Below are 68,631 nucleotides of genomic sequence, written 5' to 3' on the forward strand. Positions count from 1 at the left end.
CCCTGTTAACACCTCTGAAACTGCTTCTCACCAGTAACATGCTTTTAACTAGAAAAACTAAAGGTTATTTAGTGACACCATTTGGGCAGCGACACAGTTTGACTTCCTGTTGATTATTACTGTGAGGAGTCATATATTTATTTAGATTACAGTATGTGATAGAAAAGTGAGTCAGAAGATAAAAGCAGTGGCTGCACTGATGTGGGGACTTTTTAAAGGCTAACATCTGCTCCCTTCCCACACATCCGTGATGGTGTCCTGCACCTGGTAGCTGTAGGAAATTCACATAATACCAACTTAACAATTGACAAATGAATTGTTTTTATTTATTTCAGTCCTTGATAGAAATACACACAGATGGCAACTGAACGTGACCCACTGAACCAGACCCGCAGCATCAGCGGAGGATAAAAACTTCAACATTTCAATAGAAATTGCTTCATTCAGGATGATTCACATTTCAAAGTTAAACGGTCAGGACGTAGGGAGGGACAAGCCAAAGTTTGCCAAGAGCAGAACTTCTCCACTTCCTCACTAACGATTAACATCCTTGTTAAAAAAAAAACTCCACAGTACACTTTGTTCTTTTTTATTTGTGGTTTGTCCACTAGTAAAAATCCTTTGTCCAGTCACCCCTGAATCATGAATCTTTTCTTCCTGTCTTTCTCAGGTGTTCCTCTTGCTGCTGGCACCGAGTATGACAGGAGGCGGCTCTATGTTGAGCTCTTGTCGGAGGTCTTCCAGGCTCTGCTCCCATCGTCTCTCGTAGAAGACGCTGAGGATGCAGCGGGACCGCCGACCGTTCTGCAGAGCCCAGGGACCCAACGATGTGAGGAGTGTCTGTAGACGGCTGGGAGAAGGCGACACAAGGAAGGAATGTTTCGGCATTGTGCAACAATTATGATCTAATTGTTAATTTCTAATCAACCGCCCACAGCCCAGCGCCCTGAAATCACAGGGAAGTTCAGTTAATGAATGAGGAAGAGTGAATGTTTTACAGAAACGTTTTACAGCCATTGTTCACTGTAACGGCAGGTATGGTAAATAATTGTCAGTGTTTCCTCTTGTCAGTGCTTCAGTTTGCTCAGACTTTTGTTTATTTAGACAAACTGAAACAATTTTTTTTCCTTCTGTATCAGAGTTAGACGTAAAGGTAAATAAAGCAAACGTCTGACCGTAAATCTATTCGCAAAGGTGCAACTCAAGGGTGTGTGCGCTCTACAATTTTTAAATGGGAACAGGAACGGGTGTGTGTGTGCAAAACTTCCCAGAATTTAACTAAAAATTCTTTGATGATAATGCCGTCCTCCACAGACATAACAAAACAATTTTACTGGTATGTCATAAAGCTGTCTGTGGACTGGTACGATCTTATCTTAATCATTTGTAAATCTTCAAAAGACAAAAGCTTACCGGATGTTTGCAATACGTTACTCATTCCTCTCTGACGCAACATTTTGCAGGCTGCATTGTTCTCAGAGTTGAGTAAACTTGTACGGGATGTAGTTACGAGGCAACATTCAGGGCAATTAAAGACCACCAGGCAGAGCTGAAATGATTGGCTGATTAATCAATTAGAATACAAAATAAAATTAACCAGCAACTATGTCTGTAATCGATTTATCGTTAAAATTCTTTAACAAAATAATATTTTTAGTATTTTTTTATGTTTTGGGATTTTTAAAATAAAAGTTAATTGAGAAAATAATTAATTCATCACTAATTAAAACAGGTTGTGCCTAGATGGTATCCCTAGATTTTAAAACTCCACAAGATTTGTCGCAGAGCGCCGGGAAAAGTCCAGCTCGACGTTGATGTGTAGCGCGTCACGCCCGACACACACAGCCACAAGTGTCACTTGTTGATTCCACCAAGCTCAGCGCCACGGTTCTGATCCGTCCTCCGCACGACTGCAAGCCACACCAGCAGCGTTTCAGAAGCATTTCAGCAGTGGAGCGTTTTGCTCGCCTGATTATGTTTTTTTTATTGATTAGGTCCTCATTCCTTGCTCTTCATGCTTCTAAAATGGACAAGCAGGCTACGTGGTTAAATAGTTTCTTTTCTGTCTGTCTTTGTGATCATGAGTCTGCACAGGGTCTATTATTTTGAAAATTAAATAGATTCTCTCTGCTTTTTCTGTGTCTGACTTCCTGCCTGTTCGATCTGCTCTGTGCTAATTGATGCGGCATCTGTGAAAAATAGACCCGGCAAGTATTCGAAGCAGAGACCCACTTCTGGGATGAATGGCTGCGATCAGCTCCAGGTGGTGCAGCCGTAATGCGACGCAGCTGCACCTGGTGGAATTTAAACATCAGTCAGTTTCTGGCTGTCGGTTTCGCCAGCATCCATTGAAAATGAGCCTTATGCTTTGTCCACAGGTGTCTGAACATACCCTTGGTCAACAATGACTTATTATTTTAACCAAACTATGAAAGTTTCCTTGACCTAACGAAACTGGAACTGAAATCTGGAAATAATAGGTCAGTTAGGTCTAGAAATAAAAAGTATACGTTGACTTTTGGTTTCACAGAGGACACAAAGCCCAGTCTCCTGGGAGACAGTCAACCAACCACCATGACCTCCTCCCTACGAGGACCTTGTCCCCTTTTGATACTATGTGACCTCACTTTGTAAAGCCTGTGCTAAATTAAGTGAGCCGAGCTGCAACTAACATTTACTTTTATTATTGATTCATCTGTCAACTGTGTTCATTCTATTTGCTGTCTATAAATGCCAAAAATTTTGAAAAATGCTCATCACAATTTCCCAGAGCCCAAAGTGACATCTTCAAATAGCTTCTTTTGTCCAACCAACCGTCCAAAACTCAAAAACTCTTTAATTACTTCATCAGAAATAACTAAGAAAGGCAGGAAATCCTCACATTTAATAAAGTGGAAGCAGCTTTTTGCTTGATAAAGGCTGAGATGATTAACAAAACAGTTGGCGGTTGATTTTCTTTCGAATGACTAATCGAGATGATTTGTGAAAGTTTCACAAATCATCTACCATCAAGACAAGAAACCAATGGGTTTGTCAGAGGTTTTAGTGAGTCACTCAAACTGGAACTAACTCTTGGTGTGCTACAGGTACTGCTGAATGTCTTGGTAGTCCAGTACTGAGCTGTAGCTGAAAGCCCGGGGAAAACACTCGTGTTGTACCTCATGTTCAGCCGAAGTGGCCCCAACACAGCTCCGAGAGCGCACATGGGGAGCCCAGTCTGAGCGGCTTCGAACCATTTCACTGCCACCTCACCTGAAGAACAAAGAAACATCCAGATCATTCAAGATGAAAGGAGAAGAAAGAACCAAACCATTCAACGGTCGAGTGTGTCGAGATCGAACTCCTCTGATGCAAGTCCTATTTCAAAACATGTTCCCTCTTTTTTTAGAGAAGTCTAAAAAGTTTATGTTCAGGTCAGTGTGAGAGAGAATCAATCCACTACTATGTGATCAGCTCAATAATGCAGGTGAGGTCTTTGAAAAGCAGGAAGAGCGTAAAGGCAGCTGGAAAACCTGGAAGAGATATAATGAAGTTCATGAGAATTTCATTGTTCTGTTGGCTGTCAAACATCTCTGCTCCAGATGTTCCCCTCAGCTGGTTTTCTCTGCCATGCACACATCATCATCTTTTCATTGTACTACTAAAACAGGTTCTATCACGTTTAGGTCTGACTTTGTGTAGGATGGTCATGACCTGAGGTGCAATGGCTGACTCTGAACTCACCCAGCATGTTGGTGGGCATGCCCAGCAAGGTGTGCAGCAAGTCATGCACCTCTCTGTACCTCTGCATGACGTAAGCCAGCTCCTCGTTGTCCACAAACTTTACATCTGCCCTCGAGTCCGGGGTTACATGCTGACACACAAGGAAAGTGAATGCATGAGTGAACGTGAAAGAGAAACGTTGCAGGAGGGATTTCAGGGGAAATGTGTTTACATGATGAAATCGGCAGTAAGAAATGTAAAGCAAGTACGAAACTTTCTGTGTGTGGAGTTTTACAACAATTCAACAGACACTCACATTGTCCTCCAGAAAACGGAGGTATTCTCTTCCAAAAGAGCCGTCAGGCAGGGACGCCATCTTGTTCAGGTCAAGCGTAGACAGCTTGATCCTGGGCCTTTCTCTGCAATAATTGGTCAGACAAAACCAAATTTCATTCACAGGAGAAAAAATGTGACTTAAAAGCACCTAAATATGAATTAGGGCTGGGCAATCTGGGATAAAATTAATATCAGGATCTATTAGGGCCTAAAACTGTCAGATCGCCATCGTCATTTGAGTACTAGTTAGTGAAGATTGTTTGAGGGACTCACGTTAGGATGGTGTAGCCTTCCGGATCGTTTCTCATCCTGTCCCTGAGATTGATTAACGCTAAGTGTCCCGTCGTTTCCCCGAGAACCGCCACCATGTCTGTAGGGAGAGTTTCATGGAATTAATTGATATTAAATGACAATAAAGAGATTTTCCAGACGATAAACCTTCATTTTAACACCTGATGTCTCTAAATTTATGTACATTTCCACTTTAAGATGATCAGCTTTATTACACTGGTAATATACACCGATCAGCCACGATACAGCCTGACTCACCAGATGCACACTGTTGGTATAAGCCCTGCCATTGGTCACTCGCTCCAAGTGACATAGCGGCGCCTGCGTCTACGTTTTCAAAGTTTACAAGAAACAACCAAAAAAAACAAACCCCTGAGCTGCAACCTACATGCTGAAAACAGCAAATTAGCACCTGGGATGCTAATGTAAACAAGCTAACAGCTGTTACCATCATTTTAATGCCAGAGCTCACCTCCTGACGTGCAAATGTTCCACCAAAACAAGTTCCCTCTTAACACTATTTCGCAGCAGCACTGTCGCTGCATTCTGGGCTTGGCGCCGCCCAAGATGTTTGTGATTTGTTTAAAGAAGTGCAAACAAGGCGGGGAGTTTTTCTCCTACAGCAGAATGTGTATGTGTGGAGCCAGACCTTTGTCCAGCGCTGAGTGCTGTGGAGAAACGTCCGGCTATGCGAGACTAGCAACAACATTACAACCATCTGCCTAATATTGTAATGTTGTGTAGGTCCTCCTCCACCAGTAAATCAGCTCCAACGCATCAAGGCATGGACCTAGCACAGCAAACGTGACTTTTCCAGCTACTTGTGCTACAGTAGTCTCTGAGATCGACCATCCTTCACTTCCCACGTGCACTGGGCACCCAAGATCCCTCGGCTTCTTCAGTTGGCCTTCCTTGGTCCACTTTCGTTGGTATGAATCACTGCATACTAGGAACTTCCCACAAGACCTGTTGCTTTAGAGATCCTCTGACCCAGTCTTCAAGCCATCACTGACCGATTCTTTTCCTGATAAACACCTAATATATCGCACCCCATCGCAGGTGTCTTTGCAACAAGTAACAAGAACATTGTGGCTGATCAGTTTACATTTCGTGGCTTGTCAAATTTTTGCACCTTGTCCTAAAATAGAGCATGTTATTTACCTTAAATGTACCTAGGTACTTGATTGAAAGGGGAACTCCACCCATTTTGAACGAGGTTCAGTTTAGTCATCTTGAGGAGTGACTACTCAGCCTGTGAGCATCTGTTCAATGATGTCTGTGCCTTTGAAGGAGAATTTTTTAGGCCTGACAAAATGTCTGAAAATGTTAAGTGGGCTGATGTCAGCTGATTTATCTCAGTTTGGAGTCTGGAATGTTTTAAGAGATAGTCTTTATTTCATGGGGGAGTTGAAAAGGCCTTGTAGTTTACCAGGCAGGAAGGTTCAAACAGAAATAAATGGTTTTATTGTAATTGTGTTTTAATAAGGCATCCAGCATTTCTGGAGATGAACCGATACTAAGGACTGGTATCGGTTGATTTTTAAAGTAAGGAGTCGTTCTTCAAAGACACCTGTTGCCTCTAAACTGAGCATCATATGTGACAGGTGTCTTCCTCCCTGAAAGTTTCGGGGCATTTATTATAATTTGTTTCCAGGACATTGTCGAAGCAAATGCAGTAAACAGATGTCTCCAGGGAACACAAGCCCGTGAATGAGTTACTGTTCTTGAGAAAAGAAAATCAGGTACTGTCCCCCACGGTTGGTATCACTTCATTCTTTCAAGCTCCAATAATCTGAGGCATGTCAAGGACGCAGGCGGGCTGAAGAGGTTTAATCATCATGCTCACATACTTGTTGAATGCTGTAACTTAACAGCAAAGGCCCTTATTTCCTTATTTAGTCTTACAAATCCTCATCTGTGCTACAGGATCTTTAAACACAAAATCTGCACTGAATTATTTAGAGAATTTTACAGAATTTATTACTAAAGAGAGATAAATTTGACAATTAATTCCCACAGCTCATCAATTTACAAACCACATAACAGAATAACCTCTCCAGGTCTGATGAAGTTGTAAATAAATTTTGTTGAATTGAACATGAAAGCTCATTTGCGACTATGGAAATTGCAGTAGACAATAATTGTGCAATAGTTTGTGTTTTTTGTTTATTTTGTGGCCTTCATCAGCCAGCTCCATCTGCTAATAAGGCTGAGATTTTTAGTTTTTTTTTTTTTTAAAAGAAGCTACAGAACAGAAAAAAGTTCTTAAAGGGATAGTTCTCCCAAAAAACGAAAATTCAGTTATTAACTACTGAGCGTCTGGTTGATTTTGTTTCTCGAGTTTCACAGTGTTCAGTTAGAATCTCCCAAACAATGGAAGTGAATGCTGTTTGTGAGATTCTGCAACACCGTTTTCCTGTGAAACTCCAGCAGTGTTTTGTGGATTAAAAAAAAAAAAAAAACTAAACCTGACCTTGAATCAGCATGAGGGTGAGCAGATAATTTCATTTTTGGGCGAACTATCCCTTTAATTAATTCAACTGATTTTGATTTTTGATTGAGAGAGAGAGAGAGAGAGAGAGAGAGAGACTGGGCTGTACTGTGGTATCTTTCTGTTCATGGGAAAGCTTTTTTTTCTTGTGTATTTTTCGGGCTCTGGGAGACACATCCTTATTTTGATAGTAGATAAAGGCAGGAAACGCAGGAAAAGGGAGAGGCAAACCATGGTATGTGTTATAATTAGTCAGCTACCACACCCAATGAGAAGGAATTTTTAATTAAACCAAGGGCAAAACACATTAAAGAGAGGAATCAGGAAACATGGAACGAAAGAACCAAGTTTAATTAAACACTTGAAAGAAACTGGGAAGATCAACTGAATTTGGATTTCTTTTGTTGTTGTTTTCTGTATTTTGTGTCTTTTTTCTTTTGATTAATTTTTATAAAAAACTGTTGTCCACACTCCAACCTAGTAGGGGGTAATAATTCACCTTAATTCTAGCAGCATAGAACGAAAGAGGAAGACAGAGGAGGAAGGAGAAGAAGGAGGAAGAAGAAGAATAAGCCAACTGAAACAATAACAGGAAGCAGCAAGTTACAAGTTCTTAGCACCTTTGAGGGATCATTGCCAAAAAATGTTTGCTCATCCATATATTCTATACATTGCACGCACGACAGGCAGATATATTTTCTGTCCCATAAGTCCAGCATTGGGTTGGCCCTAATAAAAAGTAATATTGCACAGGCCAGCTGAAACAATAACAGAAAACACAGCCTGAGCCCGCCCTGCAGCCCACCTGTGTCTCACCATGTCTGTAGGGATTCTGCAGTGCAGCCACTCCTGACCCCACAGCCAGCAGGGATTTCTGGATGGTGCTGGTCTGGATGTGTCCGGGGTACAGGCCATCGTAACAGCCGTCTGTAAACCCGGTGCTACTGCTGTGCCGCTGGTGGACACACACTGCTGAGACAAAAGTAGAGCAGCATTAATTAGTTAATTATGCAGTTGATATCTGTTTTACTGTCCTCACATTAGGCTTGAACAATTCAGAATAAATATCAAATTATGATTATTTTGACTGATATTGCAACTGTGATTTTAGGGGGAATTATCATTGTTTCCATAATTATTCTCATATTTATTGAAAGCCAAAAAATGGTTATGATGTGATTTTTGCAGGGATGCGTTCCAAGCAAATATTTTTGTCCTGTTTATAGCAAACAAAAACTATATAAATGTGACAGGATGAATGAAATTAGTGATAAATTTGAACCTACTATGTGAAAACCTGCAATACAATAATAAAAAAGTGGGTAGAGTATGATGTGTAGACATTTAACAAATACTGTGTTCCTTCTGATTTGAAAACTGCAGCAGGCCATATCAAGATTTCAATAAAATTTCAATTAATTATTCAGCCCAACCTCACATATTGTTATTATTCTTATTAATGATGCATACAAAAGCAAAAACCTTTGATATTCTATACAGAAGCCAATAAAAATGCAGACGCAATGTGTACACCACTCTCAGAAAGAAACAAAAAAGATCTCCAGAATTAAGTCGCAGTATTTTGTGAAAAAAAGTCTCCAGTTCATAACAGAATAGGTTACTTTAATTAACAGGTTATGGGTTGGCAGGAGGATGGTTTTGATTGTCTCACTCTGATATTCTTGTCCTAGCCTGCCCACTCTTCCTCCTCTGCTGGAGCCTCTTGAGGTCCAGAGAGGTGGAGCAAATTTAACTGTGCAGAAAACACTACTTAGTGCAGCGTCATGTCTGTTTGTGACAGCCTTCCTCCTCCAGGATGTTTTTTTCCTTCCCTTTCCTTTGGGAAATGCCTGTGAGCTGCCCTTTATCTGACGCGGTTACAATTTATGTGAACTATACAATACATAGTGGACACCCTTTTCCTGAAACTGTCTCTCATCCAGAGAGTCCCAGACAGGATTAAGTGTCTATGTGATGGTCTGAAGAGGACACCACCATATCAGCAGAGTACAGAGTAATAACTGCATGTACAGCAGTTGTCTGAAGAGAACTGCAGGAGTCCAGCTGCTGTTTCAAAACACATCTGCTTATCACACATCATGTAACTGCTGTCATGTAACTTCATTTTCTTTGCTAATAAGATCAGATGCTTATTGGTGGAACCTGTAAAATCTTAGGTCAAAAAAGAGCAATTAATTTCCTTCTCTTGAGTTTTACTCAGTTATTGCACACAAGACACGTTAAAAAAGTGACTAAGCTCATCGTTCATTCAAAAAGACATAACTTTATTAACCCTAAAGGAAACTCTTGTGCCAGGGTTCATTTTGTTTGTTTTCTCAATATTTGCTGGGGCTGTTCTGCCTTTATTTGATAGAACAGCTGAAGTGAGGACAGGAAAGGGGGGCAGAGAGTGGGGGAGGAGATGACATGCAGCAAAGGGATGCAGGTGAGAGTCAAACAAAGGCCACTGCAGAGGACTAACAACCTCAGGACAGGGGATGAATGATCTACCAGCTGCAGATTGTTTGTATTTCTTGGCTTTAAAGGCAGAGGAAAATATGTCTATTTAATTATTTATTTTAATTCAGGTTACATATATTTTGCTCTATTTGTGTTTTTTTCATTTACAAAATATAGTTGAACGTTTTATGTTTATGTTATTTTTAGATGACAAAATTCATCATTACACTGTAAAATATCTAAAATATCCTGACTCAAATGCATCTTTGTTACTAGTACTAACCACCTTTAAGGGATCATTGCAAAAAAAAAGTCTGCTCATCTATGTATCCGATATATCGCATGCATGCACTATAGGCTGATATATTGATATCACATTTTCCGTCCCAGAAGTCTAGCACTGAGTTAGCCCAAATAAAAAGTAATATTGCACATGATATGAAAAGTAATATCTCTCATTCTATTGAATGCGATATTTCACATGACGCTGACTATTGCACAAGATAATTAAAAAAAAAAAAAAGCAATACTGCACATAATATTGATATTGGTGATGAGTTGTCTATCCCTTCATACACACTGATGTAACTCATTTCAGTTTCAGGAATATTATTCATAAGTCATTGTTTTAATTTTCAACTACTTCTGCAGCTTACATGTTACATGCCATTATCAGTCCTGTTCAAAATAAATAAACTTTTATTGGTTGACATAGATACAGATTAACACACAGGTCAGTAGTCCGAAAAAAATCGTGAAATAACTTTTCCATCTGACTTCTATCTGGTTATTTATTGATATAAACAGATAAAGCCGACATAAACTAGCTAACAACCAGATAAACCTGCTGATATTCATCTAATATTAGCTCACTGAGCTAGCTTGATAAGTTACCGGTACTGGTATCTCATGCTGACAGCTGGGCTTCGACATGCTTTAATTTCTACATTAAAACAGATAATTTACATCGAGCTGGATACATTTAAAAAGATAATTATAGGTTTCCGCTTTCTCATATAACGCAAATACAGGTACACGTATGGAAACTCATACCTTTGGAGATCAAAACGCATTGGCGTTGATTTAACCGTCGCAAAGGCAGCCACATTATGAACCGCTTCTGCGCATGCGCACTTTATTCTGCATTAGCTTTACACTCCGGGGCAGCCCGTATAGAAGGGCGGCTTTGGCAGTATGTACTACAGAGCGCAGACTGAGTCACTCCGTTCGCCCTCGTTGCCAGAAATAAGGGCACGTAGCACTAAAACTGTAAACACTGCTAAAGGTTGAGCTGCCCTTCGCAGGCGGTGGCGGACGAAGAGTTTCTTTTTCCGTCCGTCGATGTGGACAGTTGGCAATCAAGACGCCAAGGTTAGTCGGCTGATGTGGTGTTTTCTGCTTCTCAGACGACTAGCTCAAGTTAGCAGTTAGCTAACTGCGTACTTGAAACGCTAAACTCAAAAGTAATGTGTAAATCAGACACGGTCTAACTAAGCTAATCAGTTGCTCAAAGTTGCGCAGCTATGAGGAAGTTATGAGTTATCTTATGACTCAAGTGGAATAAAGAAATAACTCTAACTGCAAAGGTTTTAAGTCAGTAGTCAGTACGGAGTTATTAACAGAGTACAGTCATTACTCTTGACTCAGACTCAAATGAACAAGTCTCTCGAGGTTTTATAAGCAGCTTGCCCCCCCCCCCATTCGCATGGGGGTGTAACCATGAATACCAGTGTCTACTCTGTTTGCAAGTTTAACGTCAACAGACAGTTCAGAAAGCTGGGTGAGTAACTATTTTTTGTCTGGTGTCAGTAGTGTCACTGTGAAGTCCATAGCATAGAAATCCGTGGTATAGAAGTGCAGTAGAAATACTGACGAAGAACACGGCGAACAAAGAGGGGGGAGCAGACAGTACAGGCTGCTGTTCAGTCTTCAGATAATTGCTACCAGCTTTGTCTGAGACAATAGTTAGTTAGATAGTTTAGTTGTATCGTATTTTTAAAGACATTGTTGTTGTTGAGAATGCAGCTGTTGTCTGTGTTGGTGATATTTCTTTCATAGACTTGATTGTAAACTTTTCACAACTGTAACTTTTAGTCCATATGTCTGTATGGATGCAGTTAAAAGGCCATGTTTTTCAGCCACAACTAAAGTTAGTGCATATGGATGGTTTTGTGTTATTTAAGTTCTTGTTGTTTTTTGTTTTTTGTTTTTTTGTTTTTTTACACATTTTCAGCTACATTTTGTCAAGATTCAGTTTCAGCATATGGTTTGAACATCAGCTTGCCTGGTTTAATGACTGGCTTTGTAATTGCTAGTCTGGCAGGGTCTCCATGGATACAACTAAACACCAGTTTGGTTGTAATTATTGGCTTGGGTCATTTTCCACTGAAAGTCTGTTTTTCATGTTACCTAACAGACTTACTGTTTCATTTGGACAGGTTTGAACAGGTTACACTTGTGAAATAATCTTAAAGGTTGATTGTGAAATATTGAGCTTTACTACTGCATGTTTAGCAATATGTATTAGTCATGCAGTTTAAAGATGTGTTAATGGATTATGTAAATGTTTACTGAGAACTTTGACAGGAAAGATGGGGTGAGGGAGATGACTAGCAGCACTGGGTTTTCTGAGAAATTAAATGAGAAACTTTCCCGCCTTAACCAGGGGTGTAATTGAGTTTGGTAGTAGCAAGGGGTCAAACAAGATAACTGAATACTGGTTTCTCTGGAAAATTCAGTAAGATAACCAGTATTGCTGTTTCACTCAACATGTGATGGGACTGAAGTTCAGTGTTTGGAAACATTAATTTTAATGATAAATATACTCAAAAATGATTCATCAACATTATTTAGTCTTGTTAGAAAGGCTTACAAATGGTCAGTTAAGGGTTTGCCAAAATAAAATGCTTCAAACAAAAAATGCTGAGTAATGTCATCTTAAAAGTGTCATCTTATAAGTTTGGCTTTAGCTTGATAATCTTACCTTAGCACAACTGCTTTGAAATGTTTATTGAACAAAATAGAAAAACATACCAAGTAGTATGAGTGTTACTGAAAAGTTTATATTTATTATTACTCATAGCTACAAAAAGTTATTACTTTGGACAAATAAGCTTAAAAAATGATGCAGTATTATTTTGTCTTGTTAGAAAGGCTAACAAAATGTTAATATAAACAGCACAACTTTCAAATGTTTATTAAAATAAGTAGAAAAGTCACAAAAATGATGCATTCCTTGAATAACTGTATCTTATCAACTGAAAATATTTATTAAATGAATAGAAAAATTTCCAGGAAGGGTGAGTGTCACTGGAAAGATAAGAGTGTAGCTTTAATGTTTACTGGTCTTACTAGTGGCTGCTCATGCATTTCTTGTAATTCACTTGTGATAATTCAAGTCTCATGACGAGCATGACGATCTAGTTTTTAGTCTAATGGTCATGAGAATTTGACCAGAAGATCATTATGAAAAAGACATGTAGAGGGAATCTTCTGTTGTGAGTTTCAGTCGTCATATGGTGAGTGAAATGGATTTGTGGGTAATGATAACCTTAAATTTGCAGTTTCATTTATTTTTTTAGGTTTTGAACAAGCAGGCATTTGAAGTCTCACTTCCCAGCCTCCATACTAGGTCAGGAGAAACCCTGTGGCTGAAATTGAGATCACCAAAAAAAAGAGTCTTCTGTTATTTCCTACTTTTAAGCCACGTCAACAAAAAGTCCATTAAGCTGTCATAATCAGCAAAAGCTCAGTGGGAAGCCTGTCTCAGTCCCTGTGCCAAACTGTTAGTTTGCACAATTTCAACACACTCACCTCAGTGTCCTTCTGCAAGATTATGAGTGTGTTTATTGAGCTATAAATGCAATGTGGGTATTTACCTCCACCTAGTGTATAAAGATAGCTTTGTAGCCCTTGGTCAGTATTAGGAAAAAGCTGAGCTGGATCCTTTGGTTGTCTGTTTTTGTGATCAGCATTTGGATTTACACTGACTTCAAATTTGTTCATGGAGTTGTTCTTGCAAAAGAAGTGCTTTGACTCAAGGAAATGAATGGGTGGAGACTGCTCAAAGCTATTTGGCTTTTATACTTATACAAAGTACAAGAGTTCAAACCTGATAAACTGCATGTTATTGACCTTTAGTCAAATGCAAGCAGGCAAAAGTATCTCAAAGGTAATCATGCTGGGACATGCAAAGCTGCAGTCTGTTCATACTCTTTGCAGAGCTCCACGAGGCATTTGCATTAACTATACATTAACACATTGTACTTCCATGCACAGACAGAGTACGCCATTTTCAGCAGCTGTGTGTAACAGCAAATCCAGTTATACACTGTGACAGACAACAAACAGGTGTGCATATTTACTGAGGGAGTATTTCAGTGTAACATGACATCTCATGTGGGAAAAACACTCCCCTCTCATTTTCCCATAGGGGACTTTCAATAATAAATTGTGCAGCCAGCTATATTAAACATTTATGGAACAAACATTTATAAAAGGAAGTACTTGTGGGAAAGTTTTCTTGTACAAATGTAGTTCCCACCATAACCATGGTGCTACGGTTAGTACAAGCTGTTCAGACTCAGTGACTGAATTCAGAACCCCCATGTAATCTGATAACACAACCAGCATTGTGTGTTAGGAGGAAGCTGGTGATAAAGAGATATCCAGTTGTTGTTTTTCTCTCCACTGCACGCATTACTAGCCAAGGACAACTTAAAGAGACAGTGCGCCCTAAAATCAAAAGTGAATATTTTTTTCTCTTACCTGTTTATCCATCTTGATAGTTTTGACATGAGTTGCCTAGGTTTGGAGATATGTACCAGAAAATACATTAAAAAATGTCTCTTCCCAGAAATCATGACTTGGTTACTCAAGATAATCCAGACACCTTTTCGTGAGCCGTCTTTTTGCCGGTATTACACAAAGTTGTCCAGCGGAAGAAAATATAAATGGGCAAAATATCCAGTGGGAAATGTGCCAAATAAACCATAGAAAATATCTAGAATAAAATTAGCATATTTTAAAACAATTTAAGTGAATTGTGTCCTGCAAGAATGACAGTAACTGACACATCTGGCAGAGTGGGATTATCCACAGTACTAAAAGGAGCATTGAGGGCTTTAATTGAGACATTTTAAATTAGCATTTAATGTTTTGTTTTGTTATATATATGTAGGGCTTGGTATCGTTCAAAACATATATCTGGCGTATATGGCTGGTATTGTGGAATATTAACAGCCATACTAGCCATCAAACAAATACTCTAGTGCCATCTCTGGTTGTGAGCAGTTTCTCATGACTTTCTTTCTACCAAGCTACATCCGCCAGCTGCATCACCGCGCAGAAACAAGCATGCATCTACTCATGAACGAGAAGCTCGTGCTCCTGACAATGCGGGATGTAAACATAGTGCCGTCCTCCTTTGCTGAGCTGTAATCGCTCTTCCATGTATTTTTGATTTTTGGGGTGAACTATCCCTTTAAGCTGTGTAGAAGTTCATAGACTTTTGCACCAGTTGTGAAACTTTCATTTTCTGACCAGTAGAGGTCAGCATAACAATTCTTATTCTACCAGAAAAGACGACATACAAGTTTTCCTCCTCGCGCCAAGCATCACTAAGGCAACGTATTGTTTAATCAGATGGGATAAATCTGCAGACTCCTGGGATCCCATTGATTCTGTGCAGAGACAACACACCTGCATGGACATCTAAAAACATCAGTGACTGTCTTCAGGTTGCCACAGTGTCATGATTGCTCTTTCCAGCAGATGGCACAAAAGGAATATTCACATAATAAACATAGCAACTTTAAATGGTTCCATTTTAAATTTTGCTCCTTGTAAAGTACATATACAACACAACCAAAGGCTTTTAGTAATAATATTGCGACCACACCAACTTTGATCCATTGTGCATTGGGTTGCAATCTGTGCATTGTGGACCAAGGATGCAGCCTTTGCCTGAATCCTAAAGGGCAGCCATGGTGATCTGTTGTGTTTGTGATAGGTTGCATTAGGGCTGCACATCCAAATCGCAGTGTGGCCAAATGCAATATCCAAATTGCAGAAGCTGCAAAATTGTGTTAAAAAACAATGTTACAGTTAAGTACTGTAGTGCTGCAGGATGTCCAGACCTAAAAGTCCTCTTGTACAGATTTAATAAAACATGCTTGTTTGGTACAGACCTCAACAAATGTCACATCATCATGATTTCAATATATTTTTTTAAAGTTATAATTAAAATTGCGATGCAGAAATTATAATTCCCGTTAATCGTATTGCATATTGCCATCACAAATCATTCAAAATAATTGCAATATGATTTTTTTTTACCATATTGTGCAGCCCTCGTTTGCATGATGTTAAATTAATTGTTATTGATATGTACAGAAAAAGAGTTGGACTAGACTGGTGCAAACTTAGTGCATTTAAGTAACTCAGATACTGGGAAAGCCCAGCATCAACGTTTTTTCTTCACTTACACTCTACCCACAGTGTCAACGTTCTTGAAAAAATAAACCAGATAAGACTGTCACCAGTATGTCGGTTTTCTGATATAGATATGTTTTACTTCAGTGCAATACACCCCTGATTAGATAAGGCAAGCATTCTGGGAAGGCGTGCCATTTGACCACAGTTGCACGCAGGTTCCAGTGTAGTCTCAACAGTCCCATATTTCATGCAAAAACATTTCCATTGGAGATAGTATGAGTTTTGCATATTATTTGCCTGTGTCCTCAGGCTGTGGCATATAAAACGTGTTAGAGGCTGCAGCAGCCAAACTTGAGACGGTCAAGATGGCTGACTCACTCAGTTTCACAACGATGAATCAACCTTAATCTGTCACTGTGCAATGAGTCACTTAAAGGCTTGGAGTGGAGATCATATTCTACTTTTAGTAGAGTTGCTTCATTTCACATGTGCCGACACTTCACCTGTAATTGCTTACTGGTGTGTCAGAGTTATACTCATTGGAAATGTTCAGTAATTATCTGTTATCATTATATCAGGGAAAACACAAAACATGATTGATGTGCTGTCAGTTTCCATTGCGCAAGTTTGTTTACTCTTGTTTGGCTGTTGAATGTTTGCTATGTGTGGTATTGGTTCGCAGGGTAAAGGCACCAGATTGATGGAGAAGAATGGCACGAATTTCGTTGGACTGCCCCACTTCTTTACCAGGGATACCCCTCAGTGTGCTGTCAGTGCCCATGGAAGATAAATACAAATGTCAGCGGTGTCACCAGGTCCTGAGGAAGCCTGTTCAGGCTCAGTGCGGCCACAGATTTTGCGTTCACTGCTTTAAACAGCTCACAAGGTAGACTGGAGGTCGTCAAGACCACCCACAGCTGTGTGAAATGCAAATCCCTGTCATGCATTCCCTCTTATTGGACATGCTTCAGCACAGCCTGTTTTCATTTTCTCTGCTCGCCTCTGGAATTCTTTGCACCCGAGATAAATAATTTTACGCAAAGTCATCCCTCACATGACTGAAATCAGTAAATCACAAGGACCTGACCATGCTGACTCATTCTGAAGGTCTCACTGTTTTCTTTGTTCTGTCACTGACTTACAGCTTGTGTATGTTTCCGTTGTGAATGCATTATGAATAAACTGGTGTGTCACTTTATGTCTAATGATACTTACCCAGTATAATTAAACATAAGGTGGCGATACAGGGAAATAAATCATTTTAACAACTATACATAAACCAAAATACAACAAAATATATTAAACTAAACATAACAAGTATATACTGGAGTCTCAGTTCACTAATCTTCCACTATTCACACAAAAACAAAGAGCACTTGTGAAGTTTATATTTGCACACGTCACATGTTCATGGTCTGAAAACCCCGAGAGGCAGTGGTGTGTGAATTTCAGTACATGTGAAAAGCTGTTTCACATGTAGCTAACTTTAACCTTCGCACAAAACCACATGTGAAATGTTCTTTAAAGATCATTTCATGTGACCTGTTTGAAACCCACCACCACCTATTCATGAGAATTTATCACGTTCAATTATAATTTTCACATGTTCTTTTTGTTTGTGTGTGTGTGTTTTTGATTTTCTTGTCCTCAACTTTGCAAAAGCTAATAAATTTTCTTGTGAATTTCTCCTCACCTTGAAGGGATAGTTCAGATAATTCGAAGTGGGGTTGTATGATGTATCAGTCAGTGTTTTACCTACGTGTACTGCTGCGGACAGGGTCAGCAGCAAAACATATATAGGCCACCTAAAAAAATCAAAGTGTTTGTTCGTTTGTTTGTTCGTTTGTTTTCTTAATTTGAGACTAAGTTTGCCAAAAGAGTCTGGTCGGTTTGGTGAGAGCTATATTTGGCTTATATAATGGTGGCTTCCCATAAGAAAAGTCTATCTGATGGCAAGGTAAAGCATTGAAAATATTGTTATTATTATATTATAAACATAGGTTACACTTAAACTGGTAATATTATTTTTTTTATGTGGCTAAAATATGTTTTGCTGCTGACATTGTCCAGAGACGTTCACTGCTTAGCTTCCACGCTGGTGCTTGACCATTATCCACTGACTATGGATAAACACTAACAACCTCACTTCAGATAATCCGAACTATCCCTTTAAGGAGGCTGCAGATCACAGCTTTCTCTGCTGTTGTTTCAATTAATGATTCGTCTACTTCAGTTGTGGTTTGTTTTGGTCAGCAGGAAATTGTTGCTGACTGTTGGCACCATCAGCATTTTTTTTTTTCTTTCCCCTTTTTTTGTAAAAGTAAAAACCTGTTTTGTTTGTTAGTTCTGGACCAAAGCCATGTGAAGCGTGCCGCCAAGAGGAAATATATGAGGAGCCAATTTCCATTCTAAATAGCAATGAGGTAAGTTACCAAGTATGAAGTTTACAGCCAGCAGTGTTATACTCTGAGACATCTTTCTTCTAACTGCACACCACCCACACTTTGTTTTAAAGGAAAATATATGACTGTGGTCTGGTGGGAGTTTCCTCCCCCACAGATTCACAATGCAGCCCATTATGTTTATTTTCTATGGTAGGTGGCTTTGAGCTCACTGAGCTGTGATCCTTTTTCCTCCCCCACCAGGTATTTCCAGACAATGCTGCAGGGCGGGAAATCGCCAGTCTGCCAGCAAGATGTCTAAATCAGGGCTGTTCGTGGACAGGCTCGATAAAAGAGTATGAGGTGAAGTATAGATTTTGTTCATTTTTATTGTATAATTTTGTTTTATTTAACTCGGGTGGGTGTGTTCAATGTGTTCTACTTGTTTCTGCCTGCTCCATAGTAACCAGTTGTCAGTTACTACACCCAAGCATTTTTCAAAATCTTTCATAAACATAAGTATCCACACAGAGTGTGCCTTGACATACTTTGCATTCCCGGGTCATGTTGTTTTTTCCCTTCAAGCATACAGCTCCAACTGTATGAACTGTGTGTTCGTGCTCTTGAGCAGCAGCTCAAGCTGAGCTGAAGTGAAACCAGTATACGGGTGGAAAGTCCCCACGTTACCACACGAACTCTGTTAACTCACTGGGAAAGTACCATGGCACAAAAAGCTATTTAACCCATGATTAGATTGGTGAAGGGCTAGACTGACCATTAAAGGATAATGAAACTAGCTTTTTAAGGATTAGGTTTCACCAGATCAAAAAGGAACTGCTGAATTTACTCTTGGCTGTGAAACATAGAACAGAAATGAGTATAGACAATGAATCACACAGACTGTGACTTGTGAAGTCACACAAAAGCCCCTTTAGTCTCAGAAAAGCTGTTTGTGTTCTTCTGTGTTTGAATGTCTACAGGTTTTGTTTCTACTACAAACACGTCTGTGTGGGGTGAGGGAGTTTGTTTATTAAAGTCTGTGGGAAGATGTACAGGAAATGCGAACGTGGCTTGATGGCAGGAAATGTTTAAAATGAGAACACGAGGCTGATGACTCGGAGATTACTTTGCATGCTTTGCAGATGTGACTGACTGACTGGTTGGCTCGCTGGTTAACCCTCGTGTTTTCCATGTGCTTTCTTTCCGCGACAGTGGGATCAACGTCGGTTAAATTTTAATTTAAGCGCTGAAGAGATGATTACTATGCTGTGTGATTCTCTCACATATTTGTGTGAGCAGTTGTGGGCTGCTGTCTTAGTCACTGGTGTTTGGAAAATGCTGCGCCACCGTTAGCTAGCAAAACACACCCAAAATGAGGTCTGGCGAAGTTGGAAAAATAGACTAAACGTGGTGTGTGAGTGTCGTGGTGAGGACAGGGATGTGCCTGTTACAGATGAGTCATATCTGGACTGGTTATTCGGTTCGAGATTTACAGTCAAAGCGAAAGACAGGCTAACCTACCTTGTTGTTCCTGCTCTGTGACTCCATGCGTGCTGCCCGTAGTCAAAATGAAAGAAAATAACTTCCAGGTTGTCAAACTCCGCCTCTCGGAAGCCCCGCCCTTTCCGTTTCCCGGCAAATTTTAAAAATTAAATGCCGTTTTTATTTAGATTATCTTCACATCTTTAAATTAAAAACAACTTTTTATGTCTGTTTTTGTTATTAAATCAATAAAAAAACATTTTACTTCCTCAATGTATTGTTTTGTTTCCACTTTTTCTTGTTGTGCTTCTGTTTTTGTACTTTTATTTCCTCATGTTCGCATCATGTGACATATTTTTGTCTGAATTCTTTTTTGTCAGTACATTATTCGTGTTTTAAAGATTGTATAGTACAAATACTTAAATTGTTTATCTCAGAATATTTCTAATGATTGGGTTACAGGGAAAAAAACCATCACATCAATAATTACACAATCGCAGAATTCTGTTTACTTATTATTACACAGCTTTATTAAATACTTGATTCTGATTGGTGGGATTGTTGGGATGAAGAACAGGCTGTTGTAGACGCGGTTCTGATCATAGACTGAGATGCAATAAAATAATTTGTAAATCCACAGAATTATCTTAAAATTAATATTTTGCGTCACATTCATGATTTTTTTTTTTTTTTGGAAGTAACCATCAGGATGACTGAATTCTTGCGTCGCCCCGTCTGAGTGTATTTTATCTGTTCACTGTATGCTGTCCCTTACTTATCACTTTCATAGCGCAGGTGTGGGGGAGAATGGCGGCCGCAGCGTGATAAAGCTCCCACGAAAATAATCGATAAAACTTTGAACTAAGAAAGAAGACTCAAGGAATGGATCTACACTCAGGAACAACAACAGAGTCCAACGAATCAAAGCCAAAAGAAGAACCAAATTCAAATTTGGTGTTCACCGTGGCAGAGAAAAGCAAGATGCAGCAAGTGTTTGCAGACTTGAAAGAAATCAAACGACACTAAAGAAACTAAAGAAACCAAAGAAGATCAAAGAACTTAAACACTTTGGACAAGATATGAACAGGATATTAAAAAAATTCTGCAACAAACAGCAGACTGAAAAGAAGTCAAACCAAAGGAACCAAAGAAAATCAAACGAAACTAAAGAAACCAAGGAAAATCAAAGACCTCAAAGACTTTGAAGAAGATACAAACAGGATATTAAAACAATTCTGCAACAAACATCAAAGAATCAAAGAACTCCAAGACCTTAAAGACTTTCGAAAAGTTGCGAACAGGATATTAGAACAATTCTGCAACAAACATCAGATTTGAAATAAATCAAATGAAACTAAAGAAACCAAAGAACTCCAAGACCTTAAAGACTTTCGAGAAGATGCGGATGGGACATTGGGAAAATTCTGCAACAAACAGCAGACTTGCATAAGAAGAAGCATGTGGACCAGCTACAGACGCGTGAGTGAGCTTGATGATGCTAAATACATAGAGCTTAAATGTCAATCATATAATTAAACGGGCGTACTATGCTGAACTTTGGCGTTGTGCATCTGATGAATGGTTGTGTAAAAAGGAAACTTGTTTTTCAACATTTTTTTCAACTGTCATTACGAACTGAAGCGCAGATTCTCATGAACAGTAAGGTGTGTCAGCTTTTTGCAAACATTTTTCACACAAACAAGGGTGTGTTATCCCTCACAAAAAGCTTTCAGATGGTTGGAAGGTTTTCTATGACCTGTTTTGTTCATCTACCATATAATCTCCTTTATGTTCAAACAGATGTGACGTGAACACACCCTAAAGCACATCTGTCTTTCTTTGACAGTGTCTCAAAACAAACGGCGACCAACAGACGCACCTGCTCCGACCGTGAATGTAGTAATAATAATAAACCTGTCTTTCATTGTCAGGCCCAGCATGAAGGTCGCTGTCAGTTCGAGCGGGTTCTGTGCGAGGCCTGCCAAACCTTAATCCTCCTGTCGGAGAAGGACAGGCACAACGAGAGAGAATGTGAAGCGAGGACGCTCAACTGTAAATACTGCAAAATGACCTTCAACTTTAAGGACATCAAGGTGAGCGATAAGAGTTTTATCGCGTGTGAAGCAGCTGCTGGTTGTGTCTGCATAAATGAACCCAAAATAACGTTGTCGTGGTGAATTTTAGGCCCATGATGAGATCTGTCTCAAGTTTCCTCTGCAATGCAAAGACTGTGGCAAGAAGAAGATCCCAAGAGAAAAGGTTTGAGCCGTCCCTCAAATTAATCTTTAATTTTCCATATTAGTTCATTATTAAGGAGTGTTACAATACAAAAACTCCACGGTGCGATATTTAAGTGACAACTTAAAAAAGTCCTTTTATTAAATAATAAATCTGCAGCATTTTTGTTCATATTAAAATTCATTTATCGTTTTACCCTCAAGTGTTTCTGCTTTCCTTGTTTAATGAAATAAAAGTAGCCAGTTGTGACCTGAGCATGTGCAAAAAAAAGAAATTGGTATGAACAGCTGCAAAACCACAAGAATGCAGCAATCAGTAGCAATATGGTATTGAGACATTTTTATTATGATATTTTAGATGTTATAACGTCTCCAGTGGAAATGGCAGTATCCTGTCTAAACAAAGGCTCATAGATGTTTTTATTTGTCTTAAAAATAAAGTTATTAAGGGACTATCTTTATACTAAAGCTTTGCGTAAAATATTCACCGAATAGGCTAATCCCACGTGTAGCATTTATACCCTGAGCAAATGTGCAACAAATTAAAATTATATTAAATTATTAAAAAACATTTTACATTTGACAAACTTTTAGTCTGGCTTTTAGTTGAACTTTATTTATTGTCCATTTATTTTTGAATTTTAGTCTGTTTTATTAGTTGGTCTATCATTTTACTTTATCTGTTATTATTAACTTATTTATCTTTTATTCTCTGTATTGTTTTCCTTTTAATACCCCTTTTATTGTTTTGTTTTACTAATTTCGATCCATATCTTTTAGTATTTTATTATTTTAACTTTATCTTGACCCTTCCCTTACTTTTCATCTACTGTTTGGAGTTTGGATTTACTTATACTGTTAAGAGTTTTTATCCTGCCTCTCCGTTTGTTCAGCTTCTATTTTTAATGAGCGCTGCTCTTCTTTTAGCGCCTTATCTCTAACAGAGCCTTTGCTCTGAGTGGGGTCGGGGTTTGGCGGTCATTGTTCTATTGTGTGAAGCACTTTGTGTTGCGTTTTGTATGTATGAAAAGTGCATGTAAATAAAGCCTGATAGGTCAATTGAGCAGCTATCCAAAGGGTCCAAAGTACATTCACAGTGCTCTGAAAACACAAGAACATACAAGTTAAAAGTATATAAATATAAATAAATAAATAAATAAATAAATGTACCATTAACCTAGATTCATGTCAGTTCCACAATTTGATCGATCAGCAGTGAAAGGCTTCTTTCTAATTGAGGTTTTTTTTTAGGAAACGGTGCCTCAGAATTCCCTTTATGACCACTTAAGTTTCTTTCTGAGAATGCTGAACCTCACTTTCATTTCTCTCTTTGAGTTGATGCAATCTCCTGGCGCCGTTTCACTGACTGTTAATGTTTGTTCTTGTTCACTCTTCCTGCAGTTCAGCGACCACAGCAGGTCCTGTGTTAAGTCAAAGAGTGCCTGTCCATTCAATGAAGTGGGCTGTAAATCTGTGGTATGTAATCTAATCGGATACAAAGGTTTCATTGTGTTGTTTTGTACTAAAGTGGGTCGACAAAGATGTTGATGCAAGTTTCGTGTTTTCAAGATATTTTCAAAAGTTTGTTATTTTGAGAAATAAAGGTATTCATTAATAGATTAATACCATTCTCATGTCTGTACAGTAAACACAAAGCTACAGGAGACAGTTAGCTTAGCTTAGCTTTCCAGCGCGTTTGTGGTCCTGAAATGTGACACATCAGGAAAAAACAAAAGGCAAATTTTGCGTTTAAAAAAAACGTGCTAAATGTGGTGCAAAAACGGTTTTGGTGAGATGTAGAGGTGCTGGATTCGCATAATCACAGAAAATCCATCCTGGCTGGCTTCAAGTTAACTATTTGTGTCTGCAACAAAAGTGGTGCAGCCGGTCAGCGTCCTCAGAGGGACGACTGCCAGCTACAGGTGTGGATTTAGGTGCGCTGACAGCGAGAAGCGTCCATGGAATCAACTTGTTTTGAACAAACGATGGCAGCTTCTGAAGAGGTTAGCGTAGATATCTTGATGGCATCACTTATATCAGAACTGGAGAGAATTTCTTCATTGAACAAAGAGCACAGAACAACACTGGAGGCTTTTCTCAATGGCAAAGATGTTTTCGCTCTTCTACCGACCGGTGCCGGCAAGACTCTTGATCCGATTGGCTGAAGTTAGCCTGCGTTAGACGACTTCCCAGATGGTCCTGCTTAACAAAAAAATCTTTTGTGTCAGGTTACGGTGCTGGCAGTTGTGCTTTTTAAACTCTGGACAGATCCAGGCTAGCTGTTTCCGTCTGCTTCCAGTCTTTATGCTAAGCTAAGCTACGTGCTTTCTGGCGGTAGCTTTATATTTATATTTTTACAGACATGTGAATGGTGTCAGTGTTTTCATTTAACTCTCAGTAAGAAAGCTAATAAACATTTTTCCCAAAACGTTGAACTACCCCTTTAACAAACTGCACTTAAATAACTCACTGAAGGTATAAAATATCAAGACAGTGCTGTACAGAAATGACAAACCTTGCTGTCCTTTACTTTTTAACTGTAAAATGTCCTTCTGAGTTTCATATCTTCATTGATAAAATATGATTAAAATATATTTAAAATATATTTTCTCAGTTACCTTCTTCTCACGATCACTGAGGTCAAACATAAACACATAACTTTCTTAGAACAGTTTTTCACATGACAGACTCTCACTGGTCTGTTTCTGTCTGAAGTGGGTTCAGGTCAGTTGGAAAAATGTTGACGTCACTCACTTAAGTGCACCAATCAGGATTAAGCTTTATTTAAACCGAATGTTCAAACACTGACGACAGCTGAGGGATTGTTTGCTTCTGTTGCCGTGGCACCCACACGGCCCGGATGACGCAGATTAGATATTAATAAATATTTCCTAAGGATGTTTTTTTTTTTTTTTTAACCACTGTTGCTCAGTTAGTCTTGAATATTTGTTGTTAGAGTTGAAGCCAGGTTTTCAGTGAATCCTTATCAGAAGTGTTCACAGTCGGTTGTTATGTAGTTAATGATTGATAAGTTCTTACTCTGCCTCTTTCAATGTAAATAAACCATAAAAGCTTTTGTCAGGCTGAAACAGATGGACACAGCTTTACAACCCACAAAACCGACAGCACCGAGCAGCTCGGCAAATATTTACCCCAGATAAAAATCTGTCATCTGGCTGCACTATTAATTATGGAAGCACATGTCTGCTAATGTGAATGGAAAAAGAAAATCCTGTTAGTCATTATGATGAGGAACTTTTCTCAAAAATGATGATATGCTTATCCCAAAACAATGAGTTAGTATCTAAAAATAATGAGTTACTCTCCCCAAAAAAGAATATTTCCCAAAAATAATGATTTATGATCTCAAAATAATGACTTAATGTCCCAAAATTATGAGTTAACATTGAGTTAGATACTATTTCAGTATTTTAACTAATTTTTACTAAGTCATTATCACACAGCAGGCTCAGAAAAACTCTTTATGTTTTAAGTTTTCAGCCCAGATTACGGCCGCGGCTAATTCAGCTCTGTTGTGTTTCTCAGATAGAGAACGGGAAGCTCAGCGACCATGAGCACAACAGCACCATGGAGCACTTGCGTCTGCTGCTGTCCATGGTGCTGTCCCTGGCTCGGACGCGTGCCGACACTTCCGGTCCCGGGGAGTGGCAGGAGGACTCTGGTCTGGGTCTGTACAGGGCTCCTGAGGAGGGGGTCAACATGGCCGCTGGAGCCGCGGCCTCTGTGCAGTCTGTGGACTTGGAGAAAAAGGTGAGACTCGGGTGGATTGTGGCTGGATGTTTACAGTCAGCTGTTCTGAATGAGGATCTAAATGTATTCGTTGCCGTTTCTTGGACAGGTGAACGCTTTAGAAAACATCGTGTGCGTCCTGAACCGAGAGGTGGAGCGCAGTTCGGTCACGTTGGAGGCTTTCTCGCACCAGCACCGTTTAGACCAGGAGAAAATCGAAAACCTCTCCAATAAAGTGCGCCAGCTGGAGCGGACCATCACGATGAGAGACCTGCAGCTGTCCGAGACCGAACAGCTGGTGCGAGAGCTGCAATTCTGCACCTATGACGGGATATTTGTGTGGAAAATTTCTGACTTCTCACGCCGCAGGCAGGATGCTGTGGCCGGTCGAACACCTGCGATGTTCTCTCCAGGTGAGACGAAAGATTAAATCACCACCCATCCTGCATTTCAAAGCCCTTTTTATGTGATGAAAAGTTAGTTTTGAACTTGAGTGAGCTAAGATCATGTGGTTTGTGTGATTTAACTCCTGGCATGTGGACGAGGGAAATTCCACTTCCCTTCACCTTTGTTGTCTTTCAGGGAGTGATCGAGTTACTCCCGTTCTCACATGACACTGATTTTAGGCTCCGTTTACATTCTGGGTTCTTCTTTTTCTCCTCGCAGCGTTTTACTCCAGCAAATACGGATACAAAATGTGTCTGCGTCTGTATCTGAACGGCGACGGGACGGGGAGAGGAACGCACCTTTCGCTGTTCTTTGTCGTCATGAGGGGCAAGTGCGACGCTCTGCTCAAATGGCCGTTCAGTCAGAAGGTAAGAAGACCTGTAAAATGATGTTTACAAGCATTTTAATCCACAAATAAATAGAAAAAAAAACAAAAACAAACTCCCCTTCTCCCTTTCTTGTTCCTCCAGGTGACTCTGATGCTCTTGGATCAAAACAACAGGGAGCACATCATCGATGCTTTCCGCCCCGACGTCACCTCCACCTCGTTTCAGCAGCCGATCAGTGAGATGAACATCGCCAGCGGCTGCCCGCTCTTCTGTCCGCTGGCTAAACTGGCCGGCAAGAGCCCATATCTGAGAGATGATACGATTTTCATCAAAGCCATCGTCGACCTTACCGGCTTATAGGGTGTGCTGTGGAAGTTACACCAAAGCAAGAAAGTAGAAAAGTTAACTATTATTAATAATATAACAATAATAATAATAATTATAATATTATATATATATATATATATTATTATCATATCTACACTACATGAATGTCATCAAGACGTTCTTGGGAGGGTCACATGACTGAAATTTAAGGGTGTGTGAGGAGGCTTTCACATCAGGGACCCAGGCCCAGATCAGGGTTATTATAGTTCACTAAAACTAAAACCATTAAAATAAAAATAAAAACGAAAAAATAACTGAAACTAATCAAAATAGATTAAAAATATACAGAAAATGTCTAGTTTTTGTCAGTTTGGTAAAAGTTTTTCAACACAACAAGCATGAGGAGGCGTCGGTGCACGTTTTCTGACACAGAGATGTCATAATGTGAATCAACTGCCGTCACAAAGCGTTGTTTGTGTTTTAATATAAATCCTGAACTTATTAAATCTCGCTCCTGACAAACATTTCACTTATTATAATAAAAAAACAAAAACTAAACATTTTAAACAATCAAAACTAAACTGAAACTAATCAAAAATGAAATAAAAAATTTAAAAAACGATGAAATACACAAAGCTATAATAACCCTGGCTGGGATCCGTGCACGTTTGACACCAAAGTCCAGTTCGTTTGATTTGTGTAAACACTGTGTACTGACCCGTACTCGGGCACGGACTTTTACTCCGTGCCCGAGTCCGCTCACAAAGGCAAGGACAAGGTGGTCTTGAGTACAGTTAGTAAGTACTCAGGTACGGTTCGCACCAGGTTTGAAAACCATCGCACCAAAACAAGGAAGTGGACTGCTGCTGGGATCCTGTGACTGGGGGGGGCAGGTGTAACATTACTGATGTGAAAGCTGAGCAATCGTACCTGATACGAAAACACCCTAAATCTATAATCGATACGGGCATCCATCTTTAGCGCATAAATTAACCTGACCGACAGGAGTCAGTGTTGGAGGAACTGCCGTGTCACACCTGCGCTTCAAACTTTCACTTTCCATTTCTGTTACATTTTTATAATGCGACTGTTAGCAGAAATAAAAAGCCGTCAGCAGGTGTTAAGGAGAATAAAAGCTTTTAAGATTAAAGGAGTAGTTCACCCCAAAAATGAAAATTCAGTTACGGCCTTCTCAGCCTCCTGCTGATTGAAGTTCGGGTTTATTTTGTAAGTCTGCAAAACACTGCTGGAGTTTTGCAGGAAAACAGCGTTGCAGAATCTGGCGTAATCATCTCCTGAAGCCCCGACATGCCGTTCACACACTGTCACACCACACACACCCAGTTCAGACGTTGCACATACACACACACAAACTTGGCTCCAAGCTAAAGATCTATCGTGAAGATTTAGGCTAAAAACAGGGTGTAACTGGTGTTTTTCATGTTTTGGGGAATGCTTTAGGGAACATTTTATGTTTTGTTTTAACATTTGAAAACATTCAAATTTTGTTTTTTTGGTTTTGGGAGGTTGTGCAACACTCTTTTCTCCTGTGAAAATCCAGCAATGTTTTGTGAATTTAATTTCATTTTTGGGTGACCTATCCCTTTAAGAGCTGCTGAGTTAAATAACTAAATAACTCTCCTGATAAAAGAGGTCTTCAGTAATCTGCAGTCATAACGTGACCCTCCTGGCATTCGCATAAAATGTTAGAACAAAATCTTATTACAAATATTCATGTAGAATACCTTGTTTAAATAGATATAAAAAGATGTACAGTAAATACTGTACATCCTATCATTATTATAATGGTCCATACTCTGCTTTGCATTGTGTGGTTCTTGATTAACAGCAGTGCTCTCGTTCAGGCCATGTTTTAATCATGTGAATAACCTATAAATAAATCATCACTAGTGTCACAGTCTAACACAGAACATACTCTTGCATATATAAATCATTTACCCCTACAGTAAATACATATTAACATGAGCAGCTATAACCCTGTTAGCCTAAACTTCCTGGATAAGACAATGAGAATGATGAAAAAAATGGCCGTACATGTATCACCAGTACAAGACCGGAGTTTAGTTCATATTAAAGAAGAGAAATTTACTAGAAAATAGTTGTACTTTTTGCTTAAAGCTGCAGTAGGCAATATTATTTCATTAGCATTTGGACTGAAGTAGTAACGTGTTTTTACTGTTGCATGTCACCAGAAATATTTAATAGAAGGGCTGATTTTGTCTTGTTGAGTGCATGCCTCTTTGTATTTAGTCTCAGCCAATCAGAGTTTGGCTAGCATGCATTTAGCCAATCACAGCGACTCTCAAAAAACAAAACGAGGTCTTTCTTTCTCCTGAGTAAAACAAAACTAGCCGAGTTGAGTTTAGTTTACTAGTTACAGAAGTTGACGATTTTGCTTTAAACTGGTGTGTAAACGTGTGTGATGTTTGATGTGAGGAGATCATCACAGTGATATAAAGCATGTTCAGTTTGCCTACTGCAGCTTTAACTCGGTCTACATGGAAACTAGAAATCTTTCTCACTGATATTCACTCTATATTATATCCACTCTGCTATATTATATTCATTATACATTATTTATAGTTTCCTTTTTACTTATAACACTTTGGTGTATTTTTTATTATACATTCATATTCTTCTATGATGATCACCCTAATTTTTTTAGAACTGTTTTTGTGTGAAGTGTTTAATTAAAAGGTGGAGTAGGGGATCTGTTTAAAACTTTTTAGTTGACTATTTACTGTCTTACCTTATACTTAATGTTATGTTTGTTTATCAACCTAGCAAATTACTTTTAATTTTTGATGAAAATCATTATATCTTTGATGACAATATGACTTAAATTTTGTGGCTTTACATTACAATCCTAATAAACAATGGCAGTTTATTTTTATTTAACACTTGTTGCTTTTGTCTGAGTTTTTTTTTTTTTTTTTTCCAAGCACAGACGCCAAACATTTGCCTGTTGTGGCGTCTCAGTTGTGAGGATTTGCCGTTTCCTTTTTGTCTAATGCGGCAAACTTTACTATCAAATTACACCATTTCTGTTCCGGAGCCGCAGGTTTTTAATTCTCTTATTTTCCTGAGAGACTTTTATTTTGCTGGGTCGAGACTAGTGTAGGCCACACACTTGGCTAATGTTAGAAATCACTTCATCCTCAGGCCTACAAAGGATGATAAATTAAAATTATAAGATAATTTAATAACTTAGATTGGGGTTGTAGTGCAGATTAGCTGTATTTTAAACAACTTCTTTCATATCTGCACTACACATTGATTATGATAATTGAGGATCAGCGTCATGAGTGGGCTAAGGTCAAAAATACCCCACGAACTGGAGAGTCCTTTTATCTCATTTCACTCTGCTTATATTTATCTTGATGATCTCAAAAGGCAGCGAGAAAACTTTCCACTGTGGGCCACCGTAGGCGACTTTGTGTGATTTTATGATCTCAGATAGGGGCTGTTGTCTGGTGCTTTCTGTTGACAAGGTAATCTGATGTGTCAGTTAGCAGTCGGTTTATCAGACGCTTGCAGGCAGCAAACCGAAGCTGTTGCAACATATGACAGTTTCTGAGAACAAAATACCACACGCCAAACCACTGTCACACACAAAGAACAGTTTGTCAGGATGTTTGTTAACCTTGTTGGCACTTGACACCGATGTAGAAAGGACGATCTGTTTCTTTGCCTCACGTTGTTACAGAATGTACTAATACATAACAGGGAACTCCTCTGATTTTACACAGAAAAGTCAGACGTGTTATCAGCGTGTGACGTCTTCTGTGGTTCTGCAGGAAGTTTTAATCAGTCTGACAAATTTCAGTTTAAAGGGACAGGTCACCCCAAAAAAATCCTACTTTTCTTCTTTTCTTCTCTGTAGTGCTGTTGATCCATCTAGATTGTTTTGGTGTGAGTTTCCAAGTTTTGGAGATCATTAACTGTAGAGATTTCTGCCTTCTCTCCCAATTCAGTGGAAACAGACGTTAAGTGATACCAAAACTGCCAAAAAATACATCTGAACTCAAGTTAGTGGAAATGTTTCCTTTCCAGAAATAATGACCTGGGGGGGGGGGGGGGGGTTTCCATAAAGGAAGATAAATAAAGCTGTGCTTAAGGGAAAAAGCCTGGCTTGATTTAAATTTAACTTCCACTGAAGGCTGAAGCATTTTCACTGGTCTAGTCAACGCTAACTCATGCCAGACTAAGACAAGCTTGCGCTGTGAGCGTGCACAGAAAACAGAAGCAAAAAGAAAGAGAAAAGAGAGAGTGATTTTCTTCTCAGCAAACCCTGCAGATTGAACTGGATGAAGAATATAAAGGGGTAAAAAAAAGGCCGATACTGCTGCAATTAACAAAAGACAACAAGCAAAAAACAAAGTAAATGTTGATCCCAAATTGCATTGTCCTGTCCTAAATTCAAACATCCTTCTCTCAGTCCTTATTTTCTCGTCTATCTTCAGCTGTACTGTTGCACAGACAAAAAGCCATTAAAATCTTTTTAGAGAAGTTATACAAGCTTACTTCATGTTTTCTTTGCAGCTTGAACAAAATGAGTAAAAAGGATAAATAAATTCAAAACAACTTTGACGCACGTTTCAGCTAAAGTATGAAGGTTAAGCTTTTAAATAAAAGGGTGTTGCTGGCTTTTGACGACAGAAGAATTTGTGAGATGTAATTTTCTTAGCTTTTTTTTAACCAATACATTCTTTGAAACAAAAGTAAACTCATATATTCATGCTTGGTCACATAGAGAAAGGACAGAAGTGATGTGAGCACAAAAAGACACTTAAAGGAACTGTCTTAAACACACAGCTAAATTAAGCCCGACGGTTAGCCTGCTGCGGCGCAGGCTAGCTCAGTTACCATGGTTACTGAGCAGGGATTCCTTCAAGCCACAGTCATCGAACGGATCTCTCGCTTAAATTAACCAGACTTAAACTTTTCCTTTAATCCACGCTGATGGAACAGCCCGCGAGATAATCCAGATTTGTGAGCAGTTTCCTGCAGAAGTTATTTTCTTTCTACCAAACTACATCCACAAACCGTGTCGCTAGCTTAGTTAGCTCAGTGGTGCTAACGTTGTGACACTTTACAATCCAGCACATAAAAATGTGATAGTTACTAATTCCTGAAAACCTGTGATTTGAGGACTATAAAGTAGATCATGATGAGTTAAGTGATACATCATACTGAGTAGTTACTAAGTATCCCCTCATCACGAAGTAATCAGAATACTTAGTAACTACTCAGTATGATTCATCACTGTACTTGATGGGAGACAGAAAGAGTAACTAATGGTAAAAAAAAAAAAAAAAGAGTAATTAGTGGGTCAGCAATGAGTCTTTCCTCTCTTGTTTCTTAGTAATTATCGAATTTTTGTGTAACGTATTTTAAAGTGTTACTGCTGTCACAACTCAGCCATTAATGTTTACATCCCATGCTGTCACCAACACAAGCCTCTTGCCCGTGAGTAGATGCACCTTTCCCTCTGCGTGGTGATACGGTCGGCGGCTGTAGTTTGGTAGAAAGAAAATAGTTCCTGTATGAAACAGTTCACAACAAGGTCTGCGGAGTATCTTGAGTAACCGGGTAGTGATTTCTGGAAAGAGACATTGTTGTAGTTCTTGCTGCTCTAGTTCGATTCGTTTGAGAGAAGGAAGTCATTGTTACAGCCGGTATCCCCAAAAAGTGAGAAACTCACACCAAAACAATCTAGATGAATACACAGCGTTTGTAAGCATTAATAAATGTGTGGATTTTTGGATGTACTGTCCCTTTAAGTGTGCTGCCACCTACCAGGCAAGGTGGGTCTAAGATGCTATTTGGTGCATTATGGGAAATGTAGAACCCAATATTTTTGGATTCTGACTCATAATAGGGACTGAAAATAAAGGATAAAGGATATTTCATCCCTTGTTGCACCAATTTTGACTGTTTTTTCAAATATGTGTCTGGCAAAATCCCCCAACTTTATGGAAGCGAAACACTAAATTGCTGTGGTTAAGTGTCAGGTGCACATTATTCAAAGGACCACTGCTGTCAGTTGACTCTTCTCTTTTTTACTCTGTGCTCCAATAACAACTGATCAAGCCTGATACATTGATCAACTTTCTCCTTTCCTGTTTTCTGTACTTAAATATGATTGATATGCTCAGCTCAAGAAAACTAAATTTGACAGGTTGTTAAAAGATGCTGTGGGACCTGCAAAAGCAACATAGTCACATCTTAATTTAGCTAATGTTACCAAACACTAGCTAGCTGATAAGTCATTAGCTAGTGTTTGGCTAACAGTAGCTAAATTGTGATGAGTGCATGTGTGACTTTTTCAGGCAACAGCAAGCTAACCCTGGCTAAATAGCTAGCTAATATTCATCAATCGTTAGTTAGTGTTTTGCTAGCATTAGCTAACCAAAGATGTGACTGTGCTTGAAAAAAAATGTTCATTTGCACACATTATGGCACAGAGACAAATTTTTTTCACCACAAAATTTACAACTAAGGTTCATTTGGCCGCCTTATAGACACACTGAAAGCCCCTGGTTTCACTAAGGGCTCCTGAAATACAGTTTGAGGGAGGCAAGATATGAAATGTTAAAACTGAAATGACTCACACATCTGTTTCAGTCTTAGTTGCCCTTTTACACACACACACACACACACACACACACACACACACACCCCTCGTGTGCTGCATGACACAACCTTGTGTTTGGGTTAAGGTTCAAAATCTACACCCAACAAATGATTCTGATGAAGGCAAAGATTCATTAGGGTCAGTTCACAGTATTACTAAACAGTCTACAGGCAGGCTAGCAGCTCTGTCAGTATGCTAACACATTCAGCAGGTACAACGTGTACCATATATTTTAACCATCTTAGCATGGTCACGTTTACTTCCTCCAAGGTGAAATGCTGTATCTCGCAATATCAATGAAAGCGAAAAATGATTTGAGTATCCGCCCTGGGATTCATATCCGATATTTAAAGTGGTCCACCTTGGCCCACGCCACACCCTTCCACAAAGTTTCATTAAAATCAGGCCAAAAACAAAAATGAAGTAAATGAAATGAAGGAACGTGAATCACTTTTGCAGTCCAGACTGAAATATTTCAACAGTAATTGGACGGCGTGCCATTAAATTTTGTGCAAGCACTCATGGTCCCTTGAGGGTGAATCCTAGTGAACCCCTGACCTCTTCTCATGCTTCCATGAGGTTGATATTTGTGTGTTTTCCTCTGAAGTGTCTCACAAGGAAACATTCAACTTCCCCACCGGATGAATCATAATCACTTCTGATGATCCCTGTTCTTTCACAATCCAGTGTCTTCTCCCACACTCTTTGATTCAAAGGAACAGCTTGTCATTGATAACAAACTGTTCATTTGAATCAGGCATGTCTGGGCAGGAAAACCTAAAAAAAATGCAGCGCGGGCTGGGAGACAGGTCAGAATTTGCATTTGTTCAGTATTTTGGTTTATTTGCCTTTACTTTGTGTAGCAGGGGTGGAAGAAACTAATTACAAAAACTCAATTTACTGTAATTAACTATATTTGGAGGGGTACTTGTACTTTTATGAGTTTTATGAGGAGTTACAAGTCTAATCTACTGGGTAACTTTTTAAAATCATAATTGAGTACTAAGTATAATTTGAATTAATATCAAAACACTTCATCTGCATTTTAGGAACCAATAAGTTTATCTGATCACAAACAAGCCAATAAAAACCAGGACACACAAAAGAAAAACAAGACCGTGTGTTTGGAGTCAGGATGTGAATGATTAGTCGATAAACTGTCATTAAGAATTTAACCAATTAAAAATGTGTTGATGGATACTAATACTGAATTCGCTAAGCCCCGCCTCCATACAGCAACTGTCCAATCATAGGTTAGCAACTGTAACTAAGGCCTGTCAAGCTTTCCATTTCTCTACATGATGAAGGTGCAGGAGGCTCTGAGAGGAGCGATGCTCAGCGTTTCATGAGTCTGCAAACGTTAGCATGTCTGGCTAACTATCGCTAGCTTACTAGCTGCAGTAACTTTACCTCCAGACAAACTTGTTGGATCCCCCTGCATCTGTGTTTGTTCTGTGGGGGTTTGAGGAGGAGGATGTGGGCTGATGAAGAAGTGGGTCAAAGACGATGCATCTCTCTCTGGCTCGCTGTCTCAGGTCTAAACTGGGTTAGCTTAGCTTTTATCCTGGCTGTCTTCTGCAATCGCGGTCTGGGTTGTCTGGTTGGGTGACCCGTCTACACTAATTGAGTCCCTGCGCTTCCTTTTCCCACGTTAATGAGTGCATTTCTGTTATCTATCATGTAAATATACCTGCTGTATTTCACCATTCAAACAATGTTTGCTAAAACATAAGCTAGCTTTAGTCTCAGTCTGTTAGCATTAATGTTATATAATGTACGCAGCTGCTAGGTAACTTAACATAAACACTTGAACAGGGTTCTTGTTTTAAAACATGTCAGATGAAAACATTAAAACATCACCTGGAGACTTCTCAGCTGACTCATGCAGTTAGCATTAGCATTAGCTTACATCAGCCAGCTACACTCATGAAATCCGCTTGAGAGTCATTATTTTAGCGACAAAATCCACCGTTGTCATGTGAAGCCGCTTTTGTTTTCTTCTCCAGTGAATCACAGACCTCGTGTTTCAACAATTACTCCCAATTTCGATGTAAAATCTGCCACCGTTATCACTGCAAACTGCATAAATGCAGTGCTAGAATGGAAAGCTTGGCAGGCGTAGCAACAGTAACTAAGGAAGGTGGGGCTTAACGAAGGGTCAGTTGCTCTTCATCTGACATTGTTTTGTCTGGCAGAGCCATTTGTTGAATAAAGAAACTTGACTAGACTTAAAATGAGAAAAAAAATGAAAATTAGAAAAAAAAAACTCGGTTAAATCTGTAAACTCTTATTAATAACGCATTAAACATCAACACTTAAAAAGTATCTGTATAATACTCTGAGTAGTTTTTGAGATGAAAACTTTGTACTTTTACCTGAGTACTTTTCTGGTACTAGTGCTTTTACTTGTGATTGACTAATATTTCGGTACTTTCCATCACTGGCGTTAAGTGCTAATAAGAAAATGTAAGCATACTAACAAGTTAGACTAAGAAGTGCTATTTTGACGTTTCAGCTTCAAATGTATTTTTAAACAGGATGTCAGCACAAACCATATTTCAAGAAAATGAACCTCGCACCCTTCTGACCAGAAACAACCCCCCACAACGCCTCAATATAGAACAGATGCATTGAACTGTTGCTCGGGCACAGAAGTGTTGACCACAAACCTAAGCCTCAGCGCATTTTATATTTATCTCGTCCGCCTCACAGCACCCATGCTGAGATACGTTTAAAGCATGGTGGCACCACAAACAAGTAGCTTTCAGTTTGGGTCCAAACACTGTTACACTATAAACACGATTTATTTGTTTTGTGGCCTGTGGACATTTTGATGAGGGTGTGAGGTCTGTTAAAAAAGAAATCCAAAGGAAACCCCCCTAAATTTACTTGAGGTCCACTAGCATGTTTTTTTTTTAAAGCTTTTAATCGTTTCTCATGGCGCTCCTGAGCGGACGGCGTTTTCTTATCTGTATGGGACCTCTTCGAAACATTGGTCACATGACAACCAGTGGTGGAAAGAGTACTGAAAATCTGCACTCAGGTACAAGTATTGTTACACTGCCAATTACAAGTAAAAGTACTGGTGTTAGAAATATACTTAAGTAAAAAGTAAAAGTACAGAGTATTTGTCAGAATATTAGTTACTTTTAATCATTGATGTCACTGTCACCTCTACAAAATAGGGTTGCAAATTTTGTGCATTTTCCTTAACCAATGGTTGAAAAGCCTAACAACTGATTAATCATTAATAAGTAAATAAGTCAAATATCACTCTCTCCAAACCAACCAAACTCCATTGTCAAAATCAGTTTGTTTTACTTTGCAGAACACGGGAGTTGTTGGTCTACAGCTGCCTCGATCAGTTCGTTTGTTTGTGTTATCAAGTGACTTTAGTGTTTTAAAGGGTTAGTTTAGATTCACCAAAGTCACACAATAACACAAAAAAACTTAACCCCTCGGAAAAAGCTGTCTGACAGCAAGGTAGAAAATATTGTAAATATAGCATAATATATCCTTAAACTGATATTGCACACTGGTACTCCTGCTGTTTCTCCGTGTCGACAACCATTTACAGTCTGAAATACACCGACTATGGGCAAGTACCTCATACAGTCCCACTTCAAAAAAATCCCAAAAAGTACCATCAGTATCTACAATAGCATTATAATCAATTATTTTTACTGTAGAAATCCAACTGTAACCCTGAAGTTTCCATGATAACCTGCATTAATCCTCTCATACCAAACCTGAGTAAACAAAAAGTAATAAGAGAGCTCTTTCAAGCGTCCAGCTCTCTGGTTTTCAGAGCAAAGGATTTGGACAAATTTATTAGTAGAAAAGAACATAAATCTGACACTTTTGCAGACTTCTGGCCTTTCGGCGCATGCTTTTTATTTCAGGGGAGGGGGAGTATGAAAATAACATTAGAGGACAGGACACGTGGTGGAAAAGATGGAGCTACAGTAAAAATAACGGTTAAGAAAATTAAAGTCAAAGGGAACCAAGGAGGAAATTCATGACTTCTTACACACATTTCAAGACATGGAACATTCTGTTCAAATATGTGGCAAAAGTCAGCTCATGTACCAACTACTTCACACAGGCTTCTCTGAAAAAGTGACAAGCACATGCAACCAGACAGTGTAGGTCACCAGACAACCCAAAACGGTAATTAAAGGGTTTTTATGATCAGCCACAGACAACCGTCTCCAGCAGGGAAATCTCCACGGAAACAAATATCTAGCAGGTAAAGTACCTGACGCTTCTGTTGTTAAGACATTATCTGAGGTGTCAACTATCACTTCTCATGTGTTACTTTTTGTTTTGCTTCTATTTCGAACTGTTCTGTAAACATGACAGACCTGAAAGATGACTGGAGGTATGATGGGGAAGTTAAGGGGTAACCTGTGGTCGTGTCTATATGGGAACCTCAGACATGTGAAAGATCTTGCGAGACTGATGACTTTAACTGAAACCAAGACCTTTTCCTAATCTCAACTGAGTGTTTTTGTCTCTTAACCTACTCAGATCTCAACAACATGGTTGTCACTTTATAAAATAAAGTTAGTTTGTACAATATAGTACAAACACAATGAAGAAACAACAGATAGAAATCTTGCAATAGCTTCACAAATTAAGGGATCCCTTGTAGACGCGACCATAACCTTGGTACACACAATAAAACCAAAAACACAGGTGTGTTAATCAGGTTTTTTGAATCGAGGCAGTAGGGAGTTTGCTCCACTTTTTTTTTTAATTGATGTCATTGTCACTAACCTTTGTACTTTTTTAGTGATAGTGATACTGGTCTGTATGAGTATTTCAACGTATTGTGCAACGTTGGATGTTCTTTCAAACTGATGGAATTTCAGCCAAGATATCCTGTGGTAATTTTAAGGTGCACAACACACACATATTATGTCTCTATTGAAAGGGAACTTAGTATTTTTTCAATCTGGACCCTATTTCTCCATGTTTTGGTGTCTAAGTGATTAATGGGGGTAACGATTTCTGAATCTGGTCCACCGGTATTGAACATCACCGTGGCTCCACTTCCTCCTACTTTACAAAAAATAAAGCCAAAATACCCTGGACAGTAGCGCTGCCATCTTGCACTGGTGATGTCATTTAGATCCAGAGTTTACACACAAAAAAACTTTGTGTAGCATCAAATAAGAAATTAAAACCACACTGATCAGAAACATAAACATCAGCATGATAAGAACTAGAGTTGAGCAATATGGTAAAATTCTCCAAATGACCATCGTCAGCCCATCAATCGGCTATTGGAGATATCTTCGTCTCACCTCGTCCCGTTCTCTCGGGTCTCAACTGGCAGATTCACTATGTTATACACGCTGCATACGTTCAATATGTCCAATAAATAAAGGTACAAAGTGTCAAGAAATTAAGTATTCTCAAACTCATTTTCCTTTTCAAACAGAGAACAGAGAACTGTACACCTTCTAAATTCAAGTTTCTCTATTTTACCAAATTATGACGACCTTAATTGTCTCGTTAAATCCTCGGAAAATTCACGTCATTTAAACTCGACAGAAAAACATGTAGAGCTCACCAAAACAATCTTCGTTAGTCTGCCCACTCCTCAAACAACCGCCAACTCTGGTTTGGTCAAACGAATTCACCGTGTGAAAAGAGTGCAAAGACTCTGACTCTGCACTCTGCAGACCATCACATTTGCAAAATAAAATGACAAACATCGCCCCCAAAAAGCGACTGGCGATGAATTCAGCACATATTTGTCCAATCAGCCAACCCTAATAAGAACTACCTAAAATGACAGAAACCATCTTTAGGAACAATATATTTGCCAGGTACTTTGGTGCTTTAGTTTGGCCCATGCCCCCAACTATTAACACTGAGGAGGCAGGATTTATGACCTGTACTGCAGCCAGCCACCAGGGGGCGATCGTGATGCACTGGCTTCACTTTTAAGAAGCTCTCATGTTGTCCATGTCTATGTACTGTTGTCCTCTTTACTCATTTAGACACAAAATAGGGTCAATATTGAAAAAATACCAGAGTTGCTCTTTAAAGTACTCAGTGACATTTCTGTGACTCAAAATGTCCATGAACTTTTTCTTTATTGTTCTTGGCCAAATTTAAATACTGCTTAAGACAGCTGGGTACAATCTGTTCTTTCAACAGAATTACAATTTAAATAAAACCACCAATTTACTACATGTATTTAGTGAATATATCAATTTTTACCCCACAACCCCATCACACTGATCAAAACATGTAGTACGTATCCTGAAGGGGATATAAAGTATATAATTAACAATGCTTGTTTTACAGTGTGTCTAATGTGCACACTATTTACTAGGAAACAGGAAGTCTTGGAACAAATTTTAGAGGATGTAGGGGTGGTGACCAACTGGAAAACAATGCAGTAAATTGAACAAAGGTGCCTGTTTGAAGTCATAGTTCAAATTGTCTTTATGTTGGAACAAACCTGTCAGATATTTACTTTTTTAGTAAAAAAAAAAAAAGGACATTTCTAGGATTCATCCTGATGTCACAAAAAAAATTAAAGGGTGCAGCTTCATGCTACGAATGAATAAAGGTGTTTAAATACATTTTCTACATAATATAGGCCCAAATAACAATTAGCTACACACACAACTTTTTTTTGTTTCTTCACAGCCATGCTTCACGCTAACTGTTCCTCAACAACTCTTCTAGATTAAATTATTCAATAATGCTACGTTGAATAGAATAGTGATTTCTGGGGCACAAAAACATCAGAGTGGGACAGGATTAAAAACCAAGGCAGGCTGCAGTAAACGCAGCTAAATGCCGTCTTCCCTTTTGGTTTTAAATGGGTCTTCTAAGTCTCTGAAAACAGGGTTTATGAGGCGTTTACACTCAAGACATCAACTGGATATATCCATTAATAAGAAAAGACATTTTCTGAAATAATTCTCAGTCACAGCACTGAGCAGAGCATCTCTGCAGTACATTTACACACATTTACACCTCAGGTCCAGGAGTCCCGTGTCCGACGTGCTCAGACGCAACGTTACAGATAAAAACAGACAAGAAACATGTCTTAGGGACATGTTTGGACGTCTGTCTCGTGCATTTAGGTGTCATGTCTACTCTATCTTTCACACTCTCTGTGATAACATCTCATAGCACTCCAGAGTCACAACAGAGTCTGAGGTGATTCTGTCCTTTGCTGGTGCAACAGTGCTCCCTGGTGTCTGAAACCCTGAGTCTCATCATGTCCTGTCTCCTGTTAGCTGAAGACACTGAGCACTGCTGTGTCACACCACCGTAAAACCACTGACTGTAAGCACACTGTACATATACATGGAGTGTGTGTATATATATTCACACCACAGAGGAAAAAGATCAGACTTTCCTCTCCCCACTCCCACCCACTGCTGCAAGAGTTTCCCAGCCTGACTCACGGCTTTCCGTTCACGCTGCTGCTGCTGCCAGACGTTGAGTTCTTGTTGCGGCTCAGCCAGGACGACAGGAGGTTCCGGGGCCTCGGCGGCCGGGAGGGGGTCTGCGCCAGGCGGACCATGCGTGGCGAGCGCCACACCTTAATGGTAGAGTCATCACTGGCCGACAGCAGCAGCTCCTGGTCGGCGGGGCTGAACGCCACCGAGTTCACCACGTCGTCATGGGCCAGACGCGCCAGGCAGATGTTGTAGTGGCGGTCCCAGATGTAGCCGTGCTTGTCCTCTGCTCCACTACAGCAGAGAGAGAAATCAGTCATTACCAGGACTGCAACAAGCAATTATTTTCATTATCAGTTAATCTGTTGATTATTTTCTTCATCATTAATGATAATAATGCCCATCAAAACTTCTCAGAAGCCCAATCAATTCTCTGCTTTTCAGTCAACTAATGATTAATCAGCTCTACTACAATTGATTGGCCACCAATCGTTATCAGCCAATATTCATTCTGAATAGTTTGATCTCTCTCTATAAAGGCAGATCAAACACAAAGCGGCAGGATTCATTAACTGGCAGATTAATATTTGAACCAAACTGCCATCTAATAAAAAACTATGAGAGTCTGACACAGGGACAGGGACTTCATGGTGCATTCAGGTGCACCTTGTAAATCAGATAATCTATACTTGAATGGCCACAAAGTTTGTAAAAAAAAAAAGGGAAAGTTTCTTTATTATTATTATTATTATTATTATTATTATTATTATTATTATTATTATTCTTTTCCCTTGTTGAAATAACTTGGCCTACTTTCTTGTTCTTTCACCACAGCATTTTAATCATTAGCTTATTTAACAATATCTCATTCATTTCTACATGGGCAGATTTAAAATTTATGGTAAAAAGAAGCTGTTTATTTATTTTTTAATGTCTGAAAAAGTTACCAGAGCTATTTTAATCTAGTTTTAGTCAATGAAAACAGATTATTTTGAACATTTCAGTCAAGCTAGTCAAGACAAAACCTATTGTTTTTGTTGCCGTTTTAGTCAAACTCACTTCACGTGCGATTTTATCTTCTTACCTGATGAAAAACAGGTTTATGATCCACATCACTGTCTACATACTGTAACACCACTGCTTTACTAATTCTTGTAATACAGATTTTTAAAAAAAGACACGGCCTAACATCTTGTTAACCTGTGGTTCACTGTGGTGAGTCTCTTCAGGTTTGTGGTATCTTACAGCTCTTTTATGGTCACACTGTTTCCTTTCTGAGGATGCAATGCATTCGTTTTTTTCCCCTCAGCCTCAATGAGCCCAAATCACTGTACTTCTTTCACCCAAGCCCTGTTCTTTTAATTTAACTTGCTTTCTGTGAAATAGATGATGCAAGTTACTCCTGACTGTGCTCACTGTGTGCTGCCGGTGTCGTCCTGACGCACACACAGCGTAAGAAACAGACCTGCTGCATTGAAATGAAAACAGCCTATAATATTTTGTTTCCTCTTTTTTCAACAAAAACAAAGAGAAAGGAAGTTTTTATTTTCTAAACTACATATTAGTCTTTTTTCCATCGATGATATTGCATGTTGATACAGTCACAGTTTCACAGTTTCATGACCTCGATGCTGTCGCTTTGTTTCGTCTTAGTCGTGAAAAATAGGTCGCTGCCGAGCGTATTTCATCATCATTTGCATTAATGAAATGACAACTTCTATCTCCATATTTTGCACCTAAATTAAGCTTTAAAAAAATGATACTGCAAGTTCATCTCCTGCATGCAAATGTAGGATCTTTCACAGATATATTCAGTTACAATGAATAAATACAAACATCAGCACAATGTGGCAGGATGGAAACTGATGTCACTACAATATGAGTCAAACTGTACTATCTACTGTGCAGTATCACTTCCCCATTCATACACGACTACTTAATGGAAAAATGCAGGCAAATTAACAGATAGGGCTGCAAGCGTGAAAGTGACGCAGCTGTTTTTGGAAAAGCAGAGTGTCTCTGGTCACCCACCTGGCAACAAAGTCCCTGCTGACATCGAGGAAGATGAAGAAGCACTCGTCGTTAGGCGTGAAGGCTCGGTGAGCACGCAGACTCCTTCTCTCCTCCCTCAGGCTTTTCAGGTCGATGACATGCAGGTCTATCTCCTCGGCAATGGGAGGAGGAGACATGGGGTCCGAGATGACACACCCGGCTGGCCACGCCCGGCTGTTCACATAAAGGTACCTGATAAATGAAAAGGAAAGGAGCAAATTTAAGAGTCAATATTACAGAAGAATTCTGTGGGACTGTCCTCTGGAAGTCAGTGAGTCAAATCATTAGTTGTGGACCCTTTATTATTTACTGAGAATGTCTCCTGGTGGTTAAATGATGACAGAAGGTGAAACCTGAAGCGGAGCAGTTGGTAAATGAGTTTCGGGTCGTTTTTTGGATGCGTCACTGTACACAGAGCAATGCAACAGCACGGCAGGCTCTTACACACCACAAACCACAAAACTGTCCATTACAAGTGAGAAAAGAGTTGAGAAAGATGTTGGAAACAGACGGCTACGTGACAGCGGCCGACAGCGCTGCAGCACGAGAGATGCTCCGCGGTGCACTGGGATCTTATACCTTAACTTTCTCTGACTGGAATCTGATGTTTTCACATTTCAGATGACAAAGAAATGCCTTAAAACATGAGACTGGCTCATGTAGGCTGATATCGTTGTTTATGGCAGTGAAAAAAAGAATAAATCATTGAACCTGACATTTTGCATGTCAGGTGCAGGTTCAATGATTTAAGCCATACAGCTCACTTTTTACATTAAAGCAGGGCTGCATCATTATGGTCAAAATGACAATCACTGCTATCTTAATCAATATTGAGATCAGGATTTTTTCATGGTTGTTCATTGATTTAGATTTTTATTCATTTTCCATAATGCTATAAAAGTGTTTATAGCAGAATGAAGAATGCATTCATTGATTTGAACTCTATGGACGTCTATGACTGTGTACATATTATATAGTGTTTATAACACCTGTCGTATGTAATGAATGAGCTGTGAAAATGAGATTTTAGCTGTACCTCTGCACAACAAATCAGACTTCAAGTATTGAAGTTTATGTTTACTTTACATGGTCGCTGTCAAATAAATCCGTAAATAAATAAAATAAGTGCTGGTTAAGAACGGGAATTCACTGAGGTTATGTTAGCGGTATTATTGTTTTTGCCTTCATGTTTTCATCATACAGCAGTTTGTGGTGGGTTTTTTTTTTTTCTCCAAGTGGTTGAACAAGTTAGTTATGTTGCTTTGCTGCACAGACACAAGTCTCATGCACTCTTACATGACTTGTTCTGATTTAACGTCACTTGCCCTAAATACTTCCAAACAATGTTTGCTTATAGCTCCAGACATCTGATTTTTGTTTTGCTCTCTGTTGTAAATCACTATTCTACTCAAGACCGCAGCCGCAGCATCCGGGACATTTTACACAGGCTGCCGCTGCAGGATGGCTGGCTGTGACTTTAGGAAGAGCTTGATTTTAACGCAGTGGACTTTTCTATTAATATTTGATTAATTGTGCAGCCCCACATTAAAACAAACTGAATCCACAGGTCGTGTACTCACCTGTGATCTGGTGAAAGGCCCATACCGATAATGTGTCCATGGATATCGATGACATGGTCCAAGGAGTCAAAAAACTCATCTGAACTCCGCTCTTCACCCAATACAGGACCACAAGTGGTCATCTGGTCCGGCTTGATACGCTTGATACCTGGAAAGGGCAAAGACGCCACATGAGAGGAGATGTCTGACAGCACTGCGTGTGATTTTTTTTCTTCATCTTTCTTGAAACGTATCTTTGTGCCTTGGAGGTAATCTTACCTATCTGGTGAGGGGAGTACGTAAGGCTGCCGGTGGTGAAGAGTAAGTACGTTTTGTCCTCTCCCTCGCCGGACTCAGACGGCTCAATCAGGCTGGATTCAGGGGGCTTCGTGTGGGCTCTGCCCATCATTTGAGCCACCTGGGTCTCAATCTCCAGCTCCCTGGACCCGACTTTTTTTCGACTCTAACAGGAGGAAGAGCACAAAAAGAGGCAGAATGAAGAACAATATTAAATAAAATATATGGATCAAGATGAGTTCCACCCTTCGCTCACCTGCATAACGTGCTCCAGACCTGAGATGGTGGGCTGGGGAAGGCGGGGGGTGGGGAGGCCGTGATACCTCGCTTCCCTCTGGCTCTCCTCGCCCTCCCCTTCCTCCTCTTCTTCCTCGCTGCCGGAAGTTCCCAGGTCAAAGAGGAGGGGCTGGTGGTGGTGCTGCGGCTGCTGGCCTTTCAGCCGCCGAGCCTGAGACTGAGCCTCGTAGTCCAGCAGCAGGTCCGGGTTGTCATGGCGACGGCAGTGGGCCACCATCACCGTGCGGATGGTGCTGGCATTGATGTTCTGGATCTTGAAAAGGCGCTTGACAACATTGACGTTCTCTGATTCGACATCCTGACGGGGAAAAGAAAAGTAAGTATTATTACTTATTATGTCAGATGCTCCATCACAAATTCATCTTTTCATCCAGTTTTATGTCACATTTTAACACATCTTTTAGATACTGGTCGTTTTTAACAGTACCTGTTAATCAGGTAAAGTATTTTAATCATCAGATGTGGAGTTTTACTCTACGAGGACAGTTGAGATCGGCTGTCTGTCTCAGCTGAACGCCCTTGTCTGGTACCTGCCGAGGCACAGTCGGCTTGTTTTTAGCCTTGAGAGCTACAACAGAGACTACAGATATCGAAATAAGACAAGTCACATTCTGCAATCTGAAACCTGATCTCCGCAGCGGGTCCACTAGTTGGACCTGTGTGGGTAAGTCTTTGCTGCTCGCTGCCCTTTTATGAACCACCCCAATTCACTGCCACTAAATCCAGAACAACACTTCAAGAGGGGGGCCCTGCATGTAGGTGCTATTCAGAACACTAGCCAATGGTTTACAAGCTATCTTACAGATAGAACTCACTTCTCCAGCTTAAACTTGTTTTAAATGCAAAAAAACAGAATTTTGCTATTCTCTAAATCCTGCTTCTTGGACAAAGTTAATTTCAAAATGAGCACATTGGATGGCTCTGAAATAGAAAGAGTATCCTCCTCTAAGTATCTTCAAGTTTTTATTGATGAAAATCCCTCCTTTCAACCTCATGTTGATGAGCTAGCTAAAAGTTTATGGATGAAATGGATCGTATTTTTTATATTTATCTATTAAATTAAATATAGTGAGTCATATAGTCATTACTGAGAAAAAAAGAGAAAATAGTCAAAAGATGTTTTCAGGTGCTGCACAATAATATAATCCTCATTACACAACGCAAGCTAAAACTATTCTTTCTGTGGGTCCTTCATCTGCACTTGGAAAAGAGATTTTGCCTGTCGTGCACTGACATGTCTCACCTGGAAGGCTTTATTGAGCCAGAGCACCGAGCAGGACGTCATGTTGCCGATCCAGTGCAGGTTCCCAGAGATCAGGTGGGTCTCATTCAGCCAGCAGCCAAACACGTCGTACGGCTTGTTCCTCACTCGTGACAGCAGCGTGTAATTTTCTGTAGTGTGTTAAGACAAGTGGAGAACAGAAGAGTTGGAAACACACATCAACAAAGAAATATGACACACACGCACTTACTCTTATTTGGGTGTTTTGATTTAAATTTATGTTAAGATGTCGACCATATTATCACCACTTTCTTGTTGCTGCTGTTCATGTTTCCCCAGATGCACAATCATATGTACATTTATCTGTATATATGTTTAATGCATGTGTAGCATGATGGGGCTACAACTTTCATTTTGTTTTGCAACTCTGCGTTGTTTAATGACAAATAAACTACTTTGATGACTTAAATATCTCTAAGACTGAAAGTTTCTATAAAACAGAAACCGCAGCCTCTAGAAAGATACGACAGTTGAATCAACACCTTCCTAAAGAGTATCAACAAAAACACAGAACATTATAACCATCATGATGGAAGGATTTAGTGCAGGACCGTTCTATATTAGTTTAAGCTTCAGGGCTGAACAATAATGGTTTCCTTGTTGCCACTGACAACCAGTCCTTGGTCTCTGGTTGCCATCAGTGGCGACCAGTTTTTACCATATAAAAAATAGGAACAGCAAACAGCAAAACATGCATCCCAAAATAAATACAGTTTTAATATTTATCATAATAATGGTGTTTAATTTTTACTGTTACAGTCAGAACAGGAAACAGACAGCGCTGCCTGTGCGACTGACTGTGGGGGGAAAAGTGTGACTAACCTGTTCACACCACAAACAAATGTGCAGATGAATTTAACTAAGAACAAAGAACAGGATGAAACTGAACGAAATAACACAAAGGAAATTTGTGAAATGTCGCGGCTTTGCGCTGGATGGAAAATTATACTGCAAAGCACGTGCAACACGCACCTCGACAAGTAACACGTCAAGTTCACCTGTTCAAGGCAGCTCATCCTGTAGAGCCACACGTTACTGTGCTGATGTATAACTGCTTAGTATTTCAAGTACTCAAACTACGAGGCGACTAAAAATGGCAACTACATTTTCAGTTTTGACAACCAAAAGCTGATTCCTGGTTGCCAGCCTGGCAACCACTTTTAAAGATTTGCTTTTAAACCGTGTAGATGTACCTAAAAAAAAGGCTGTTACTTTGGGCACACACTCTCAATACAGTTATCTAAATACATTAGAAATGATTTGTGGGTTTTTCCTCATAGAAAGTGACACAATAATGGTGATTAAATATAGATGATTATTCTGGGATTTATGTATATGTTACTCATGCATGTTATTTCTTATATATGTCATATATATGTTGTATGTCAATCTACATGAGCCCTCTTCTTACCTAACTGTTATTTGTATTGTCTGAGGTCAAACTGAGATCACACCTACTGCTCACACTTTAGTTTGTGGAAGGAAAGACACCCGTACAAGGTTATTGTGAAAACCAAAAATAGCATATCTTCAAGAAGCATCAACAGGAAATGGTGACACTCGACTGTTGTGGGGTTTTTTTCATTTTATTTTGGGTTCCTACCCAGACTGATGACAGCGATTTCTCCAGACGAGGAGTGGTGTGGGCCCAAGTAGACGCCAGACACGAGCAGAAGTGTGTCGTCAGCATTGAACTGGGAGAACTGGGTGTAGCCCCAGTTAAACTGCCGCATGCTGGAGCTGTGCACCAGTGAAATGTTGCCATCTGGCCGCTCTGTGTCCCATAGCTGCACACAAGAAAACAGGAGACAGACTTTAGAAAGATGTGAGATTCAAGATGTTTATCATTATTATTAGCTGCAATGATTGGTTGCTTATTAAATTAATCAACAGCTACTTTGATAACTGATTCATTGTAATGAGTCTTTTTAGTGTATAAACTGTTTTTTAAAAGAAAATCCTGCATAACATGCCTTTAAAACCTGAAGGGTAAAACGTCATCCCAGCCAGCACAGTTAATAGGAACACAGAAAGTGCATTATATCGTTCGAGAGTTTTCTTAATCAATTCTTTAAACACATGTGACTACATGACTATATGAGTGGTACTGTGTTAGAAAGAACTGTGTTGAAGTGTGAGCTTTGGAGCAGGACTACCAGTAAACCAGTGAAAAGAAGAGAAAGCCCCACAGTTTGGTGCGTAACCAAACACTGAACACAATCAATTGTCACGCTGGCAGAAAGTCTGAAAATATAAGCCAGGATGAAAGTAACCTCAATAATCTTTTAATCCCTACCTTAACAGTGCAGTCTTTGGAGCAGGAGGAGAAGCGGTGACCCCTGTGAGAGAAAGCCAAGTGGAGGACTTGGTCACTGTGCTCCCTCAGCGTCTGAACCTCCACACAGGGGATACAGTCAAACAGACGCCTGAACTCCCTGTACCACGACACCGCCGCTGCACAAAGAGAGATCAGGAGTTCTTTAAAGCTGCAACCAGTCTAAACATCCATACACAAAGCTTTTATCTGCACGTTTTTAATAAATAACTTGGATTTCTTCTGTTAAACATGTGATTCTGATTATTTACCTGGGTGTCGCGGTACAGAGCGCGGGATGCGGTAGTAGCTGTAGAACAGCTCCTTCCAAAGGAACTCATCTCTGGAGACAGCCAGCCACTGTCTGCAGGTCAGACCAGCTCTCAGCACGGCATCATGGGGCAGACGCAGGAAGATCTCCAACACCAGGCTATCCGGCAGAGCTGGGCCACACTCCATCCTAACATCCTGTGTACCACACACACACAAACACACACATCACAGGTACATGGGTGAGATGTCACATGAATGCAACTTCAGTCCTTTAACACAGCATCCCGTTTGCTTCCCTTTAAGTAGCTCCAAGGTTATTAAATTCATCTTGTTCTGTGCTGACTTTTCATTGAGTCTTTGTGTTTTTATGGTTGCAGCATTCAATCACATGGAACATTTTCAGCCTGACATATTCGATATCTTTAAAGTACCAGTCTGCAGGATTCAGTGGCCCAATCCAGAGCCAGTGTTTGTTTGTTTTTTTCATCCTGGGCTTCTGTAGAAACATGGCAACTCAGTCGATAATCCATTTGATAACCGCACGTCGCAATTTCTCAGAGCCAACTTTGATGTCTTCAAATGTCTTGTTTTGAATAACTCGCAGTCCAAAACGTCAAAATAGTGTACACATTTATAATGAAAACAGAAGCATATCATCACATTGAGCAGCTGGGGTGTTCGGTATTTTTGCTTGAAAAAAATGCCAGAAACAGTGAACTGATAATCCAAAGAGCTGATGATACATTTTCTGAGAATTCAAATAGCCTAAAGGAAAGATGACATATACTTATAGGGCTGCAACAAACACTTTTTTGTTATTATGGATTCATTTGCAAGTTGTACCCATGATTAATGTTTTTTTCTATAAAATGTCAAAAATGCTCATAATTTCTCAGAGCCCAAAGTCACGTCCCAAAATTCCTTCATTCAAAAAACCCAACCCTTCATTTCATTAAATCTATAAATTTCAAAAGGTGGAACCAGCAGATGTTTGGCATTTTTGCTTGGAAATTTTCTGAATCAATCTAAACAGCCTCCTGAACGACCAATTTATTTATTAACCGACAAATCATTGCAGCTCCACTGACAAACAGTCCAACACCCCCAAAACACCATATACACTGTTTAATTTGATATATGAGAAAAACAGTGACAATTCAGCAGCTGGGGTGTTTGGCTGAAACAGGACATTTATTATCAAAATAGATGTGGTACATTTTCTATCAATTATCTGAAGTCTAATAGATGACAATGACATGACATGTACTAGTTGGGAAGATATATTATAATTCAGAAGAAAATCCTGAAATGAGTCATCTTAATTTGTGCAACCATATATAACTGGAGGCCCCACCTTTACTGGACTAATTTGAGCCTGACAGCTGAGAGCTGTTACACTGGTGTGTGTTACAATCCTCAGACAGTACTGAGCTGTGTTCAGCTCTACAGGTCTCCTGCTGCAGCTCGTTACACATATCTGGCTCAACATTTTTCTCAGAGTTGGCCAAGACAAGGGCAGTGTGCGGGAGAGGTTTATCATATATGTATAAAAGCATTGCGGCTGCTGGACCAGAGCCATGTTAGCGTGGCATTTCCTGATATACAAGCTAACGCAATCCTACACCATTAAGAATTTCACGTTAACTTTGCTATAAAAGTCGGTCAGCACCATTATCCAAGTCTGAGTAAATGTATGCAGCTCTTCTTAGCAGAAGCAGCCCGTCGTGTGAAGATGACCTAACAAGGAAATTTTACTCGCTGTGCGTTAAACTCACAACAAGTTACTGTGTTTCCACTGAAAGCAGACTGTTCAACCCTCATACTGACCTACGAAACATCAACTAGATAAAGATATAACGACCAGCGGACGTTGGTGTATATGTGTTTAGAAAAATCAATGAAAATCCTAGTTAACAGATATGCTAGCCAGATATGTCTATCCAGCTAACGTTAAGCTAGCTAACTTGTTAACCAGCACTGCTAGCTGTTAGCTGACGTTTGTTTTCAACTTTTAGCTTCATCTGACGGCATTTATTTCTGACAACATACGGTTACTTTTATAAACCAAAGCCTTCGTTGCACGAGTTAATAAGCTCGGCTTAGTATTAAGTTGTTGACACAAACTGTAAACCAACCTGCTGGATCAAAGAATGTTGGGGAGAAAAACAAGCGGCTAGCTAGCGCCAACGGCTAGCCTCAGAAAAATGACAACAATCCTCTTCAGCAGCAGCAGCAGCAGCAGCAGCGGTGAATCGATCACAGCGTCATCGCTCCAGCGAGGCCAACTCAATCGATTCCTCATGTACAGGTAGTGTCCTTAACCTCTTAATTATCTCTTGATAACAGCCACAAAATGTTTTGTCATTCTTAGAAATCAAGCGAGTTTCTGATTTTTCATTTCATTGGCTTTTTAGGCTTTTAAATAAGGCTCGAAAGTACAGGTAGAAAAAGAATGAGTGATAAATAGAAATACAAGTAAAAATAAAAATAGAATACATTTAAAAATTTTAAATATAGAATACGTAATGAAAAGCTATATGCACAAACTATTCATACTACAGATACATTTCACTTATAGAGGTATTTACTTGCCCACCTTGTAATACACACATGGTAGAAAAATATAAATAATATTGCCTTGTAAAATTGATAATCATATGATGTACTGACATGGTTTATGAGGTGCAAAATAGATTACTGTATTTTTTATTTTATTTTATTTATTTATTTTTTCTTGAGACACATACACAAACATACACAAATGTTATTTAGGTAGATTTTTGGGAACTTCTCCCCATCAAAATCCCTGTAAACACATTTACTTGTTTGATAAATTCTGTAATAAATAAATAAATAAATAAATAAAATGTCATTTCAACTCTAAACTTGATGTTGAGATGGTGGAGACTGCAGATTGAGAAGAAGAGATTTTTCACATGTTCATAAAATGAATGCAATCATTTTGTCACTGTTTCTCTAATTAAATATTTTCTCACAAAAACAAAACAAATATTCACTCCACCATATGATTATTTAGGTTTTTTTTTCCCCTCATACACATGGTTCTTTTTTAAATTATTGTCAGTGGTAATACCTCATTTTATTCACAGTTTTATGTCTATGAAGTGAACATGCAATGAAAAAAACTATGCAAAAAAACACAAAACAGTAACATTATACTTCCTGTATGTGTGGTGTCTCACTGACACCAGAGTGAGCATCACTCAGCAGAGTCTCTGTCACTAAGAAACACCGTGTTGTTGGGTGTGTCGTGTCAGTGCACACACACATCGTTAACACTGATCACATGGGAACAGATGAGCTGAACTGAGCTTCAGGTTTAACTCGTGAAGAAAATATTAAAGTGGAACTATGCTGTGACGGCTGTTCTCTGGTGAGTGTTATATTATATAACTGTCTAAGACTCATTTGCACAAGTTTGTTAACAATTTCATAACAAATTTCATAGTCTTTAAAGTGATGTAATTGTGAATAATGACATTTTTCAGCAGAGAATATGTATTCTTTTTACCCTATTGAGAAATATTTTAATGATGTGAAGACTTAAGACATGAAAATGCATGGTACAGTAAGATTGTGTGCAGAATAGAAGCGTGTTAAACCTGATAGGGGTGTGATCAGGTTACTGCCACAACATAACCTGAGCAGAAAACACTTGTGGCTGATACTACAAACAGATAAGACAAAAAAAAAAAAAAAACCTGTGTGTTTGTCTTCCATCAGCACTCTGCAATGCCACTGAGTGGTTCTTTTCTTGCTGTGGCTCCTCAAAGAAGGACGGGACAGCAGGAGGATGTCCGTTAAGGTGTAAAGGTGCTGATCATCTGGGTGAAACTGTACCATTTTGAAATGATGCATGTAGTTCTGATGGTTAAACTGTCTTGTTTTCCTCACTGTGTGCAGGACAGAACGTGTGGACGGTCTCCAGTGATGAAACAAAATCCAGTCCAAAATCTTAAGTCCTCCAGGGCTGAGTGGACAGAAGAGATGCCCACATTTCTCCACCACCTTATCTGTCTCTAAAGCATGTCGACCTGCAGCCGCTCTGCGTTTGTTATAATGATGACTCGTCTGAAAACTCCTTGCTGGGGAGCTGGACAATGTCTGATAGCTGACAAATGCAGCAGTGTCTCAGGAGAAGACTTACACACTCCTGTATGTACCGATCATTTATATTTATGTGTTAGACACGAATTTAAATAAATGGTTGAAGATCCTATCACTGTCTGTTATGAAGGTGTCTTTACACAGTTTGTCCAGGAGAGGCCCACTTTCCTCTTCAGATGCTCTTTTCCTGAGTGTGTGGCGTCATCATGTGGAAGAAAAAACAACTGCAGGAGACAAAATCTGTGACTGAAGAAAGGCAGAAAACTGGTTTATTAATCACTTAGATGAAACAATATTGACAATATATTTAAAATGAGGGTGAACATTATAGATGGTCAGCCATTCACAACATAATGCACGTAAAATGTAAAAGATGAAAGCACTTTCTCTCTCTTTGACATTGAAAAGAAGGAATTTATTTGCAGGAATTTATTGAGGAATAGCATCATCAGTTTAACAAAACATCATAACTGACACTTTAATATGGCCAACAACAACAAGCCATTCAAGTATTTGAAAAAATAATTAATGAAAGGTTTGAGTGATGGATGATCGGCAGGTTTCCTACTTTTATTTGAAACTTGGTGTTTCATGAGAATAAAAGATCTCTTTCTTCATTCAGAGTACAGTTAAGTAAACTAGACAAGTTGTTCAGGAGATTTGTGTTTATTATGATCATTTATTGGTTATTTTCATATATTTCAGGGGGAGATACGTCGCACAGGGACAGTGGATGGTGCTCTGTTTCGTTTATGATGCACCTTCTTGTGTCGTCACTTTCTGGAGAAAAATCATTAAAATAATAATAATGGAAAACAAAAGTGAACTAGATTATCAGACTGAATCAACCGGGAGCAGAACAAGCTGTTAGTCTCAGTCTGTCCTCGTTCTCTTTGCTCTGGATTTTACTCTTTTTTAAAGAACAGATTGTAACACATGTGCTCTTTGAACAAAGGCAGACTTCTGGGCATGAATGCATCACCAAACTGAACAGCTCATAAAACAGTTATATTAGGTCAGCTCATATAAAAAAGACGAGACACTGTCAACCACATGACAGAACATGAAAAGAATATAGAATATGATATACAGAATATAATTTGTTAGAACTTAAAATTTAGCGTCTGGACTGCCTTGAAATTTTAAGTTGGCTGAATTTGAAAAGACAAGTTGCTGTAAATTTGTAAAGATTCAAAGCAAAGACATTTTTCTAGTCAAATAAACTTGATATTAATTCAGGTTCACTGTAAAACCAAATGCTCACAATAATTTATTGTAATAAGTAGCAAAAACTTACAACTTAAACTTTTAAATTGAAGGTTTACCAAACATGAAATAATTGTTATTGTTAATAATTGTTTTATACTTAAATTTAATTTAATTTAGTTGTGTTGTAAAAAAAAAAAAAAAAAGTTGATAAAACTCATAATTTCAACATAGTTGCTTTCACTAGATTTTCAAGTTTTGAATCAAACTCAAACTCTCAAAACTTTGAGAAAGTTTTTAAACTTTGAAAACACAAAATTTACTTTTTGTCTTTAGATAAACTTGAATCAAGAGAGTTATAACCATCGGATGTAATATCATATCATATTTATTTAGAATAGAAGAAAGCACAAATGTATTTACATTCACATGTACAGTAGCATACAATACAATTTTACAATTACACAAGAGTATAGTAGTATACAGTCTGTGCAAGGTTAAAGTGACAATTTCAGTTTACAGTGTGGAATGATGCAGCTGAAACAACGCACACCTTAGATTCTACTTCCTGTATACAAACCTCTGTTCTTCACCTGAGCTGGTGATGAAAAAAATAAACACAATGTAAAACTGGAGGAAAAAAAAGTCTCACATTTGTGGTGAAATATGACACTTATTAAAGATTACACAGAGAAGCATTAACAACAAATAATTTGTAAAAGCTTGAGTTGTTTTTCATTTAAAAAAATCTATCTTCTGGAGTTTTGATCACATGACACCCAAAGAAACAAGCAACACAACACTGGGGAAAAAAAAGAAAGAAAAAACAGAAAGAAAGTTGAGAAAACTCAGAAAGTTTCAAGGCATTAATTTTTGGAGTTTTAAGTCAAACTCAAACTCTTGCCAACCTAAAATGTTTTGCTGAGGTGATTCACTTTTCTTCTTCAGATAAATTAGAATCTTTGAATTTTAGAAACCAAATAAATTCTGTATTTCAAAAATTGGTCATTATTTGGATGTTTGAAAATTACATGGTTGCAGTTGCCAATGTTAAATTATTGACCATAATTCACTTCCACTTTAAAGGAGAAACCTGTAATATATTTACTGTAATAAATCATAAAATGACCATGAGGTCAAAGAAACATGTTGAATTTAAATACTGTGACACAGCTGCAACTCCGGGTTGGAATGACTAATTAATTAGAGTTAAAAAAAAATTTTTTAGCCAAATATTTGCTGAATGAGTAAATGTCTTTTTATGAGTTTGTAAGAAATCATTCACAATCTTTTGGGAGTAAATCATTAAAATGTTTAAAAATATCTTAATGGAGTTTGGCAGGCAGAAGACAGACTGAACTTTAACTGTGTATTTTCAGAGCGGTGAGCTTTTGGTTTCAGGATAAAGGAGTTTAACTTATAAACATCTGATCAAGTTACAGTGTAGGATTATTATTATCAAATTATAATGTTGTGCTTGTCTTGCACTCCTGCAGTGTTCCTGCAGCCTGCCTGAGCTTCCTGAAGTTTGGGAAGGAGAAAATAACTGGCTTCAACCACAGAGTGTATATTAATAGGATTTCAGTCTATTTAAAATACCATCTTTGTCTCCAATTCGCTATTTGGACTGCAGCATTATTTTTTGGATGTGGAACTGTTGGATATTCCTCGTTTAAGAGTTTGACCTTGATTCAAAACTCAAGAAAAAAAAGAGAGGAGTTGCCTCGAAAGAGTTTTCTCAACTTTTTTTTTTTCACAGTGAAATAAGGCAACAGATTTGAAGGTGTTTGTGGGATGTTTCACTGACATCAACTCATTTATTTCCTCTCATCAGGACCTCCCTTCTACAACAGCTGTAATCTAAAGTGCATCGTTGTTCTGACTGTCCCTCTGTGTCTCTGTCATCATAGCACCATGGTGGGGATGTGGTGCACCAGGGGCAGCTGGTGCTGGTGGGGCATGGCGGTCATCTGTGGGGGAGGAGGGGACACCTGGGACGATGGCACGTCAGTGACGACCGCCGGTTTGTGCCGCGCGCTCTTCTGGTGCGCCCTGAGGCCCGCGAGCTGCGAGTACGCGCTCTGACACACGTGACACTTGTAGGGCCGCTCGCCCGTGTGCAGCCGCACGTGGTTCCGCAGAGTGGACGACTGGCTGAAGCGGCGGTTGCAGAAGCGGCAGACGAACGGTTTGTCCAGCGTGTGGATGCGCATGTGGGAGCGCAGGTTGCTGCGGGAGTTGAAGCCGCGGTGGCAGATGACGCAGCGCATCCGACCCGCTGTGATGGAGGCGGAGGAGGCGGAGGAGGGAGAGCAGGAGGAAGGGCCGTCACAGGGGTGGGAGTCATCTGACAGAGGAGAAACAAAGAGGACTGTCAGTTTGCTGTCAAACGGTTTAACTGCATTTTAAATGACTTTAAGTGTAGTGAATTTCACATTTCAGCCAAAAAATTATATCAAAACCAAACAGCACGAGATGGAGGGGAGAGACACTAATAAAATAATAAGATTAACTAATGAACGACAAGACAAAAACAAAAACAGACAATAAACTAAGATAAATGAAAATAACAGTATTAACATGACATGATAAATTTGTCAGATGTCTATCATACCACTGTTATATGACTATTCATTTTTAACCAGAAACTTACAACAATTGTTTTGATTATTGATTAAAATAGTCTCAAGTTTGCCTAATTTATTGGTTGTTTCATCCATAAAATGTCAGTAAATGGTGAAAATATCCTCAGATGTCTTGTTTTGTTTACAGGATATTAGATTTACTGTCATAGAAGACTAAAGAAACAAGAAAATATTCACATTTAAGTTGAAGTTAGAGATTTTTTTCTTGAAAAAGATTCAAATCAATTAATTGATCATCAAAATAATTGCGGATTAATTTTTTCATTGACGACATATTGATTAATTGTCTAATCGTTGCAGCTCTTCACTCAACCACAATGAAATAAACTGGGTAAACAGGTGTTTGCTTAATAAGACACACTAAACTAAAGTAACACACACAGGCTGTAACAGTCCTGATATTGATCAGTAAAGTTACTCACCATTCCTGGATTTCTTCTGCTGGTCCTCGTCTGTTCCTGGAACTCCAGGGATTCCCAGGAACGTGTTGTGAGTGTTTCCATACCAGACTAGAAGCTCCTGGTCTGGTGGGATCGTCTGAGGGAGAGAGAGAGAGAGAGAGAGAGAGAGAGAAAAGGGCAAAGGTCAGATAATCAATATGTGATTCAGTTTGCTGTGATTTCAGTGCAACATTACTTTTATTCCCATGCAAAAATTACAGCTATTTGTGTATAATAATACACATATTCTCATGCAAATTGTATTTATTTATTTTTCTTATTCTAGTCTACTATAGTTTTCTATTTACTTGTTATTCTACTTCATTAATTATAGTTTTTACCTTTTATTGGACGTGGATTTTTGCTTACTGATGTTGTTTGTGTTCCTTGTTTTTCTATTTTTATCTTTTTAATAGCACTGATCAGTACTAGAGCTCACAAATTCGTTGTATTATGTGCAATAATAATATTTCTATTCTATTCTGATTTAACCGAACTGCAGACACCACACAGTCGTTTCTCAGTTTGACCAGCAGGTGGCGCTGTTCTAAAGGACATTTATATTCTTGGTGGTCATCAGTAAAATCCCATAAAAGCCACCGGAGGCCCTGTCCATTTTCCAAGCTGCCGAACAGAAACAAACTTTGATTCTCACCTCCACCGCCTTGTAGAAGATGCTGCTGCCGATCTGCACCACCTCCAGGTTCTGCTCCTGCTCGTTCCGGGCGCACTTGATGTAAGTCATCCAGCTGCGCTGGTCCTCCTGGCTCGCATCGATGAAGTACCGCACCGTGCCGTCCTCGTTGAACACCTGAGCGAAAAGAACAGCAGAGAAATTAAATGATAAAACACTGACTGATGCAGGGATGAAGTCTCTGGAATTACGATTTGATTCACATCAAACACTACACTAAATGGAACGAGATCTTAATTAATTTAATTAATTAAAGCTGTGTTTATTATTTCATCTCAGTGAAAAGGACTATAAAGAGGATTTAACAGGCCTTTTTCCTGCAGGCTGAGTAAATGAAGAAGTGTCAGCTCACCTCCCACATTAGGTTGTTATTCTTGAGCAGGTCCACGTGTTCAGGGGACAGGACTCTGCCGGTGAAGGGGCCCATCTCGGTCCCCGCTTTGATCCAAGTCTTTGAGAAGATGCCCAGACCTTCTCCAGGGATGGAGCTCTGGGCGATGATCACTTCACTGGGCAGCACCAGACTGGACAACTTCTGCACCTCTGCAAAATTCAAAAGAAGAAATTTAAAACAAAATGTGACGAGGCCTGCGTACAGATGTTAGAAATAAAGACTGTGCATCAATTAAATGTCTAAAAATGTGAGAAATTGCGCAAAATGTGAGTCAGATAGAGCAGAAACCTTGTGTTCAAAGCGCCTCATGAAACAGGATTTGTTAGAAAAGTCCTGAAAGCAGCAAATGGACTGGATCTTATTTTAGTCACGAAATATTAAGCTACACCTGATCCTCCGTTTAATTCGATTATCTGCTTGAATTGAAAGTTTTTGTTGTGCACAGAACCCCCTCGGAAAGCATTTTCATCCGCATCAAAAAGGGGGGAAAAGAAAAAAAAAATCGTGAGTTTCTTTAATGTCAAAATCAAAGATTTTTTTTTTTATTTGAGGCTGCTCAAAAAAAAAAAAAGCTCGGCCGAATAGGGGTTAAATGGTCCTCTATTGCTCAGGGTCCAGCAATTTGTCATGCTTCAGATGTGATATTCATTAAAGTTTACTGGAAAAGAAACGGCTAATTCCAAATTCATTATCCTTTTAAGAACTTTGTAGCAATAAATTTGCGCTGAATGAAACGAGGACTTGTTTAAAAGACTCAGGAATTTCTGCGACAAAAAAATGGAAAGGCGATTAGATGGTTGACATGCAATGAATAGCATTAGATTTAGCCTTCACGGTGCATTATGCGAGGAACAGCAAATCTTTTAAGGAGAGAGAAAGAGAAAAGCTCCGGAGCCCCATAGCTGCCAAGAGAGGAAAAGAGACTGTCCGGAGATTGATGAATGCGGGATAAAAACCCGGGACATCTCAAAGAAAGGAAACCTTTCTCTTCTCGAGGTTTAAGTGGAAACTTTCCCAGGTCAAGCACAAAGTTAACCAAATGAATTTAATGCCCTCAGCGGCAGTTACACGCCTAACAAGCCTCTAAACGCGAGGTCCCACAGCTCTGAAAGGGTTAATGCGTTAAATGGGTCGAAATAAAAGCAGAAAAAAAGAGGGAAAATGCAGAAAACAGCAACAAGTTAGTCCGGGAAACATTAGAAAATAAATTCTTGAGGAGGACAGTGAAAGTTGTTGTAGTAGTTTTGGACACAGTGTCGGATCTTGGCGGAATTATTTGCGGTGAGGGAAACGCCAAAATGTAGCTGTCAGTGGGAAAAACTTGGATTTGTGTGATACACAAAAATAATTGTATGACCATGATAAAATAACGATTAGGAGTAAAACATGCATACGATTTAATATGCACGTTAATTATAAAAACATGTTTAACCAAATTTTACTTTTGTATTACCAAAAAAAGACATCAAACTGAAATGACACGTTAAAAATAACTTTAAAAATGCGACAAACGCGAATAAAAACGTGCAACATGCACATTAATATGACAAAACAGTCAGGATTTAAATGCGATCAAACAAACCCACAATAAACCAGAATGTCAGCTCACCTCCAGCGAAGGACTGAGCCAGCACCTCGGCGGTGAACGCGGTCTTGGGGCTGCCGCTGCTGCCGCTGCTGCCGCTGCCGCTCTGCCGCTCCTCCGCCAGGTGTTCGCCCAGCACGTTCCTCCACCTGCCGTACAGGAAGCTGTGCAGGATGTCCGAGGTGATCACGTCTGACAGCGAGCGGCTCGGACACTTAAATCCAGACTTGAGAGCTAAAGCGTCGGCGGGGAGCACGGAGCCCATGTTTGCGAGACGCCGACGAAAGAAACGTAAAGAGAAAACCTTGATAATAATAAAAAAAAAGAAGAAGAAGAAGAAGTGAACACCAAGAGCTGCTCCGCACTTCGTCCTTCTGCTCCGACTGTGTGCGCTGTAAAGCTGCCCTGCCCGGCTCTGAGGGTCTCTTTATATATAAGTGGCTGGTGTGACCCCTGTCTAATTACTTATTAATGACACACCCCTCACCGCGTGGACCTGCCTGCTGCACCGCAACCAGCCACTCAGCAGAAAGAGAGGGAGAGAAGAAGAAGAAGAGAGGCGAAAACTTTATTAGTAATTATTTGCACTTAAAGCTGGACGTTTAATTCATGCAACATTTTTGTGCAAAGCTGCACATGCATGCTGACTGGATAAAATAACAATAAATACATTTTAAAAATGTTTAAATCTGCAAAAATAAAAGTTTTAAATGCTTAAAAATCCAAACAATAGAGTAAATCGCAAATAAATAATAGTCAGTGTATATCATTAAAACAAGACAAAAATCATGCACTGTAAAAAAAAAAAATAAACTACTTGTTTTAAGTTTAGCTGCCTTAAAATTTAAGTTTACTGAATTTGAAAAGACAAGTAGAGGTCATTTGCAATGATTAAAAAACTAATAAATTTTGCTAATCAAATAAACTTCATATTAATTCAGCTGCACTTGAAAAAACACGTTCAATAAGCTTAAGAAATTAACTAGAACAACAATTAGATACAAATTTGATTTTCTTTAACATTTTGAGTTATCTTATTAGAGACACACAGCAAGTTTTCTTCAAACTGTAAAAAAGATTTAATGCTGATCCTGTTTCTTTTGAAATTTAATTAGTTTAATTAGTTGATTTAACTCTGGACAGAAAATTAATTTAACTCATCATTTCAAGCCAAACTGTTTCAAATTAGAAGAACTCGTGTTTATAAGTTTTCTACAAATATTAGAAGTTTTAAGTTTAATTAACCTGAATAAATAAAATGTATTTATCATTAATGAGAAAAGATGGATTAATTCATCCATACACTGTAAAAAAAAAAAAAAAAAAACTATGTGGGTCAACTTAAAAAAGTTAAGTGATTTGGCTGCCCTCAAATTTTAAGTTGACTGAATTTGACAAGACAAGTTGGGGCGATTTTGTAACAATTCAAAACAAATAAACTTCATATTAATTCAGCTGCACGTTAGAAAATGTGTTCAAGAAGTTTAATACGTGAAGTTTAACCAAATGTTCAGTCATACAAACATTACAAGCACAATTGTTTCCTTTTACATAAAAAAAATCATGACTTATCTTAAAGTGTTGTATTTATTTTCTTCAAACTACAAAGAAGAAGAGTCTCAGAAGAGTTTTCTTACACAGTGCATGATGGGAAATCTGCTCATTTAGAAACTTAATTATGAGTTGATTGGACTATGGACACTACAGTCATTTTAACTCATCGTTTCAAATTAAAAGAATAAAGTTATGCAGTCAGAAGAAACTTGAGTTCTGAAGTGTCCTGAAAATAAATTCAAGAAAATTTACGTTTAATTAATTTGAATAAATAAGACTTTGTTTGTTTATCTTAAGTCAGCTGTAAGTTTTCATCATGTATGTTTTTTTTTTTTTAACTATAAAGAAGAAGGGTCTCACAGTGCATGCTGGGAAGTCTGCTAATTTAGAAACTTTCTCCTAATCTTTTCGAATTAAACGAATAAAGTTAGAAAGTTGCTGAGAGTCAATATGATAAATTTTAAGTTTAATTAATCTGGATAAATAACACTTGCATATTTGTGTGAAGTCAGTGAGAAAAGATCAGTTGATTCTACTAAATTTTTTTACAGTGTAAAAAATAATGCACAACGGGCACAACGAATTAAAAAAAAAAAAAAAAAATCTGAGTTCAGGTTGAGTTTTTCTGTCCACAGAAGAAGAAGCAGAAGAAGAAGAAGTGGGTCAGTGAGTCTGGGAGTTGCTCGCACATTTTTTTCTCAGGCATTTCGTATTCATGGCGCTGCTAATATTAATTTTTTTTGTGCATGCGTGCAGCAGTTTAGCGCGGGAATAACAAGAATGGAAACAAGCTCGACGTTGCTTTTTCTTCTTCTCTCTCTCTCTCTCTCTCTCTTTTTTTTTTTTTTACAGCATTGTTCGCATGCAAAAAATGCAAAGCTGCTTTGACGTGGTTCACTTTTTCAAGCCCTTGTTGAGGTAAGCGGTTTAATATTCATGGATGTTCGGGGACCCCTCGGTATTGTGACGACGTTTAGATGAGTATATACGAGCCCTTTTCTTCTCCATAGTCACACTGCTCTGTGTTTTTTCCTCTTCTCTCCGCTCTATTTTTCGGGCTTGATGGACTGGGGGGCTAAATGGGCAGTTTTCCTTCTTTTCCAGCAGAGAGGACATCTTTATTCCATCCCCGGCTCACAGGTTTCCTATTCAGCTCCCCTCCAAGTAATGTCAGGGCCCTGAAAAGTGCTGCAAATCAATCTTTCATGGTGTTTTGAGGGCAATTTGACATCCATGCACTCCTCTTTTCACCGCAACAACTACAAGGGGATTGTCCGAAAAAATGGGCAAGTTGTGCGCACTCTTTCTCCCTCTCTTTCTGGACGAATATGGCAGTGTAATGGGAAAAGAAGATATGGCAACTAAATACAATAGCGGAGTTTTTTTTTTTTTCTTCTTCTTTTTTTTTTTTTGAGCTGCAGAGATAGTGAAAAGGCAAGGTGAGTGACAGGGCACGAAAAAAGATTACTGTGAAACAGCTGCTTTTTATGAGCCGGGCCCCTCCTACATTTGTCTCCTTTTCCCAGATGAAATTTCTCTGCTCTTTCAATGGGATTCTTTCTCATCTAGATTGATTTACATTTATAGCATTCATCAGCACAAATCCGAGGTAAATGGCAGGAGGGGTGGGGGGCAGGGGGGGGGGGGGGGGGGGGGGGGGCGCTTCTTTATTAAAGAGGAATTAAATGAATTGAATTGGGGTAACGCATGGATTTGATTTGCTTATTTATGCATTAACCTATGGCATTATGTGGAGCTGGTAAAGCCGCGGGCATGTCAGCAATAGCAAATCATCCTGCTTAGCTGCGCCATTGTAAAACAATTTGAGCTATTATTCTGTCCATTTAAAGCTTATCAATTTAATGTGGATGATTGACAATTATTGCACAAAGAATGAGGTAATTGTTTTATTTCAAAGAGCTGGTGGGAAACCTATCAAAGAAACGAGTTTGTTTGGGGATAAATAGGAGAGTTTACGCTTATCAGGAGAGAAACCAATAGCCTGAGGGGGAGAAGAAAAAAAAAACTCCATCATGTTAAAATAATGCATGTGAACATTTAAAGATTAAGGAAATGAGAAAAGAGTTTCAGTTGAGTCTAATAGTTGACAACTAATCTATTGATCGTTTTAGTTTTAGCTGAAACTACATGAAACAGGTCCAGATATGAAGGCTGAAAGTCTGAAATTATAGTTTATATAAATTTAATCATATAAATCAGCTGCAAAAAGGGGCATTTGGGGCAAGTGTATGACCGACAAACTGCATATTTTCTTCTTCACTTTGCATAAAAATGCATGGGAACATTTCAGCTTTAATGAATAAATAATAAAATGCAATAAGAGCATTAAATTTTGCTCAAAAAGTTGTTGTTGTTTTTTTAAAATGCATTTTACTGCATTAAAAATAAGAATTTATCCATTTATCCTGCACATAAACATGCAAGATAATCCCCTTTAAAACACACATTCACTGACTCAGATTTCAGGCCTGCTGCAGGGAAAACACACACTCACTCACTCACTCACACTCACTCACACACACACACTCACACACACTCACACACTCACACACACTCACACACACTTGTGCCGTCCCTCCAGCTGGGAGGAAAGAGCCGGGAGTCTCCAGGGATCCTCCGCAGGGTCATTAAAAACAGATTAAGGTAGCTGCCACAGTGTGCAGGAGACTGAAGATCGGCTCATCTGTTGCAAAGGTGAGAGAGGTGCACTCCCTCCTCACCTCCTCACCCCCACCAATCCGTAAAAGAGCTTTTATTTTTCTACCCCCCCCCCCTTCCTCCTCCTCTCCTCCTCCTCCTCTCTTGTTGGACAGGACAGAAGGAGTCAGGACACCTGCTTGATGTTGTGGAGGAGCTGAAAGTGTGTGTTCATGTGTCTTTATTAATTTACACAGCAAGAAAAACTGCTCTCTGATAAAGAAAAGTGAATTAAAGCAGTAATTAATGTAAAGTATCATATAGTAAAGTACTTAAGTACAACACTGAGGAAGTTTTTCTTGAGTATTTCCTTCATTCCAACTCCAACTACATCTTACAGGTAAATACTGCACTTTTCGCTTCACTGCATTAATCTTACAGCTTTATTTTACTTTGCCAGTTCAAACTGTTCATGCAAAAATAATAAACTAATAAAGTAAGCTTTAGTAGAGGCAATTAAGCTCAATCAGTTAGCCACATCTTTACAGCAGCAACATTAAAGTGATTAATCAGAGGTGGAAGAAGTATTCAGGTCCTTAGAATACCACAGTACAATAATGTAGAATTACTTTGGTACAAACAAAAGTGCAGCTTTCAAAATTTTACTGAAGTAAAAGCACAAAAGTTTTGCACTTAAAGTACAAAAAATAAAAGTACTTGTGATGTAGAATGAAAAATAAATTGGATTATAATTACTGATGTATATTACTTTATTGTTGCAGCTGGTGAAGGTCAGGCTCACTTTTTGATGTGAATCTGCAAAATAACAACTAAAAGTATCAAATAAATTTAAGCCAGAGGAGTAAAAACAGTGGAAAAGAGGTATAAAGTTGCAGAAAATGGAAATACTAAGCTAAGTGAAAGTACCTCCAAATTATACATAAGGACAGTAATTAAGTAAATGTGTTTTAGTTACATTACACCATTCTGATCAATGCATCAATAATTATAATACAATAAAACAAAGTAAATGATTCTGACAGGGGCCACTTTGCATGATGACTACTTGTACTTTTGGTACTTTTAAGTATATTTTGATGCTAATACTTCTGTATTTTTACTTCTGTACACATTGGCATGGATGATTCTTACTTGTAACAGATTTCTGTGGTATTTCTACTTTTACCAAAGCATCAGATAACTTCTCTTTTATGTTCAGACAAACACAAACAGATCAATGAGAAAAAAAAACACATTCACTGTTGTATAGAGGAGTTATTCAGGAGTGATGGAAGAAGTACTCAGATCTGTTTCTGAAGTATTAAAGGACTACTACAAAATATAATTTACTCTATTACAAGTAGAAGTCCTGCATTAAAATTTTTTACTTCATTAAAACTACAGAGGTATTATCATTTAAAAGTACTTAGTGTGCAAAAAAAGACTCCTGTCATTATATTATAGTACTGTGTTATGATTTCTGGTGCTTTAAAGTATAAATAATATGTTAATGTTGGTCAAGAATATCTGTTTAAAGGTATGTGAGTTTAGTATTATTCCTCAGCAAGTGTTTTTGTATATTATTCATTTTACATTAAAAGAAGAGTGTTTTGATACATTTGGTTATTTTTAAAGGCATATATTGAGTTGGCATTGAATTGAATGACAGTCAAGAAGATTTAGCCAAAAAAAAATCACTTTTCCCTCAAAGATTTCAACGATCTGTGCGACACAAACCCTTAATATTTTGTCACTTTCCCCTGAATGTGAAGGTTCAAACGCTGCAGGATAAAACGACCCCTGAAGGAGGAAAAAGGTGTCTGAACGGCCTTCACTGACAATAATCGTGCCTCTCAACCTCAGTCCGCGGATGATCCGGGAACAACTAAATTATTAGACGGCCACAAAGGACCACCAGGTCAGAAGTGTCCTCGGGGACGAGGCGTTTAGAAAAAAAAAAAGAAAAAAGAAAAAAGGAAGAGGATCAAAATCAAGGGCTGGATTTGGAAACAGCTGCACGGCATCAATGCAGGGGCCGGTATGGGGCCACGCAGGGTCCACAGTGGCAGGAGTTCCCCCTGCTGAGCGCAAAGATGTGCAGTGTGACAAAGCTGGAGGGGCTCCTGGAGGGGTGGAGACAGGAACATCTCACTGGACAGGACAGCAGCCTGAGGGGGACATGCTGCTGCTGCGACTGGTCCTGGTGGAGGACGGTTAACGTGTCCAGGACGAGAGAGGATGGAAATAATGTCACACAGATTGTTTAGGGCGCGACGAGATGTGGAAATTTGTGCATGAAACACAAAAAATGTGTCTTGAAGTGGCCAAAATATAAAAAAACAGACTTATTTTCTTTATTGATTAATATGTCAATAATTTTCTGGATTAACTGATTAGTTGTTTGGTCTGAAAATGGTGAAAAATGTCAATATCAAAGCCAAAATGTCCTCTTGTTTTGTCCACAACCCAAAGAAACCAGAAAAAATCCACACTGAGGGGTTTAAATCACAGAATTTTGATACATTTTTTTAAAATATGACTCAAAATGATTAATCGATCATCAAAATAGTTGGCAATTAATGTGATAGTTTACAACTAATTAATGTGTAACTGATTAACCGTTGCAGTTTTACCTGACACCACAAGAAACAGATGCTGAGACAGATGTGAAACTGTGATATTAAAGAAAAAATTCATAAAGTCAGGTACAAAAAAATCAGAAAATGCCATGTTTTACTGAATAACAATATATTTTCTTTATCAATTAGTTGTTTGGTCCATAAAATGTCAGAAAATGGTGAAAAATGATGATCAGAGTCCAAAGTGATGTCCTCAAATGTGTCATTTTGTCCATAAACCAAAGAAATTCAGTTTACTGTCAGAGAAGACTCACTGAAAGAGGAAATATTCACACGTTAGAAACTGAAATCAGAAAATTTGGATCAAAAAAAGGATTTCAAAATGACTTAAAACAAATAATCAATTTTCAGAAGAGTTGGCATTTAATTTAACAGTTGAAAACAAATCTATTAATCATTGTAACTCTACCTGAAACCACAGGAAACAGATGAAGACATGAAGACGGAGACAGATGTGAAACTCTGTGATATTAAAGATATTAAAGATTGTGTTCAGATGCTCAATGAAATCAGGTGCAAAAAAAAAGAGATATTGTGTTTTTCAGAACTTTAAAATGTCAACACACAAAACGAGGCAGTGACTTAAGAACATTAATCTAAAAACCAAAGATGGATCATGTGATCATGCACCGTGTGTTTAAAATATTAAAGGACATCACCATGAGGAAGCGGTTCAGTCTCTTTTAATGCCACCGTGGTGAAGTGGGTTCAGAGACGACCCTCTCTCTCTGATCTCCGACTTGAACTGGAGGAAAAACTGGTCTGAATCTGATCCACACAACAATTATCATTTAAATGCATCATATTCTGTCTCTTACTGTTTTGTCCAAGTGCTGTTCCTCATTTCTTTTGTGGAGCAGTGCTGTAAATAAACAGAGCCATAAACAAGAATGAATATTTAGGGACAGATTTATAACTGTGCATTTCTTAACGTTCAGTTCAGTTCAGTTCAGTTCAGTGTTATTGATATGGTGCCAAATGATAACAGAAGTCACCTCAGGGCTCTTTTCATACAGAGCAGGTCTAACAGAGGTGTCAAACACATTTTAGTTCATGTGTCACATTAAACACAATCTGATGTGAAGTGAAAACCAGAGCATCATAAACTATAAATGACAAAGCCTCCAAATTTTCCCTTTTTTTTAAGTGTGAGTATTCTGAAAAAGTTCAGTTAATGAACTTTTCCTTTACAAAACAGAAGACGAACAGTCTGAGATGTCTTACGTCTCTCTCTCTGTTTTTTTTTTTTTTTTTTTTTTGCAACATTCAATCAGCCTCCTGTCGTTACACGTGAAGAAAAAGGAACTGGTCCTTTTTCCACTGGCAGCTCTGTGACTGAGTGTCGAGTTCAAAGCCTGAATGTAATAATGTGCTTTTATTATCAACACAACTCCCGGTGGACAAATCAGACACAGCCAGAGGTGGAAGTAACTAATTACAGTTACTCAAATTACTATAATTAAGTCGTTCTTCGGGGCACTTGTAGTTTTATGAGTAGATTTTCAAGTCTGTACTTTTAGTAGTACTTGAGTATGCATTGCACTCTAATCTGATCATAGCTGAACACTGAGTACAATTTGAATTAATAGCCATCTGCATTTTAGCAGCCAATCAGGTGATCTGATCGCAAACGGGCCAATGAAAAACAAAACAGGCTGTTGCAGCAGCACACGTGTGGAGTAAGGATGATTATGCGTTAATTAATGAATTACCGTGAAGATTTTAACCAATTAAAAATGTGTTAATGGATATTTAATCCAGTCATGGCAGTAACTGCAACTCACTTGATGTTGTTTTGTCTGACAGAACTGTTTGTGGAAAATTAGACTTAAAATGACAAAACAAACAAACAAAC

The 68,631-nt window shown here is 38.9% G+C and overlaps 4 protein-coding genes across 6 annotated transcripts; 1 reads left to right on the plus strand and 3 right to left on the minus strand.

The window, feature by feature from the left end:
- Nucleotides 1-297: 297 nt before the first annotated feature.
- On the minus strand, nt 298-10,388 carry coq4 (coenzyme Q4 homolog (S. cerevisiae)). The gene is made up of 7 exons (XM_084745791.1): nt 10,334-10,388; nt 7,637-7,792; nt 4,312-4,408; nt 4,019-4,121; nt 3,724-3,853; nt 3,159-3,252; nt 298-850 (listed from the first exon to the last, which is right to left on the minus strand). The coding sequence occupies exons 1-7, from the start codon at nt 10,386-10,388 to the stop codon at nt 667-669; spliced, it is 819 nt and encodes a 272-aa protein (XP_084601917.1). The 3' UTR covers nt 298-666.
- fbxw5 (F-box and WD repeat domain containing 5) lies at nt 7,650-51,099 on the minus strand. Of its 2 annotated transcripts, XM_084745787.1 has the most exons (11): nt 50,969-51,099; nt 48,833-49,028; nt 48,543-48,700; nt 47,850-48,033; nt 46,208-46,356; nt 44,924-45,262; nt 44,650-44,833; nt 44,392-44,539; nt 42,791-43,003; nt 40,766-41,053; nt 7,650-7,789 (listed from the first exon to the last, which is right to left on the minus strand). In XM_084745787.1, exons 2-11 carry the CDS (start codon nt 49,017-49,019, stop codon nt 7,762-7,764), a joined length of 1,878 nt encoding a protein of 625 aa, XP_084601913.1. In that variant the 5' UTR covers nt 49,020-49,028; nt 50,969-51,099; the 3' UTR covers nt 7,650-7,761. The 2 variants fall into 2 exon arrangements, with proteins under 2 accessions (XP_084601913.1, XP_084601914.1); XM_084745788.1 differs by lacking the exon at nt 7,650-7,789 and having other exon boundaries at nt 39,524-41,053.
- Nucleotides 10,517-26,978, plus strand: traf2b (Tnf receptor-associated factor 2b). Of its 2 annotated transcripts, none has more exons than XM_084745790.1 (11): nt 10,517-10,651; nt 16,398-16,601; nt 18,060-18,138; nt 18,361-18,459; nt 21,510-21,671; nt 21,763-21,837; nt 23,217-23,291; nt 25,362-25,586; nt 25,675-25,978; nt 26,232-26,380; nt 26,483-26,978. In XM_084745790.1, exons 2-11 carry the CDS (start codon nt 16,426-16,428, stop codon nt 26,699-26,701), a joined length of 1,563 nt encoding a protein of 520 aa, XP_084601916.1. In that variant the 5' UTR covers nt 10,517-10,651; nt 16,398-16,425; the 3' UTR covers nt 26,702-26,978. The 2 variants fall into 2 exon arrangements, with proteins under 2 accessions (XP_084601916.1, XP_084601915.1); XM_084745789.1 differs by lacking the exon at nt 10,517-10,651 and adding an exon at nt 10,971-11,060.
- A 4,378-nt stretch (nt 51,100-55,477) lies between the features above and the next one.
- On the minus strand, nt 55,478-60,312 carry prdm12a (PR domain containing 12a). The gene is made up of 5 exons (XM_084745969.1): nt 59,950-60,312; nt 58,299-58,489; nt 57,908-58,063; nt 57,235-57,349; nt 55,478-56,514 (listed from the first exon to the last, which is right to left on the minus strand). Exons 1-5 carry the CDS (start codon nt 60,188-60,190, stop codon nt 56,072-56,074), a joined length of 1,146 nt encoding a protein of 381 aa, XP_084602095.1. The 5' UTR covers nt 60,191-60,312; the 3' UTR covers nt 55,478-56,071.
- Between the last annotated feature and the right edge of the window lie 8,319 nt (nt 60,313-68,631).

The sequence above is a fragment of the Lutjanus erythropterus genome, chromosome 20 (assembly GCF_056507025.1).
Source record: "Lutjanus erythropterus isolate fLutEry1 chromosome 20, fLutEry1.hap2, whole genome shotgun sequence".
Taxonomy (NCBI): Eukaryota; Metazoa; Chordata; class Actinopteri; order Lutjaniformes; family Lutjanidae; genus Lutjanus; species Lutjanus erythropterus.

Bases quoted from the DNA above. Each gene is read 5' to 3' on its own strand.
- traf2b (XM_084745790.1), top strand. From the start codon at position 16,426: ATGGCACGAATTTCGTTGGACTGCCCCACTTCTTTACCAGGGATACCC. The intron at 23,292-25,361 runs GTATGTAATCTA...TGTGTTTCTCAG, and splicing joins AAGTGGGCTGTAAATCTGTG to ATAGAGAACGGGAAGCTCAG. The intron at 26,381-26,482 runs GTAAGAAGACCT...TTGTTCCTCCAG, and splicing joins AATGGCCGTTCAGTCAGAAG to GTGACTCTGATGCTCTTGGA.
- fbxw5 (XM_084745787.1), bottom strand. From the start codon at position 49,019: ATGGAGTGTGGCCCAGCTCTGCCGGATAGCCTGGTGTTGGAGATCTTC. The intron at 48,701-48,832 runs GTAAATAATCAG...CTCTTTGTGCAG, and splicing joins CTCTGTACCGCGACACCCAG to CGGCGGTGTCGTGGTACAGG. The intron at 45,263-46,207 runs GTGAGACATGTC...TTTCCCCGTCAG, and splicing joins GGCTCAATAAAGCCTTCCAG to GATGTCGAATCAGAGAACGT.
- coq4 (XM_084745791.1), bottom strand. From the start codon at position 10,388: ATGTGGCTGCCTTTGCGACGGTTAAATCAACGCCAATGCGTTTTGATC. The intron at 4,409-7,636 runs GTGAGACACAGG...CTCTCCCTACAG, and splicing joins GCAGAATCCCTACAGACATG to ACATGGTGGCGGTTCTCGGG. The intron at 3,253-3,723 runs GTGAGTTCAGAG...TTTGTTCTTCAG, and splicing joins CATGCCCACCAACATGCTGG to GTGAGGTGGCAGTGAAATGG.
- prdm12a (XM_084745969.1), bottom strand. From the start codon at position 60,190: ATGGGCTCCGTGCTCCCCGCCGACGCTTTAGCTCTCAAGTCTGGATTT. The intron at 58,490-59,949 runs GTGAGCTGACAT...TGAATTTTGCAG, and splicing joins GGCTCAGTCCTTCGCTGGAG to AGGTGCAGAAGTTGTCCAGT. The intron at 56,515-57,234 runs GTGAGTAACTTT...CTCCTCTGTCAG, and splicing joins GCAGAAGAAATCCAGGAATG to ATGACTCCCACCCCTGTGAC.